We start from the raw sequence: 71,332 nt of genomic DNA on the forward strand, positions 1-71,332 counted from the left end.
TCGAAGTTTCAGAGAATACTCTAGAGTCACTTAGTTGTCGCAAGTTGTATTCAGAAATTAACAACTTTCAACCTCGGTATACATTAGGGGGATCCGATGGCCAGTCGGGCCCTAAACCGGGTGAAGAGTTGTAATTATATGAACACACACTAGCAACAATCATTTCCCACTACGAAGGAGTGAACCGGAATTTCATGGTAAAGAAATTCCTAAAATCTCCCACGTAACCGGAAATCAAGACTCTAGACAAACTTCGAAAAACTGTTTAAATTAGTACAAGGTTTTGTTCTGAAAACCTCAAATGTAAAAACCCACGTTAAAGTTAAACAACGATATTTCCGCTAAAACTTCCCTTTTTACCAAATCGCCTTCCAAAGCACTTTCGCTTTTGGCACCCATTTTTTTCTAAATCTCTTTTTGGAAACACCTTTAAAACCCGCTCGTGAAACGTTTTTCGAAATCTTTTTTTTTTCCGGAAACTTTCTCGAACGTTTTTCGGAACTCGGTCTTGAAAACCGAAGTCAAACCTTTTCAAGCGTTAGGTAGGGACTCTGAAAACTTTTCGAGTCAAAGGTTCGGAAACACATTCTCAAACAGCGTTTCCCAAGTCGACTTTTTAACAGGATTTGAAAATTTTCACGAGCCGACAAAAACTTTTATGGGTATCAGAGGTTTTTAAATCGTTGAAATCGAAAACTCGGAAGCATTGCTCTGATACCACTTTCTGTAACGCCCCAAGCTGCACCTCACCAGCTTAAGCACGTCACAGTGCCGCGAGTCTCTAAAACATAAACCGAACTCTCGATTTACATCCTAGAGAACCGCTAGGCATTTTGTTTGAAAAACTTTTTGTATAAACACAGCGGAAGCTACAAATATGCTTGAGGTGAAAAACTTGAGTTGCTGAAATCTATTTCACTCGTTCAGAACTTGGATAAAGACTCACACAAGGTTGAATTTCACTTGAAGAGAATTCAACTAAATGATGACACGAGACTAGATAACCACAAGTTCCAGAACACAAAGTTCGAGAAATAGAATTTAGAATAAGGTTCACACGGTAATTTACCGAACTTGTTCTGCACACCCAGCTCCATCCGCTATTGTCTCGTCACCAGTGCACAGTACCTGCATTCATACTGTTGTAGGGGTGAGCTTTCGTCCTCGCTGCTCAACAGGAACTCTAACTCGACTAGGTTTGAAAATCAACAGATAAATGTTTGGAGCTCCAGTATGAAAACTTGCTTAAACCAAGTATTTAAAAGAACGACAAACTTTAAAAACCCGATGCATGATTAGAAAACTACGTGCGCTTTACCTGATGGCCTGGTTCCGTAGAACCAACATCTGACCTTACCAGTCACAGAGCGCCAAACTTAACACACTAGCTACACACACGGAACCGTGTCATCATTGCGATTACGCACCATCCGACCGGTGTAGCTAACCCTCCGGAGGTTTAGGGGTGGCTAATTCCCAAGGAAGTCATTGACCACCTTTCCGCTCTCACACACCGCCATCAAAATCTTATACGCACGTTAACTTGAAAACATATTAAATTTGAACTAACATATACTTTCATCATGCATCACGTAGATCAGAAAATATATAAGAAAATCACCAACCGAGGAGAGTCCTGAATCCCTACCTGGATTTCGACGCTTTCTCTCACGTACTCCGAGAGTCGTGAACCTTCCGTTCCTCGGGTAACTGGAGTCCTAGATTCCGACATTTCGATAGTTAATATCTTTTGAACAATTATAGGAAATCTCGACGATTAATATATCGTCCAAACCAACTTTTCCTGGTTTGACCAGGAGTTGACCAAGGGTTGACCACTTTGACCCTTTTACCATGGTTGACCAATCGAGGTAGATTCGTTAATTACCTAAATTATCGAACATTTACTTGAAGTTACGTTATCGACCAAACATATATTGAGTGCACCCGATTTACTAAGGCCACCCAATACATGTATACACATTAATTTCTTTTCCTTACTTATTATCAAACCGTAAAATACGCAAACAAACCAATAACGATTTTTCCAACGAACGATCCCACATTTACTTAACAGCTTTTATCGCATAGTAATTCGACAGAATTTACTATGGACACCCAATTCTTTCCATTTTCATTCAAGGTGTGCCCAAAACTACTATGGACACCCAAACTTGACCATTTCCAAATATTTCACAATCAATACACAATTTCTTTACAACAGCCACAATTTCAAACAAGCAACACCATACCCAATCAACCATGCAACTATTTTCTGCACTCGTAAGCAAAACAAGGAGCATCTAGTCCAGAACCCGAGTTTACCTTTGCTAGTACAACTCGTAGACGAAACTTCGGCTTCGATTCGACCAACTACGATCCGTGTTCCACCTCCTAATTTCTGAGATTAAATACAACTGAGGTTCAGTTCCAAGATTCAAGCCTAACTCAAAATGGTAGTCTCACAAGGAGTTCTAAAACGGTCGTCACGCACAGCAACGCCGGCGGTGATCGACTGAACCCAGAATGCCAAAGCTTGAAACTTTAACTAGATTGGAGAAACCACTTACCTAGACGCGTAGAGCTCGAATACCTGATCGTCTTTCGTGTAGCAAGCACACTCAGAAGGACCGGAAGAGTCGCCGGCGTTGAGGAACCATTTGCAGCTTAATCGGTGGCCGAAATCTGCAGAAACCGCCGGCGAAAGCTTGGACCTTCACCGTCGGCTCTTCTTCCTTGTCAGGTGCATGGACGATCAGAGGCAACCTGCGTGACGGCGACGACGAGACGTATCTACCTCTGGTGGTCCGCCGCTGTGTCGTGGCCGGAGGACGGCGTTCTAGCCGGGTTTTCTTCCTCGGGTCGGTGGCGTCCGGGTCAGAGAGCACCGAGCTCTCTCTCTCTCTCTCGAATGTTCCTGCGGCTTCCCACCGTTCACAACTTATATAGATGTGTCCAATTAATGCTGGACGGCTAGGATCAAACGGTGGAAAAGGTAGAGGTCTAGAATCGCGCCACGTGTTCCCCTTTCTGGAATTAATTTCCCAAAATCCCAAAAGTTCGGAAAATCACAATAAATAGATCGGTTATCCGGAAAATTCTCCGAAAATTTTCACGAACTCGTCGTGCCGTATACTTTATTGTCCAACTCTCACATTGAGTATTTCACTTTATGAAATTTTCTGAAAATTTCCTCGAGCACTTTAACTTTTATCGAAATCGATGAGTAAATTATCGAACTATTTCACTTAAGCTCGATAAATTTTTCCGGGGCTCACACTATGGGCCATAGAGACCCAATTCAACCAGCCCCATAGCATAAGGGTAATCCAGCCCACAGACCGGATCAAGGCCCATGCAACCCATCCACTCCTAATGCAGGCCCAAAGAGTAGGGTAAACCAAAGCCCTAACCCAATGAGCCCACACATATCTTTCCAGCCACGATCCAGCAGCCACGCCGCCGCCGCCGCCGCAGACACTCGCCGTCCGAGCCGCCACTCCAGCAGTCGCAACAGTTACTTGGCCTGAATCCGATCCCGATCTAGCATAGCCCCCGGGATCACTCACCACACCCTCAGAGAGTGCTCGATCACAGCCCTCCATCACTTCCAAACTGTCCCCGATCGGATCTGAACCCAGATATCCTCGACCCCAGCCAACAACCAATCCCCATCCGACCTCGCCCAGAGCGAACAGCCCAGCGCCGCTTGACGCCGATGAGAGACCATCTCGAGTCTTCGCAGCCCATCGGACCACCATCATGGCATATAGTATAAACCTATTACAACTAGAAACCAAAAAGAACAATTTATTGTAGACTAAAACTAAGAAACCTAATTGAACCTGATTAAATAAAAATCGAAAATAGAATCCTAGATATTAAAGAATATTACGCTTGGAATCCCAATCAAGATTTTGCTCGAGAATCCCGATATATCCAAAAGAGTAATTTATGATTAATTCCATCATTAAGAAGCCTATTTGAATACTAATTTTCAATATTCAAATTATTCTTCTTAATGTGAAGACACTTCTTTCCTTCCGAGATTTTTTGTTGAAATTGGCTAAAATCTTGTCTTACATTAGTCTCCTCCACTTGAAAAGAACTCGACCTCGAATTCCTCTTGTATGTAGCTCGATCATTAGTAGGAATAAAACATGATAAGCCATCAACTTCAATATTCTCGAAATTAAAAGGTATCACCATGAATCCAATGTCGTAGACAAGTTTAGAATAAGCATCTTGAAACTTGAACTCCTCCACTTGAAAAGGAATGGGCATTGACTTCTTCTTGGGTTGATCTTGAACACAATTAGGCATGCATGACATGGATATCAATGTAATGAATGAATCAACTTCCTTGTCTTTAATGAGTTTCTCTTCAGTCTTCAAAATGGCTTCTTCATGTTCCTTTTCACACACCTCAGAATGGTCATTCTTGATGTTCTTCCTTGTAAGCTTGATTTTAATTTTGTGCGACTCCCACATAAATAAATATGTGTTGTCTTTGCAATAACCACCTTTGATGCTTTCATGCCATGGTCTTCCAAAAAGCACATCAGTGTCGTCCATGTCAATCACATGACAAGTAATCTCTTCTTTATAAAATTTTCTCATAGAGACAGAAACTTTACAAACCTCTGTTACTTGTGCATATTCATCCTCTCCAAATGGAATCCAGTATGGATCCCTCAGCTTCACTGTCGGTAATTGAAAATAATCCACAACTTTGTTTGCTACAAAGTTCTCTCGTAGACCACTGTCAATTATTACAGAGTATACCTTGTCTTTGATGACACATGTAGTTCGGAAGTCATCGTAATCCGGCGTTGTGAATATCCAATGTTCCATGTTTCTTCTTTTTTTTTTTTTTTTGATGAGGCTGTCCTAGGGCGAATCCCTTGGCATGTTCCTCCTCAATGAAATTTTCTTTGATAGATACTCTATGACCAGTGTCGTTAAGGTTGGTGGTAGTGAACTTCTCCCTTGAATTGTCGTCTGCTAAGGAGCAGGCGATACCCACTCTGATACCAAATGATGCGGGAAGCGGGAACATGATAGTAAGAGGCTCCATCAAGCGTCGGAAGCCATATGAGATGAGCTAGAATCCACTAGCAATTACGGGCACAGTCGTAAGAAACATAGAGAAACTTCTCTAATATTTAGTTTTTTATTGATAACTTGAATGAAAATTAGGTGCCTTATATACGGCACATAATATAAACCTATTACAACTAGAAAACAAAAAGAACAATTTATTGTAGACTAAAACTAGGAAACCTGATTAAATAAAGTTTGGAAACAGAATCCTAGATACTAAAGAATATTACGCTTGGAATCTCAATCAAGATTGTGCTCAAGAATCCCGATATATCCAAAAGAGTAATTTATGATTAATTTCATCATTAAGAAGCCTATTTGAATACCAATTTTCAATATTCAAATTATTCTTCTTAATGTGAAGACACTTTTTCCTTTTCGAGATTCTTTGTTGAAATTTGCTAAAATCTCATCCTACCTCAAATGGATTTTTTTTTTTTTTTTGAAACGACTCGGTAATGGTTTCTATGTGTATTGGGAATAGGTTTTCAATGTCTTATAGATCCATCATGTTAGATACTTATAAATAGGAGCATAGGTTGTAGATTAAGTCTTTGAATCATTAAACAGAGAGAGCAAGTATTGTAGAGAGCGCAAGTGAGGTCTTGAGACGTCAGAGAACTTCTCGTGTGAGATTCTTGTATTCTTGTTCGTATCTTCTTCTTCTTCTATAGTGAAATCCAAACAGCCCAGTGTTAACGTTAGTGATCCGTATAGGGATCTCTAGTTAGCTATAAATAAAGAGAGAGAGAGATTTGACACAAGATGTATAGTGGTTCGCCTCCGCATGAGCGGGAGACTACGTCCACTTGAAAGCTATACTAGTGTGTCGAGCCTTGCGGCCTAACAAGATTACAAGAGATGTAATGAATGTGTTGAGTTGTGGGAGGAGGCATTCCTTTTATAAGTGAAGGAATGCTTCTCATTTACATTGTTTTCGATGTGGGACAAGAAACCACACTATTCTAGTCTAGAAAGCCTAGTTGTGAGGGCATCTTGGCAAGGGCGGGAAGGTGGCTTCCCGGTGGCGGATTTGCGACTTCCGGATACCGCCGCGTAGCCTGAACATAGGGCTACACGATGTATGTCTCGGTTGGGCCTTGCCATGTCTTGTGGATGTCCCAAAGTGGGCGTTACTTATGCTTGGTGAGATAGCAAATACTCCATATTATTGGAGGTATGTACAAGTCCCCGAAGTCCCCGAGTAAGAGTAGCTTCTTGGTTGGGGAGTTCAAATCATGACGTCATCAAGCATAAGTAACCGGGCGGTACGGAGCCCCTACAAGTCCCCGAACTCCGTAAGCAAGAAGGGACTCGTGAACCTACACAACAAAAACAAAAAGCAGGCATACGTAGAATGCTCGTTGCATTGAGCAACAAATGTGAATTGTATGGATATGCGTTGGCATATATAAACGTATGAGGTGCGTGATACATGTTGATGTATACACGCGAATGGCGCCGAGTACGATCGATTATGACGTACAAACTCGAGAGCGCGTATGGCCGTGTGAGCATATGGATTGCATATGATAAATGTAAGTTGTATGAGCGCTGCGAAGGTAAGCGTTTGTTTGGTTGTCGCTTGTATTAATGGAACGCGAAAAGAATTCAATTTGTCGGGAGCGACAAATGGTAGAAGAATTCCATGTTCCATTAACGTGTGGTGTGTTGAGTAGACATGAATGTGAAGATTGGGAATGCCGGGAAGGCGTGAGCGGGAAGCTCGAGGATTGCCGGGAAGGCATGAGCGGGAAGCTCAAGGGGGATGAGCGGAAGCTCAATGGGATGCCGGGAAGGCATGAGCGGGAAGCTCAATGGGGTGCCGGGAAGGCATGAGCGGAAGCTCAATGGGGTGCCGGGAAGGCGTGAGCGGGAAGCTCAATGGGGATGAGCGGAAGCTCAATGGGTGGGCCCCTGCTAGGCCCGCTAGAGAGTCCCCGACTCCCCAGCCATGTTTGTTGAGGGGGAGCTGCACGGAGCAGAGGGTGTTGGGAAGCGATCCCAATCTTTGGTACCCAAGCGTCGGGGTTAACTGCCGGATCAATGGCTGCCGTAGGCTGTGTTAACTAGTCCCTTGCTGCCGGATCAATGGCTATTATGAGGCATTGCCTGACCGCTTGGCGGTTTTGGTCGTAGACCGTGGACTCGTAAAGTTTGTATGTGCACGAAAAAATGACAAAACACACAGAGCAAGCATGTACGATGTAGTAAAGGTGTTAATAACATGCCGTAGGCATGCGTAAGGGTCATGGAAACATGTATAGACATGGCATCGGCGGTAGCTCAAAGTGCAGGAGCGTAAGAGATAAGATGTAGTTTACTTATCTTGTGCCAATGTGGAGGCTAGCGGAGTTTGGCCGGGCGTGACGCTCCATTGCATTGTGGCGGATAAAGTACTCCGATAATGTCCGTCAACTCGTAGTTGCGGTTGAATGCTCAATAGAAAAAGTTGAATTTCCTTGAATCAAAATAGATGATTAGTATGTGGATATGTAAAATCAACACTAATATTTTGTATATGTACTTTGATAAAATTGTAAGCAAAGTGTACTAGCAAATGTTGTTTCATTTGTGGGTTCGTACCATGAATTTCGAAGTTTGGAGTGAACAGCGCAATTGTATGGGAGAAATAAGCAAAAAACCCATTTGAATGTGTGGATAGTATTATGAGCATGGTAACATGTGTAGCAATTAAGCTATAATTGTGTGCAGGCGTATAGTAAACATGTAGCCAAGTGCAATTATATGTGCCCTTGTTCGATGAATAGACAAAGTGTTTTGTGTGAACAAGGCGTCCAAAGAAGAAGTTATGTATTTGTATGTGGTATACAAACATTGTAGGTGATACGTATAGTATAGACAAGAGCATATACGTGTGCATGATTTATGATGTTGTGTCATGCTATAAGATAGACATGGAAAGCTGCAGCAAGTCATTTATATGGGGAGCCACCTATAGCGTCAGAAGAACATGCAAGTATAGCGTGTTTGACTATATATGTATAGTTATATATGTAAAGGTGACACGTTTCTCAGCCCCTGCAACATGCATAATTGATAATTGAAAGGAGTTCCCGTCTATAATTATGCATGTTGATAACTAGCCCAACACTAATTTGGTATGCAATCACTAGCATGTTTTGCGCATGCAATCACTAGCATAAACATATATGTGTGAAGTGTTTGTGTCGCCTAACTTATGCAGAAAGCGGAAGCACGTGGTGCTTGGTAATATGTGACAATAATGGCATGAATAAGAAAGCTTATCTTTGTACGCCCAGTGGCAGTAGGTGCTCAAATTTTTTTTCGAAGGTGCTGCACCAATTAAGAGTTGATTGTTAACCCAGCCTTTGGGTGGGTCGACGACCGTCGGATTATGCTCGGAGATCGGCAGGGCGGTGGTTATTGCTTTGTATACCGCCAGCCTGGGTGTCCGTAGTATATCTCTGGGTGGCTGAAAGCCTGAAATATTGAAGGGCCGCCCGGAAAATTGAAGCATTGAAGCTCTGCAAGGAGTCGAAGCTCCGGGAGGATTAAAGCTTCGCTGGGTACTGAAGCTTTGCTGATGGCTGGGATTGAAGGTCCGCCGCGTGCTGTGTTGCTGACCGCTGGGCCTCGTTGGCGGAAGTTGCTGGGTTACCGCTGGGTGGCCGCTGCACATACTGGAACTGCAGACATCGAGGTCGATGATGATGAGTGAACGAGAACGAGAACGAGAAGCCATCGAGCCTAGCGGGAGAGTTGCCGCTGACGGGGATTAGCGGAGGAAAGTGCCGCTGATGGTGCGTAGCGGTTGCGGAAGTTTGTCTAGCAGAGCGGAGCTATCCGGCGGTGAACTTGGAGCGGAGCTCGACGGTGAAGTTCCGGCGGTGAAGCCAAACATATTTGTAAGCTATGTACGTATGCATATCTAGGTGAGCTGCATGTTTAACTTTGGGCGAGAGATGCAACTGAGAGGACCACAAGCTCCATTTTGATCAAATGGAAGTGCAGCGGTCCCCGAAAAGTGGGCGGTGAGTGAGGTGAGAGCTCCGGGCAATGGAGTTCTCGTCAGCGGCTCTCCAGGCAGCGGAGGTTTGGTCGGCGGTGAAAAGTCTGGCGGAGCGGAGCATGGTGCCCGGCGGTGGGGGTGATGCCAGCAGTCCCCGACCTGTTGTGCAGCAGAGTGCAGCGAAGAAGAGAATGCAGCGTTGACGACCGCAGTTTGGCGGAACTTCGGAGTGGCAGAGCAGGAGCGCTGCTTTGTGGCTGGCGGAGCTTGGTGGAGAGCTAGCTCAGCGGAGGAGCGAAGTGCAGCGGGGAGTCCGAGTTTCCTGGGTGGTTTCCCGGTCGGCGGAGTTCTTGGGCAACGTTGATGGAGGAAGTCGCCGCTGAAGAAGTATGGCGGAGGACCATTGGGCGGAGGAGTTCCGGGGCTGCAGGTTGGGCGGAGTGATTGGGGGTCGGGCGGCGTGATACTGGGCGGAGGGATGTGCAGCGGCGTCGACCGGCGAAGTTTGCAGCTGGCGGATAAGATTTGGCGGAAGTGGCTGGGTGCCCAGAGCAAATCTCTGGGTGTCCAGAGAAGTTTGCCGCCAAATTTTTGTGTTTTTTTTTTTTTTTGATGTTAGCGTTGACTTTGCTTACGGGCGTTGACCGACCCCGCCGGGCGCTGACCAAGCATTGACCGGCCCATATGTTGGTGTTTTGAGCAGTTTCTGCAAGTTTTGACCACTCCTTGGGCGTTGACCACGTGTTGACCAGCCCTTAAAGTGCAAATTTCTGCACATTCCTGCTATAGTTGTACCGCTGGAGTAATGTTGATCATGCCTTGGCAAAAGTTGCCGCCAAGAAACATCAATTCAAACATGCATTCACTGGGAGCCAATGATGACTCAAGAATGATGATTTAAACCAATGATTTTGAAGTAGCTCAAAGAAGGGGGGAAAACTTTCTTTGAGTTCCGCTAAGCAGACTTAGCTCACGGTAGGTGACGAAGCCATTGTGTTGGCTTCCCACAGACGGCGCCAATGTTAACGTTAGTGATCCGTAGGGATCTCTAGTTAGCTATAAATAAAGAGAGAGAGAGATTTGACACAAGATGTATAGTGGTTCGCCTCCGCATGAGCGGGAGACTACGTCCACTTGAAAGCTATACTAGTGTGTCGAGCCTTGCGGCCTAACAAGATTACAAGAGATGTAATGAATGTGTTGAGTTGTGGGAGGAGGCATTCCTTTTATAAGTGAAGGAATGCTTCTCATTTACATTGTTTTCGATGTGGGACAAGAAACCACACTATTCTAGTCTAGAAAGCCTAGTTGTGAGGGCATCTTGGCAAGGGCGGGAAGGTGGCTTCCCGGTGGCGGATTTGCGACTTCCGGATACCGCCGCGTAGCCTGAACATAGGGCTACACGATGTATGTCTCGGTTGGGCCTTGCCATGTCTTGTGGATGTCCCAAAGTGGGCGTTACTTATGCTTGGTGAGATAGCAAATACTCCATATTATTGGAGGTATGTACACCCAGATTGCTAAACCTCGTTAACAAGGATAGTTTATCTATATTGTTTTGCACTTATCTGCTTCCCAAGAGAGAGTCCAGTTCGAAATCCTAACAAGATCAATATGGAGGTAGATCACTATAGGGTTCTTGATTTACCATCTGGTGAGGACGGCAACAAGCATAACGAGAAACAGATTACAAAGGCGTACAGACAAAAGGCTTTGCAGTTACATCCAGACAAGAGGCCAAACGATCCCAATGCCAAAGCCAAGTTCCAAAGACTCAACTCATCCTATGCCATACTCATGGATCCAAATGCCCGGAAACAGTTTGACTATTTTCTAAAACGACTTAACAACAAGCCCTCTTCTGAACCAAAGAAAAAGACCTCTGAAACGAACGAAGAGGATCATGAGACTGCTTTGTATGTGTTAGGTCACCTTATCTTTGTTATTGTCCCGATGGCTTTTCCGGCTGCGAGAACCAGATTCGCTTGTGCAATGAGGGGGATTTGCTTTGAACTTGCTTTTGAAGAACTACGCAGACGTCAACAATTGGAAAAACTCTGGTCAATGATGGTTCGAGTAGGCGACTATTTTAAACGAAAAACTCCTCAGGTGGCCGCCAATCAAGAACCAGAATCACGGGGCGACTATTTTAGCTTCTGGCCTTGGTTGTTCATGTATTTTTATAAGGAGATTTTTAAAGGGGAATTTTAATATAAAGCCAATTTGTATCCACAAATAAATATATGTTTGTTTTAGTATTTGTTCAATTATTATTTTATAGTTCAATTTGTATAATCTTTCTAATGGTTTGATTTGTTTTTAAAATTGCAAAGGGCCTAGCAATTTTCTGGGATTTGAGAAACGTAAACCAAGAATTGGAGAAGTCAAGCAGTTAGGAAAGCATGATGCTTATATATCAAATAACATTTTGCTAGAAGAATGTGTTATTTATGGGTTTTATGTGAGACCTTTTTGTATTCGTTGCGTATTGAATGTTTGGCCTCGCCACTTTTGAAATTTGAAATTAATTGGTGACAGTTAATACTGACAATATTCAAAAAATTCAAAATTTTGTAAATTGAGTTTTAATTGAGGTTTTGAGATCAACTTTCCTTCTGTAGGATAGAAAAATTTCTCCAATTTTTATCTCAATTTGAGACCGTTAGGACATGAAGTATATGGACGATTGATTAGGACATTGTGATTGAGTTATGGATTGTACTGGATATAATTGAGGTTTTGAGATCAATTTTATCACAATTTGAGACCGTTGGGGATTCTAGTTCTAGTCTAGCCGCCTAGCCCAGGACCTGTATAGCTCTAAGATCAATATGGAGAAGGAGAAGAATAAAGTGGTCATAGATCATTATAGGGTTCTTGGTTTACCGTCGGGTAAGGAAGTCACCAAGCTTAACGAGAAAGAGATTACAAAGGCGTACAGAGCAAAGGCTTTGCAGTTGCATCCAGACAAAAGACCAAACGATCTCGATGCCAATGCCAAGTTTCAAAGGCTCAACTCATCCTATGCGATACTCAGCAATCCAAAAGCCCGGAAACAGTTCGACTCTTCTCTGAGACCCGAGAACAAGTCCTCGGAACCACTACCAACCTCTGAACCACCACCAAGTAAGAATGAGGATCTTGACCAGGGTTACTTGTTTGTGGTTGGTTTGTTAATCTTTGTTTTAGCCCCCATCGTTTTTCCGGAATCGAGATCCAGAAGCAGTACGTCGAATAGATTAGGTTCTTATATAGAAGGGTTCTTTAGATTACCCAAACGTGAACGATTGGATCTCTGGTCGGGGATGGTTCGACTAGCTAGGTCAATATTTTAAACGCAGACCACCTCCTCCTCAGGCTACCACCAATCAAGAACCACAAGTAGAAGATCACGAAGATAATCATGAATCACAAGGAGATGATCATGAAGATATTGAGGTGAGCGTCGTTTATTATATCGTTAATTAGTATATTAATTTCGCTTTTCCATCTATCAGTTCAAGCTTTAATTTTTGTTTTTGGTATTTGCTGTAGGACTGGGTGATAGTTTAGCACCAGATATACAGATGATGGCTGAAGTCTTGTTGATTTGCTTGCTCTCTACTCTCTGACTTTCTGGATTTGACATTGCAGCGGATAATAGAAATTAATTTTTGAGAGCATTGCAGGGGTTTTCTACTATTTATTATACATGCGCATTGATCTGACGGTGTGTGAGCATTGCAATGGCTTTCTACTGTTTATTGCAGGGGCTCAGACACCGTTGGATACACGTATGTATAGTAGAAGTTTAGTTAGTGTCACGCCCCGAATTTTGAATAACAAATTCAAATCCGAAACATGAATTAATACAACTCACATAAATACAACCTGAATTTTTTTCTCAAAACAACCACACCTCACATCGCTCGATATTACATAAACCAAATCTCAAATTTGTTTATTACAGCACACTCTCACCAAATTATATTGTAAGGCTCAAATGAGCATAACTCACCTCACAATTACAATTGCTGTAAAACTAAAACAAATTCTCTAACCCGCACGATCACCGTCTTGATTCTCCTGACCTGCAGGATTACCCGCTACACCGTTTGAATAGTGTACCGGGATTGCAACAATACAAACCCGGTAAGCTTTTTGCAAAGCTCGTATGAGTAAATGAAAGGATTGCACGATTTAAAGTAACCAAATCAACTCAAGCATAAATTCAACTCAAGTATTTTCTTTGCATAATAATTGAAGTGTACAACGTCACTTCAAGCATCAATCAACTCACATCTCAACATGACTACTCAAAAACAAACAACTGTTTACTCAATATATACTCACAGGCTTATGATTTATTTATATAAATCATCCCATGCAGTATATTATACTTACAGGCTTATGATTAATTAGATTAATCACCCCATTCAGTATATCATACTTACAGGCTTATGATTAATTATATTAATCACCCCATTCAGTATGTTATGTCATACCCAAGGGCATATGATAACTCGTTTATCCCCCAAGCAGTATGACAGCAGACAGACTAGAGCTCTAACTGTATCGTAAAGTGTCACCTGGGCCAAGGTTCACCTTACGAATGACTGCTTTCCTCAATTCACTCGACTCCTCATTTAATTCATCTCAACGACTCAACTATCGCACTTTACTCAATTACCCATTATCATAGACAACACAACATCTAAGATAAATCACATATTCCAAAAGGTAATGCTCAAAATATAACTCAGTAAATCACATCAATACTTCACCCGATGTCACACCATCCAATATATATTCCACGTAAATATATATATACGTAGTCACCCATACAAGAGTGACCACTAATACCAACTATAGTTCACATGCAATAAAATCTAGAAATTCATTTTTATAGTTTAAATACATTTTACTTACCTATGGACCGTAGTCGATCAAGTCCATATAATTTAAAACAAATATTTATTTTCATAAAACAATTTCCACAATTTCCCAATTAAATAAAATCACCGAATTTCGGTTCGTGAATGAACCATGTGCGATTTACTCACCTCGATATTCCCGCTGCGTCTTCAATTCAACACAATACACAACAAAACCGCTCACCCAAGGAAGACCGTCAATCACCTAATCAAACATGACCTTAACTTAGCCAACAACTCAAAAACATACTCAAACAACAATCCAACGGTCGGATCGAAATTAAATGATGATCCAACGGTCGGATCCTCACGGATCGCCTTTAGGATCACCCTCCAAAAATCATCACGAAGATCCAACAGTCGGATCTTCCTGAATCGTCCTTACTAACATCTTCACAAATTTATACGAAAATCCGACGGACGGATTCTCACGAATCGCCTCCCTAATCACTGTTTTGTATTTATACGAAGATCCAACGGTCGGATCTTCGTCCATGACCACACAAAGTCATCGGGACAGTCATACGATCAACATGTTATAATTTGAAGTAAAACCGATGGTCAGATCTTCGCAGATCGTAAACCGAAGATAAACCGTAAAAACGTTAAATAGTAACGTCAAAACGTAAATCCATTATTTATCCACATTTTCTAAAATAACCTTGTAATATATCAAAACGCTCGTATGGATGCGTAGATCATCGTCCAGATAATATAAACTCAAAATAAGGTCCGACCCGCCGCCACAAGCGGAGGTCAGACGGTGGTCAACGCGGCGGTCAACGAAGGTCAACCACCTCTGATGCAAAAGTCGTCAACTACAAACTTCTTCAAAATGAAAGGGTGATCAACTTTCATACCTGGAGCTAAGCCTGGTTCGGCCTAGATCGTCCTAGATCAAGCGTTGAAGTTGGATTAATCTCGGCCGCACGATCGGATCCTAGATTGAATCAGAGGCGTTCAAAAAGTCAAACCTTGATCTAGCGGTCTACACTCCAAATCGTGATGAAAGACTTACATGGGGATGATCAGGGGGAAGAGGAGATCACGAAAATGGGAAGGATCGGCCCGTGCAACGCCGGCGTCGACGTTTTCCGGCCGGGTCGGTTTCGCTCGTCTGGGTGTCTTCGATCCAGCTTTCGGGGCAGCGGCGGGCCAAGACCACACCGGAGGGCGTCTAGGCGTGGAGCGGCGATCACGGTGGTGTCCGGGTCCGGGGCTGGAGGACGCCGGAGGAGGGCCGTTCGGCCGGGTCGGGTCGAGCGGTTCGGCCGCGTGGGAGAGGAGAGAGAACGGAGGGTTTCGGGGACTGTTTAGCAAAAATTAGATTTTTTCGTCCTTAATGAAAAAAATCAGAAATTTTTCCTATTTATAGAAAATTCCCAAATTTCAAATATTCATAACTTATTCATACGAACTCCGAATATTGTGTTCCACATATGCACGAGATCGTATCGACGAGCCCTACAACTTTCATGCAGGAAGTTTTCCAAAATTCCGTATGTATAAAAAGTCAATTTCCACGAGCCCCTAAATAACGTTCGATTTCGAAAATTAATCGTTCAAACTAATTCCACAACTTCTCCGAGACTCGTACTCGCTCCCACTATCGTGAAATCATTTCTAAAAAATCCACGGAATTTAATTTGGATTTTTCGGGGTATTACAGTTAGCAATTAGCGTAGGAGGAGACATAGAAAACTCGATGTTGTGAATTTCTGTTTTTGAATTATTAGTTTCAGAATCTGTCATTATCTGAATAAATATGGATTAGATCGTAGCTACTTGCAAATCATACTTATGATATTGATTTTATGTTGGTGGATATAGTTTGGGTCTTTTCAGTGCAACTTTTGATCTTAGATTTATTGAATTTAATGTTGGTTCTTCATTTTCTAACCAAGTCTAAATCTAACTTCAAGGAAACATTTCAACTCATATGACTTAAATAATTTGAATTCATTTGACCTCTACACCTTAAAAAGATATTAAGAAGGGATAATGACAATTTACACAATTTTGGAGTTAATTAACCCCACTTACCCAAACACTATAAGAGATTGCCGACTTACACAATATTATATATATATTTTGCCCTAATACCTAATTAAGTTATTTTTTATTCTTTTTTGTTTATTTTTAGGACAATTTTGCCCTCTCTTCTTTTGTCACTTAGAGAGAGACTTTGCCGGACTCCGGTAGGCTGTCGAGGGATTCCGGTGACCGGCCGCCAGATTCCATTGACCGACCGAACAATCTTGAAAAACAAGAAGACAACCCAGGAAGCCAGGCAAAGTGATGCAACGATTCGGATCTTCCCGTTATCGGTTGGAAATTAGATGAACAACATATAGGATTTATAATTTCTTATACATCACGGCACCAAGTCATAGACTCATAGTCCTCCTAAACTACACTAGAATGAGAAGCCTGTCCTAGCTAGGGTAGCGTTCTTTAACACGTTTATATTTATCAATTAAGTTACACCTGCTACCTCAATATGGAGAAGAAAGTGGTCGTAGATCACTATCAGGTTCTTGGTTTACCGTCTGGTGAGGAAGGGGCCAAGCTTGAGGACAAAGAGATCACAAAGGCGTACAGAGCAAAGGCTTTGAAGTTGCATCCAGACAAGAGACCAAACGATCCCAATGCGAATGCCGAGTTCCAAAGGCTCAACGCATCCTATGAGATACTCAATGATCCAAATGCCCGGAAACAGTTCGACTCTTCTCTGAGACTTGAGGACAAGCCTTCGGAACCAACACCAACCTCTGAACCACCACCAAGTAAGAATGAGGATCTTGACCAGGGTTACTTGTTTGTGGTTGGTTTGTTAATCTTTGTTTTAGCCCCCATGGTTTTTCCGGAATCCAGATCTAGAAGCAGTACGTCGAATAGGTTGGGTTCTTATATAGAAGGGTTCTTTAAATTACCCAAACGTGAAAGATTGGATCTCTGGTCGGGGATGATTCGACTAGGTCAATATTTTAAACGCAGACCACCTCCTCCTCAGGCTACCACCAATCAAGAACCACAAGTAGAAGATCACGAAGATAATCAAGAATCACTAGTAGAGGATCATGAAGATATTGAGGTAGAGTGTCGTTTTTATATTGTTAGGATTCTACCATATATGTGTTTTTTATTTCGATCAAATTCTCTTTGCTTTTTGATGCACGTACTGCTCAAGTTTTATTTTTTGTTTTTGGTTTTGCTGCAGGATTGGGTGATGGTTTAATAACAGATAGATGATGGCTTTGAACCCTTGTTATCTATTCTCTGAGCTTCTGAATTCGACAGTACATAAAACTTTGTTAGCAGTGGATTGACTAATATTTTTCAATTTCAGTATTCAATACATTTTTTCTGATCAGCTTATATTCTTGAACTTACCATGCCCAAGCAGTAGAAGTGTAGAACTACAATACTGAAAGAGAAAAAAAAAAAAAAAAAAATCTGTGTGTTCAAAAAAATGGAATAATTTGGTCATGTATTGTACATAAACTACGTTTTATGCGGTTATTATATGTGGAGCAGACTCGTGTTACAAGAGTTGTTATGGGGGGCAGGATAATCGTCCCCCTTTATCGAAGTAGAGAAGAGAAGCCATGATTTTCTTATGCATCCTAGTAGCACTACACAGAAGGTAGGAAGAACATAACAGGAGGGGATAAACTTCTTTCTTGTGTCAATAAAAATACTTGTTTGTATAGCATTTACAATGCCTCAAATTCTGTCCTGAACATCTGCAAGAAACAATATGGACAAACAAATTAAAATATCCCCAACTATATAATGTGGCAATATGAACATACATATCCCAACTACACAATGTGATGGAGGACAAACACTACAGGAAGAACACCATGGCCAGCAAATGTTGTCGTACTTGTAGATAGAAACAGATATGGTGAAAAACAAAACAAGCTATCAGGTGAGGACTTGTTTAGGGCTTAGTAAACTTCAGAAGAAAGATCAGTGGACGGAATCCGTTGACGCTTCTCCACGTATGCCGATGGAAACCACCCTCCTTTGCCTTTGCACTCTCCTTCTGACCATCCTGATGGGCTCACCTGGGTTGACAATTTTTTTTCACAACAGTAAAAAAGTTGAAGATTAGGCAAGGTAAAATGAAAATTTAAAACTTAGCTAATTTACTCTCTTTTTGTTGCAGAGCATCTGAATAAAGCATGGCCTATGCTTACTTTATGGTTGAACATATTATATTTTACAATACTACTTGCCAGATAAGGCACAAGTTTGTCATGTTAACTCGTGTGGTTAAAAAGAAGCATCAAGAGAAGCCTCTATCACAGAAGAGCTTCAGTAGTGCTAGACTGCTAATTAGTGGTACTCATCTGACAACGTTATGATGCAAATATTATAAAATCACATTTCTCATCTCTATAAATTTGCTTAACTGCTCAAATAAATCTCTGAATATGGTGGAAAAAAATATCCTTTTCCGCACCTTATCAGTGCTGGCATGACCAAAATCCCCAAATGTTTATCGACGTAATGTTTTGTTAGTCAACAATTGAACAGTAATCTAGAGGAGATACCTTTCGCACAACAACGTAGTCACCCACTGACAAGCTCAGTTCCTTCTCCGATGCAGCAGTGAAAGAATGAGTTGCCTGAAAGAATTGAAATACAAGGATTTATATAGAGCTGATAGTCTTGGAGGTAGTTTAAACATATGGTATGTCAAGAGGCGAGTTCAAGAATGGCTACAACATGCAAGAAATTGTATATTTAAGGGCCTACAAGAATGACTTCAAATGAGTTAATGTCTGCAGCAGAATCTCTCTTTCAACCGATTTAGCTGTCCCTTTATAATTTTCTGGCAAGGCATTTACATAATTTATGTTAATACACGGGTGAAAATATTACTTATGAAGCTTCCTATCATAAATCTTTTACATTGATCGAGAAAAAAGAGTTCCATTTTTAATGTAGTCAATTTATCTGTTAATGCTTTCCTCCTTTTATTGTTAAGTTTCTCTATAACCATATGACCCCTGCAATGTGCAGCATATTGCTAATCTTGAATGACATGTAAAAGGTCTAATGGATTAATAACTGTTCTTCCTATCAATAAAGCTACCAGATAAGACAGCTATAAGTTTAGTGAACAGTAGCATACTTCGGCCAAGAAGTACATTGTTTTCTCTGAGAAGCTATCCTGGGGAATCACAGGAGGAGCAGACTCCTTACGCTGTTTCTCTGAGACCATCTGCCACAAAATTCAGGTCTTGGCATAAGTTAATATTGTTTAGTTGGAAAACACTTTTCTTCTGAAGATAATCAAGAGTGGAACTAACCTCAGCTTCAACCTCACCAAGAATAGCAGCCACTCTCAGATGATAATTCTTTTCTCCTTCAACCTTAACAAAATTAAGCTTAATATGTGTATCAAATTGCATAACCATCCTAATCTTTAACATAGAAATTCATATCTTGAAAATCATATTCATACCAGTGCAACAAGCCTCTGAAATGTTAGTCTTTGCTGCTGTGCTTCCACAGCAGCCAAGGCAGCTGAAGCTTCTATACCCAGAACTGCCATATTTGCTTTTATTTCTTTCATCTTTGTTTCTGCTGCATGCAGCTTTCCAACATTTTCTGGATTTGGGATTTCTTTAACTCGTGCTAGCCTTCTGGAAACTTCAACTGCCTGTTTGCATCTTGTGGTGAGTAACCGCAAGACAAATATCTATAAAGTGATATAAGATGGAATGCCATTACCTGTGTCTCTGCTTCCTGCCGCATTCGACTATAACGTTGAGCAAGATGACGAGCATCTTCCAAAGGAGCACCAAGTATCATTGCTCTTAACGGATCTAAAACCTAAAAACAAAAAATAAAATAAAAATAGAATAATGAACTCTTCAATAATGAACTGGGCTTACAAATTATTCTACTTAAATCCATCTAGAGGTGAAAGCTATATTTATAAGCTTCAATTGTTAGTCTTTCAAGCATAATAGTTATAGCATCAACTAACTAAATGAATACCATCCTAGAAGATCATGTGCAAGTGAACTTTACAGCACGAAATAGCTACAAATTTAGTCGTTCATTACTTATTCCTTAATTTTGGGTGGGAAACTTGCACGTTCACTTTTGGATGCTCTTAGTTCAACCAAAGTGAATAAATAATCACCAGATATACAGAACTTTGACATAGAAAAAGCTATAGAAAAATGATGTCTGAGTACAGAACTACAGATTGTACTCTCAACTGAGGAATGGCATATGATACTAAATATCCAATGGTAATTTCACTAGCATAAGATATATACCTGTGAAGACAACAACTTATTCAAGTCTTCTTGTTCCTTTTCCACATGCTTACGAGCATCACCATATATAGATGCACCTTTAGCTAAAATTTTATCGTGGACATTTTCAGCACCATATCTGCTACAATCCTCAGACAACTTGGTCCCTGACTACCACAAAAAGATTCCAAATAGTAATAAGCGCAAGTACAAAGGCCTGGCATCTTTTCTATTTGCAAGCTTAATTCAGATAAGCCAATTTTATAGGCTATTAACTTCACCATACACTTCCCATTATATCACATAATGTCACTGAAACTAATAAATTTCTACCTGCTTCAATATGCTTATATCCTATGGCTGTCAGTGCTTCCGCTGCTTTTACAATTTCTTTCTGAAAATCCTGAGAATAAGAATTATGACGAATGAGTTTAACAGATAGTATAAAGTTTGGCACCAAAGAGAAATAAAAATACTCAGAAAAAATCAAACATTTTAGTTTAGCATGACAGGATATTCCAAACTTGTGAACCAAACAGTAAATCAAATAGTCGCCTATAGTAATGCCTAGCAGGTTTCATTGTCATTCTCGATATGTGTTTTCAATTTGCAAACATTGAACTACTTTCCTCTTGCTTCAGTAATTGACACCATTGCTAAATTCTATCTCTAACATCTTTCTTATTCCCCATCTCATATCATCATAACATAGCACCATATTACATGGAGTTTATGGAATCTAAGAGTCTCATTTGTTCTAGTGAGACAAAAGCAACTGAGATAAACGAAAACCAAATCGACAAAAGCACTAATTCCCAAGGTGAACTCAAACTCAAATGTGAGATCAATTTTCACAAATTCCTCAGCCATAGTTTGAAATCAAAAATCAACAATGTAAAACAAAGTTCATGTATACCTTTCCTGCACGAGTAGACCTATACAGTTTCTCAAGCTGCTGATGCCTCTGCATCTCAACCTCATCTATCACCATTACATCTGAGCTTTCATAACCAGTCCCACCAAACTGCTTTATCACAGCCTGAAAATTTCAACAATCCAAAGGCTTAACCCAATGAGCTACTCATACTTCAATTTTCCAAACATTAAGAAATAAAAAAGAAGTGATTTTGGAATCGAATTGTGAACTGGGTGCCACTGAAATCACTTGTAAAATCCATGAATGTGGAAAATGGAGAAATGGGTGGTCGTAGATTTTACCTGTTGCTGCTTTGCGACCTGGTCCCTGAGCTTACTGGCTTGTTTTCTTAAAGCGTCCATATTTCTTCAACCTCTGTTCCGGCAGAGAATTCAGATCAGAGCTCAAAACGACGACGGATTGGTGAAAAAGTGAGGGAGCCTATGGAATTTGAAACTTTGTGGGATCTGAAACAGGGAAAGCCGACCAGTGTGGTTCAGGAGCTACTCTTGTTTGTGGGGAAGGATTGTGAGATAACAGGTGTATGATTGGCTTGGGTATATGACCGTTGATGGACTTTGATCAACGGTGATGAACATTTGCCTAGAATAAGTTATTTTTCCTTTTTTTCATTTTTGGTCATAAACGCTAAAAAGTAATTTTATTTCTGAAAATACAAATTTAAATCTTAATACAAAGTTTCTGTAACCATTTATTTTATGTAGTACATAATAATAATAATAATAATAATAAAAATGTAAAAATCTTGAACCCATAAAGGAGGAAAAAGGATAATTTTGACATCCTAAAACAAAATATGTAAGTGTCCTTGTCTTCCACATAGGTTTTTGCCAATGCATCAAAGATGATGACTTCCGTGAACTTTATCATTGCAACGACTATGTTTACAACAATTAAGACACCATCTTCTTTTTAAGACATATTTATAGATTCATTCTTATTTAACTTTTCATCTAATACTCTAATAAAGCGTTGAATCGATACAACGATATCTTATACCCTCTCGTATAATGGCATGTGAAAACTCCAACTCTATGACTACAAAATGAATTATCGTTGCCGCTATTAAATAGTTCTCGGAGAATTGAACCATTTCTTAGTATTCTCCAATATCTTATTAAACTACATAAGAATCAAAGAGAACATATCACACTATACCAAAATCAATTACATATATATAGAGAAGAAGATAATTGAAAAACTATAACCATATAATACAAAGCACCAAGCACGTCTTCAAGTTGAAACCATCCGCAACATATTATATATGCCAAACAAAATGATTTCAGCATTGAGAGTGGTCACACCGTCACAAACATATTGTGAAGATTTATAAAAATTCTTTACTTGGATATTAAGCTACAAAATAGAGTATAGTCACAAATGGTATCTACAACTATTATGTCTATAATAAAAAATATTCTTTTTTGAGAAGAAGAAATTGTATATTAAAAAATAATTTACATAGGTACATCATATATAAATACATTGAATAGCTAATAAGGTCTATCAAAAATATTCGGACCAAAAAAGAAATGATCAAATATTTCAGCGGTACGACATAGAAATTATCAAAATTCTTGTTTCAGAAATACGCTCTGGACTCGGGTCTCTCACAGGGTTCAGCAATGTAAAGCCCAGGCCCATTCTCCCTGTCTTACTTTCTTGTTCCCAGCCATAAAACTGCACTGGCTATCTGCAATTTCTGGCTTCCATAGCTTTCAACACTTAAAACCCAAGCTGGGTTTTTCAAAACCTTAAGGTATGCGCTCTTCAATCCCATTTCTAATTCATATTTTGATCAAATTAAACTGAACCCATGTTTCTGCACCAAATGATCAGCTTCATCTTTAAGTTTGCTGAGTCATGGATGCTTTCTAAGCTTCATTGTGAAAACCCAATTGGAGCATAATCTGTTTAACTATTAGGAACTATTAGTTGTAAAGTATTGGTCAAAGAAATGTTATTGTATGCTGAACCCTTTAGTGCCCCAGGAAGCATTTGATATTTTGAAATACTCTGTATTTTGTAAAGCTTGTATCTTTATGCAGAAATAGTAAATGGATTTGTTTTGATTTCTTCAATATCTGCTTCTTGTTTGTGCTAGTGATTTTGCATCTGGGTTTCTTTCTGTGAGCCAACTAATTTCTTCATGGCCTTTATGAACTTTAATTTCCAAGTTTTAGACTTTTATGCTTGACAGTTGATATCAGGTGCTGATGCTTTAAGAAATATGACTCAAATGTTTGTGTTACCCAAAATTTCTCATTTTTTAATGGTTTGATACAGTTATCGTTGTGATCCTGCAAAAGGTCTCAAATTGTCTCATACTCTTCAATACAATCCTCGTAGACATTCCTGGTTTTTGTCAAGTATAATGTTTGCGAGTTCTGGAAGCTCCATTTGTTGCCAGTCAGGAATTAATCAGGTGAGTCAGTGAGTTATTCACACTTTGTCAAACTGGCCTCAGAGGTCACCGTGCGATACTGTGTATTTAAGCTGACTTCTTGGATTGCTTATTAGATCAAGCCAACTGAAGCAGCTTTGTCGCACGGGGTTGGCTTCTTTAATTGCAGAACTGCTCTCTTGCTGAAGGTAACAGGCTTTGTTGTCCTCTATCCTCATTGTCGGTGCAAGCAAGAACAAAGTTGTCATAAATTTACCACTTGCTTTCATAAATTTGAAAAATTTTCATTTGCAGTCTTCATCATTTCTCTCCGCAAGGAATTCTCTACACTACATTGTTGGTTTAAACACGTTCGATGTAAAGTTCTCCCAGAAGCAAAGTAGACAAACTATAACTGCTTCAAAAGCAATTGAGAAGTAGGTTTTCTCTCTCAGTCTTTGCAACTATAATCTCTGATTGTCAATGTCCAGTTCAATACTTAAAACACTGTTTCTTCACTGAAATGCTTAGCTACGTTTTGTTTTGGTCTCAACTGGTAGCTAGCTATTACTGAGCGTTATTTATGTAGGTATTGATCTTTAGGTTGTCATAAAGCTTTTAAAAAGGAGTCTTTTGCATGAAGTGTAGGAAAATAATCAAGAAGGTGGGAAGGAATGAGCACCACTTATGGAAGAAAAAAGACTCAGCTGGGTCTGGACAAAAGGCACTCAACCTTGTTAGAATTGTTAGTCTTTTTCCATGTCTTGAGTTTTCATGTTCAAGCTTTATAACTTTCTCAAACATATTACTTCTTTGTATGGGATGTAATAGTTTGGTTTTCTAAAGTTCCAAAACAAAGAGAAAATGTTATGATTCTGTTTCCAGTCCTTGGCCTCATTAAAGTTGATATGGCAGGTTTCCGATCTTCCCAATGAGAAAGAGGCTATTTTTGGAGCATTGGATAAATGGACAGCTTGGGAGACAGAGTTCCCACTGATTGCAGCAGCTAAGGCTTTGAGAATTCTAAGGAAGAGGAGACAGTGGATGCGTGTAATTCAAGTATGACACTTGCAGATTGTTTAAAGTAGTTTATAATGCATTACTTAAGATGGTGGAAATTTCACCATTGAAACATCTATAAGTTATCATCGCATGTGGTATAAAAATTAGCCTGTTTGATTGGAGACCTAATGCATATGATTCCGATTGCATGTGGTTGACAACTTAGCCTGGTTCATTTTGAGACCTAAATCTTATAGGCATGAATATTTGAAAACAAAATCCAACTTGACATGAAACAACAGAGGAGACTTGACATATAGATAGCTCTTCAAGGAAGCCTTATTAGGGATTCTTATAGTTCAATAGCCTCCTGATTAGTTGCTAGGATCTCTTTTTTATTTTCTAATAGAGTTTCAGGTACACAAAAGTATTGATAGGTTTGCTTGTTTGACTAGAAGTAGCTTAAGTCAATGGCTTATGGACATGGAGTAAATGTTTATCTTGTGTGAAGACCCAAAGAAACTTGTTCGTGGCTAATTCTTAGTGCTGGTCAGGTGGCAAAGTGGATGCTAAGCAAAGGTCAAGGAGCAACAATGGCAACATATGACACCCTTCTACTGGCATTTGATATGGATCATAGGCTAGATGAGGCTGAATCACTGTGGAACATGATTCTGCATACACATACACGCTCTATCTCAAAGCGGCTATTTTCTAGGATGATCTCTTTGTATGATCATCACGAAATGAAAAATAAGATAATAGAGGTAATACCATCCTGCAAGAACTTTTGCACTCACTCTTCTTTTCTTGGTTGTATTTACACTGTTGAAACAGATGGTGACATATGTTAAAATATGAATATGAAATATTGTCTTGATGCTATGATTTAATCTCTTCCTGATAAATTAGGTATTCGCAGATATGGAGGAGTTGAGTGTAAGACCAGATGAAGATACTGTCAGGAGAGTGGCACGTGCTTTTCAGGAGCTAGGCCAAGAAGACAAGAGCAAACTTGTTTTGAGAAGATATGGGTGTAAATGGAAGTACATTCACTTCGAGGGTGAAAGGGTTAAAGTGAGAACTAATGCATGGGATGAAGATGACATCGTAACCAATTCAAATGGGAGCACAATCTGATCATGGTATCTGTTCTATGTGTTAAAACTTGCTCATATATGTTCAGAGATAACGAGTTATATTTCTGAAGATAAATTACAAATTTCCCTTTCTGAAGATAACGAGTTACATGTACAGACACAGGATAAGATCCACTCGTAAATGCTAAGAGTAGGAATCTGCTGTTAGATAAAAGGATGCTGTAAATATATTTATAACAATGTTTCTAAAGTTTACACCTTTGTCAAATACACCCTAATTTTGTGGATTAATTAGTAGTGGTAATTGACCTTTTTGGTATTTTATTGCCTGGTCTTTGACTGTAAGCCTTAGACACTTATGGAGAGGAAGTGTAATCTCTACTGTGTTCAGATGGATGATGGATCTATGATTTCAAGTTCTCAATTCATAGTCCTATTCTGGAGTGTCATGTCTTGGGAATGTTGTATCGAGCCATTAGCCTTGCAGAGTTGCAGGTGAAAACAAAACTTGCCTCCAAGTAAACAGTAGACTATAGCACAGAAGTACATGTGTTTCTTGTAACCATTAATATTTCAATTATAATCTGATATGCTTTTAATTTCTATGGATCATCTCTTTAGCTTTAATTTGTCTGCCAAACCTATGTGATTCAACAATTTGTTTTCTCATTCAAAATTGTATAGAGAATACACCAGTAGCTATTTGATTAGTTTGTGTGTATAAGGCTATATTAATAGGATATATATAATCTCTTTAATCTAAATAGCATGAGAAGTTTTTTATACGGAGCCTGTGGAATTAGCCTTTCATACTTGGTGGGTTACATATTGTTCGTGTTCATATATATGAGTAACCACATGACAAACATTTTATCTTATGAAGAGATGCTCAAGTTATTAAGCCATCAATTAAAGAAAACATGTAACAGTTTAGATATTGGAGAAAACTAATATAAAAGCTTATTTTGTACTAGAAGTACTTGTGACAACATTAAATTAGATACTTAACTCGGGTGTGTATAACATCTTTAACCATTGTATATATTAAGAAAAGATGCAATAACCATTTTCATCCATTCCTGCATCTTTTCTTTCATATTGTTTGTTTTCTTTCTGCACATGTCTTTGTGTTTGTTTTCTTAATTTCTTGATGCGTTTTTGCATCTTATCATTGTAATCTTTTTATTTCAATAAAGGCCGACTTCATTCATCTAAGAAAAAACCATTGTATATATTATGCACTTAAAATTTAATGTGAGAATAGCAATAGGCTCAACCATTATATTATTATCCTTTAAATTTAGTCTGACAAACATTTTGTAACATTTCAAACGTTCTATTTACAAGGAATAGATAGTCTCGATCAAATTCTCGAAATCAAATATGAGAAACATGTCAAACATCAATTGTTTTATACTGAAATATCATATAAAAAATTTGATGGTCAAACTGATGCAAAATTTGAACACTGTATCACAATACATTTAGACTTTGCGGTAAAAAAAAAATTCTTTTATTATTTTGATACTAAATAGGTAAAATAGGATCAAGACCTTTTTTGAGTTTTGACAAAGCCCCTCGATCAAGTTAAGCGCCAAGAGTCCCATATCTCTATTTCTACATTTGCTCCTATAAATTTCACTAAACCAAATCCCAACGAGGTATTGTAAGAGGGGACTCATTTTAATTCTACGCTAAAGAGAGACTGCAATTGGACTCCTTACAATATGAGGTCCATCAGTCCATGTGTACCACCCAAATGCATACTCATCTTTCAACTGATTCTCGTTAAGCATCTCTGTCCTTGCTTTGACAGTAATGGTGAAGCTCTTCCTCTGGCCAACGTGATCAAAGAACAATATACTCGGAGAGGCCTTAACCGAGATTCCAAGAGGCGGTTTGGAGGTAAAGAAGTAAACGCTTTTGGGGTCACCAACATTTGTGACTGTCCTCTTAATCGTGATGGTGCCATTCAGTTTGGGGATTGCAATGGAAGGATAGTTCAGGTTGATTGCTGTTGGTGGTGATCTTGGACACTTGAAATTTGGATCGAAATTCTTGACTCCGGTACTGCAGAAGTAGAGAAGATAGTCTTTGTATGAAGCATCGTACACAAGGCCAGGGTCTGCTGCCTTGGTGGGTCGGAAGTGGCCAGCACCATATGCAAAGGGAGTTGCAGCATTGCCCGATTCATCGTTCAATAGCTTATCTAGGTTGTTTCTTATCCCCGCTGCAAGGAAAACAAAAATTAGGATGTATGATAAGTGAAACATATATTCTCTAGCTTGCAAAAAATGGACACATGATTAGATGGAATCTTGTTTGAATCTGCGGAACAAGTATGAAAATTTGACAACACGACATGCTAGACATCTCGTACGAGATAGAAGATTGGTAATGTAATGTATTGGAATAAGCTTATACAGGATACAGAGTCCGTCATTGTATTTGACACTACTTGAAACTGGTTTTGTAACAATACAAAATGCAACCCTTTGAATATTATTTACCTGTGGTCATTAGAGCAGATTTGATGGCAGCACTGCTCCAAGTAGGGTGGATGGCTTTAAGAAGTGCTGCCGCCGCAGCAATGTGAGGGCAAGACATTGAAGTTCCAGACTCAATGTTATACTGAGCTACTCGGTGATCCATTGACAACTTGGTAGGGGGATCAGCCTCAGTCCATGCTGCCAATATATTCAGTCCAGGAGCTGTGATATCAGGCTGCAAAGAGATGAACAAAAGAGGCAAAGTTTCAATGCCATTTTACCATTTAGTACATACCTAGATCTTCATACAAGTAAAACTCGTTGAATAAAATGAGTGAAAGCATGTACCTTGAGAATGTTAGGATCAATGGTACTTGGGCCTCTACTAGTGAAAGCAGTCATGTATGGAGCTGGCTTTGTATTCAACACTGTCCTTGCTGGTATAATAGTTGCCTTTGGATTTTTGGTAGAGTTGACGTATTCCATGATTCTATTGGCATTACTGTATGTCATTGCAGTGGCAGGAAGAACATGAGCGTCACACGAGATTTCAACGCCATTTGCTTTGCTGTTTCCTAAGATAAAACCAACACCACCCGCCCTTTTCACTTCCATGCCTTTTGAAACTCTCATCCCAGCACCTCTCCAGCAGAACACTATCTTTCCCTTAACTTTGTCAGGTGAAAGAGAGCCTGCGAGGCATTGTCTGCATGCGACATTGAGTTTACAAGTCATTAGTTATGGATAAAACCAGTGATTAAGTACCGGTGATCTTTCGAGACTATATCCCAAAGTGAATATATCTTACCCTGTCAGATTTTGGGCTACACCAGGGTTAACAACATCCCCTGCATATACTAAAGGGTACATCTTATTCTCTTCCAGCTTGCTTGGGGTCACTGTTTCTCCCTGAAAATGATTCAATCAAACAAATTAACTAACAAGTTTACAACTACCCTTTTTGTTTTGTCACCCAATTATGCTTTCACCTATTGATTTGTTTTTATCACAGTGAATCCGAATAATTGTTAAGATCATTAAAATGAAATCTTAGTTATCATCCATCGTCACATAATCATACAGTTTGTAACATTGACAAAATGGCTAGAAAGTAAAAATCACCAATGTAGAAATTATTCCCACCACCACAGGGAGCTAAAAAAAAAAAAACTATTCAAGAACTTTAGCCTAGCGCAAAATTATAGTACTTCAAAGTAATGTACCTCAATGCTCAAGCCATTTCCAAGCACAACGGGTGACATAAAAGTTCGGTCCAAGCTGCTGGCACCAACCGTGATGATCCATGGAGCTGGGTTTGATAATGTAGATGGGGCAGGGCCTGAGTTGCCAGCACTACATGCCACCACAATGTTCTTCTTGGCGGCATGCAATGCTCCTAGAGCAATACCGTCCTCGGTGAAATTCATAGGTCGAGTTGTGCCAATTGATATGCTCAGCACATCCACACCGTCCGCTATGGCATCATCTATGGCTGCAAACATGTCCTCCTCAAAGCATGTGTTCCCTTCAGCCTTGGATGCGCCCGGTATAGCCCAGCACACTTTGTACACAGCAACGCGTGCCAATGGGGCACCCCCGGAGGCAGAGCCACGAGCGAACCCGCCAATGGCTGAGGCATTGGGAACGACTCGGCCTGCCACAGTGGAGGTCGTGTGGGTTCCATGGCCATCCATGTCACGTGGCGATCGAGAATCCTCAGAGGCATTAAGAGGACCGTAGTTTTGCTCAAACCCTTTGAGGTAGTACCGAGCTCCTATCAGCTTCCTACAAATTCAAAGAAACCATCATCAAGGCAAAAAACAATATAGCAAAATTCCCTCAAATGGCACCTTCATTACATGGAAAGACATACACAAAATGTCATTCCCGTGAACAAATCATTACAAAAATGTCTATTTAGGAGCAGTAAATTTTAGATGATTTTCCAGAAATTCAAGTCAATTGACTGAGTTGGTCCATGCACATCATTATTGAGTGCACCGCTACAAGCCAGTGTCCAAGTTCCAACTAACCAACATGATATTTTATGATTTACTCAATGACATGGATAATTCTTATATCAGGTCCTAAGTAATAAGTTGTAGTCTTGTAGATTAGGAACTCATTTTCCCTTTGTTATGAATTTATCCTTGGGTAATAATGAATTTGTTCTTAGGAACCACCTAATGATATCGTTCTTAGGTGCTGATGAGTTTTTTCTGAAGTACTAATGGAGGTACTAAATAGTTCGCACTACAAGATAGCAGTAATAATTGAGTTTGCCTAACGTATCATGTAGCAGTCAGGTTGCCATTGGTTTTTCCCTCAGGCAGGTAAGTAACTAGGTAATATTGACGTCATTAACCAAAAAAAAAAGAAAAAGGTAATATTGACGTTGCAACTAAGTTCTAATAAACGAGTTTACCCTAGGGCACCAGTTGGGCATTAACACTAATGGGTTTCACTTTAATTAGGTACTAATTAGTCAGTGTTACGCCAATTATTGTAGGCCACATATGAAGCTCAATACACAAATGAGCCGCCCAATTGGGGCTCTCTGAAAAAGAGAAATAATTGAGAAGTATGCATCAGAGATACGTCTAAAGATTCCACTTTGGGGTCCGTGGATAGAATAATAGGAAGAAGAAGATTAAGAAAGTTGCATTATTTCTGGGGCACAGAGGGCACCAGAAAAGACCATAGAAATTCACAAGATGAGAAATCAGAAGAAGCCAAGAAACGAATGGATGGATCATCTTACTGGGTTTGCTTGTTTGATTGAAATAGACAAGCTTCAGCTTGGGATATCATCGATGCAGGGTCACCAATACTTTCCGTTTCAGTCGACTCAATAATCACAAACAACCATAACAGCCATCCATAAGAGAACAAATTGTGTAGGGCAATTATGCAAGTCAGTTTTGTACGATAATTTCATTTTTCCTGGTTCAGTCAATTTTGTACAATATGAACAAGGATGCTAATCAATCAAACCCTACTTTTCTTATCTATATAAATTATTTATCTAATGAATGTTGATAGTTGATACATAAACTTCTATAGGTCTTCCCGAATTCATTTACGTTCCCAAGACTGACAGTTCTACTTTCGATAAGCTGTATACCCCAATCTCACATGCAATGAGACCTAGATTTAGAAAATGTTAAGAGCATTTTCTATCGTAGGTCATTTTCCTATTTTTAGCCTGTCTCTCTCTCCCCCCATAAGCCATTACACGGACTTGAAAATTTTGGCCTGCTTACATTTTGAAGGCTAAATTTGGCTTCCCATTTCATAGGCCAAATGATGGGTCCCATCTGTTTTTTATATTTTGTTTCTTTATATATTATCTTTTATACATTTATAAAATAATAATTTTCTTATATAAATGTGTTATTTATAGTGTTTCTGAATATAAAAATTACACTATTGTTAAAATCTTGTTGAGATTTTCAATATGAACCTAATATTTGATATGTTCAGAATTTTTTTGCTTAAAAGTATCATGTAGATAAATACTCATTTTAAATATTTATATCTAACGGTGTTGATGTATTTACGTAATCTAATCTAATGGTTATCATTGAAGGCAATCTTATTCACATTATAGTCATTGGAGATGATGATATTTCATTTTTGGCTTATAGAATTTGACTTACGATGGAAGCACTGCTTTTGGTTAATAGGCTAAATAGGCATCTTGGAGAGAATATTCTTTTTTTAGTAGGCTAAATCTGTTTGACCTTTGGCCTATGATTAGGGCTGTCACTCGGTCGGTTCGAATCGGTTATAGGTATTACCAACTTCAAAACCAAAGCTTTCGGTTTCAAAACTGAGCTACCAATTACCAACCAAAATTTTCGATTTTTAATTATATCTACCAAATTTGGTATTTCAGTTTTCGGTATTACCAACTTTAGAACAACTAATTCTTTATAATATAAATTAGAATGAACAAAACTAGGTTTTTGAATTTTATAGTCATAAATGTTGTATTCATCTACTAATTATAGCTTTCTTTTGTGTATATGACATCAAGTTTTAGCAATTTTCACTAAAACTAGGTTATTTAACCATCTTTGACTAGGTTACTTAAAATACATGTACTATTAATGTAGTATATGTAGTAATATTCATACTATTATAAAAGTTTTTACGTTTATTTCTTAATATACATGTATGTGTATTGAAAACTGTAGTATATAAATCTAATATTTAAATAATCGGTAGATTCGGTATTTATCAAAACCAAACCAACTTTTTCTGTAATTTTTTATTTCGGTTTTATCGGTCTCGGTTACCAAAAAGTCGGTTTACCAAACCTAAAAAATCGGTTGGTATTCGGTCGGTTTGGTAATTACCAAACCAAGTGGCAGCCCTACCTATGATGTAAGATGCCCTAAAAGGAGAAGTACGTCGAGATTGAGGTAATTTTTTGCAAAGTAGATTATGATATATTTAGGTAGACCCGGGTGTCTGGTAACTAGATAACAAAGAAGAAAGCAACTTATTATCATTATGAACTAATAAGCAGTTTTGAAGAGACTTCCCATGGTACTAGGGTTTAGATCAAGACCCTAAATAATTTAGAATATGAGTCTTATCGCTCAATCTTACTTTTAATTGTTGAAATTTTCAAAATATGCCGTACTTTGAAATATTAATTTTTTTTACTTCTCAATTTTGTCAAGGTCGTGAGAATTTGAAGCAGCAGCTGCTTATTATCTATAAATCTAGGGCACTTCTAGAAAGCAGTTTTGGTCATCATACACTACAATTGGGGCATTAAGAGGAAGTTATACACTTATATGAGATGCAATAATGCTATGTTGGAGAGGTAATTATACTATTGGTGTTTTGATCTTGACATTACCATTGGTTTCTGCTGTCTTTGTTGTTAGCCTATCTCATGTGACCTGTCCTCTAGTTGTGCGGTCTAGTTAGCCCTATCCAAGGCAAACATTGTTTAACACTAGAAACCCTAAAGTCAGAAACTGGCAGGAGATCTAGTATTTGCCCAAGAGAAGATCTAGCAAAATAGAAGAGATACCATGGTCCTCAGCAATAAAGTTATAATATACAGTTGAACTTAATATGAAACTGCATAATCTTCCAGTACTGTGTTAGAGAACCATACTTGAATCACTTCACATGTTTTCCTAAGCACAACTACCCAAACAGCAAAATGGCTACACATTTATATAACTAACAAAGTGAGGAAGGAGATCAAGAATTGAAAAGATGAGTGAGATTTTTTCTGTGAAGAGTTAAGGTTACCTATTGCACTGGGACGAATTAAAGCCAACTCCAGATTGGCAGATTCCCTTCCATGATTTTGGAATGGGCCCCATTCCTACATCACTGAAGCTCTTTGATTCTGGCCATACACCTGAAATCATATGTATAACACCAGCCACATATCAGATCACATGCATGCAATGATACTCACCTTTTTTTTCAGCAACACAAACATATGTACAAAGTTACACGAGTGTGTGTTACGTTGTTATATCGTTAATATAAAATAATTTTTCATTCTAGTATGTTATGTTTGAATTTTAATTATAATGGTCAAATTTCGTCAAATCACATTTTTTACGTTAAGAAACAAAAGCTATAACACATATATCTCAATTGAAATTCGACCAAAACACAAAAAGCAAATCATCCACACTGTTAGTTAGACAACAAGATGCCTAACTAATAAGAAAACATCATCTATACATAAAATACAAAAATGATTGGAATGGCATCCCATGTGAAACAGTACTAATTTGGAGTGAAGTGATCGATGAGATGAAAGTATATGCTTTTGATTAGTCTTTTGATTATTACCACTATCAAGGACTCCAACAATGATGTTCTTGCCAGACCTTGCTTTGGATAAGAAGTCTCCTCCCATCTGGTTGTTTGTCCAGTAATTCCCCTCTTCCTCTTCTTCAGATATCCCCACAAACTCCCATGACCTTGTTGTGTGCATAGTGTACTTTCTTGGGTGGCTCGGCCACACTGATACAACTTCTTCCAGTTCTGTTTACAAAAAACCACCATTCTGTAACTCTTAGAAAAACAGAGAGAAGGAGAAGGAGAAGGAGAAGAAGAAGATGAAGCCATTGATTACGTTACCAGATAACTTGGAAGCTTCATCCTCAGTGAGAACTGCTGCAAAGCCATTGATGCTGTGCTTGTAACTGTAAAGCAGTGAAGCTCTGGCATCTTCCTCAGTTTCTTTCACAGAAAGCAAATAGGAGTGGTGGCTGTTCTCTATTTCATGCAATGCTTTCTCTCCACCGTGCTCTCCAAAATACACTATGTACACCTATGTATGATAACCATACACACACCCAGATAATTAGAGTTTATAGAAAACGAACCAAACACAAATTTCCATAGCCAGAAGATAAGTATATATTAACCTTTTGCTTTGAGCATGAGGCCAAGAGAGGAAGGAGAAGAAGAGATATGATGATGAAGAAAACTGGCTTCATTGGTGTGTTTCGATATAGGATTATAGTACTACTGCATAAATTCGATCTTAAATGGGGGTGTTTATATAAGTTTAGAGAATAATCTAAACCAAATTCCTATCTCTGAATATCAGATTCAGAACGGTCCCTCAAGATTCTTAGAATAGGGACCTTGATATGGTATGAGTATGACTGGTAATTGATATATATGAGAATATATACATACATGGTATGTATATTTATAGATACGTTTCTTTCTTACTTTCATATTCAATGAGAGTTTACCATATAGTGGACTCTAGAGGTTGACCAATAAGATTAAAAATAAAAGAAAAAGGAATTATGGTTTGTCTAGATTTCTTCTTCTTTATAAAATTCAGTTAGTATGTACTAGCCTCTTAACATGCGCTCATATTCTCAAAAAAAAAAAAAACATGCGCTCACGTGTGTCAATTAACTTCTTTTTTTATTTTGTGTGTGTGTGTGTTTTAGATTATTAAAACAATTTTTTCTTTGTTTTCTTTTATATATTTGTTAAGGGAGCTTCTATTCATACCTCCAAAGTTGGCATTTGGACCTCCCAACTTAATAGACCTCCAACTTACTTTTATAGATAATCAATTTTCTATCTAGACCTCCCCTATTCTCAGTAGTCTTTCACAATCCTATTTGACCCTTCATATATACAATTAAGCTGCACAAAAAAAAAAAAAAATCTCTAGTTGGTAGTCAATACAATATTTTTCATTAAATCAATTGAATATAGAAGCACGTTGGTATACTGCTATCTGAGATGTTTAGATATGACTCCCAATTCTCAAAATTTTTAATTAAACTGAGTTTTTGGATACAAAGTTTTCATCACTTAATTATGATTTACGTACAGTCGGTACAGATGCCCGTATTGAAAGTGGTCATGGTGTTCCAAAGCCGGTCCAACATAATGCTCCTTAGCTTGGAGAGAGACACATATTTACTAATTGCTTCGAGTTGGAAAAAAAGTGCAAGCAGCAATATAATAGGCAATGCACAGCTCAGAATTTTGCGAATTGCCTCATCGAAACATATTGATTGTAAATTAGGTAAGAGATTTTTTTTTTTTTTTTTTTTTGTCTGTGAGCTGTGACCTATTGGTTATCTAGGATAACCGATATCGTGGATGTCACAGTTTCAGACCTCACTGACATCATGGGAGGGGAGGGGTGGGGTTAAAAAAAGTTTTATTTTTTTCCCCTCTTTTGTGTCCTTATTGGTAATTTGGCATGAGTTGACAAAGTCAACTATAATTTGGAGAAAGAGAGAGGTACAAATACCAATTTTGGAGGTAGGAATAGAAGCTCCCTTTTGTTAAACTGCAATTAAAAAGAAAAAAAAAATTGCAACCGCAAACTTGCAATTAAGAGAGAAGTTTGACGTTGGTTGGCCAGAGAGTTTTGACCTCCTTGGGCTATGTTGGGCCTTATAGTTTCAGTCGTAATTCAGATTATGGTTCTACGGAATTGGTAATTATCTTGAGTTGGACTGGAGAAATTAAAGCGGCTTATAGATGAGGAATTGACTTCTATTTGTTTACTGGGAATTAGCTTAATTTCTTTTCGTACCACAATTGTGTGATTGGCGGATGGAGAGCTAGAAGATGATTTTTTCTCAGAAGACACGTACAGAGTTGTTCTTTGTTAATGGATTCACTTTAAAAGCGGGTTCAAACTAACTTGTAATGAGTTTGCAGTATTTAGATAGGAGTTTTTTTTTTTTTTTTTTTCTGTCTTTAAGTATATGTAGACTCTGGCTTTTTGGCTGGTCATCTAATGCAATGAACCTTTATTTCAAAAAAAACAAAAACAAAATTAATAACTTCTCCCACCTCAGGTGCTTGTGGGTGCCAGACTTTTGTGCATTCAGTGACTGTAATGGAAGCTTTGGCCACTAGGACAGCGTGCCTATTGGTGGCGCCGTGGCGGAGGCCAGGATCTCCAGCTCTCTCAGGTTAGCTTGGAGTCGGACTGTTTGATGGTGGTGCAAGGAGTTCAGGGCCGTGGCTCTGCAGATGTTTTTGAACTAGGGAGGTTGATGGAAGATATCAGATTGCTGCTATATATCTATCTTCCCCTCTTCTTCGTTATCCTATATTGCCTGTAGGGGTGGGCGCGGTTCGGTGCGGATCGGTGTTAGGCCAAAACCGCAACCAAACCGCTTCATTCGGTTGTGCAATATTCAAAACCGCAACCGCATTTTCAAAAGCCACACCGCTTACTTCGGTTACACCGTTTTCCGGTGCGGTGCGGATCGGTTTCGGTTGTGTTCGGCTTTCGTTTAATATGTTCATTAAATGAGAGTCAAATAACCTATTCTCATTATAGAATTCTCTTGTTCTCTTTTCATCCAAGCCGGCAACATTATCATTAAGCTGTAGTGTGTTGATTGGATTAGTTGGGCCATGTCCTCTGTTGAGAGAGATGAGGGAGGCAGAGTCGAAATGAGGGGCTGAGTGGCTTGACTTAAGGTTTGCTTCTATGAGAGCAATCAGGTGTAACGAGAAGTATGTGCAACTTGATTTCCACCAATTAGAATTCAACAACTATCAAAATAATATTAATATAAATAAAAATATTAATTTAAATAAATATTAATTATTCGGATCGGTTCGGTTTTTTTCGGCCGGTTTACTCACTAAACCCGCTTCCAAACCGGAGAAATCCGGTCCGGTTCGGTCAAGTCATTTTTTCCCCCTTATTTCATCCGGTTCGGTCCCCAAGCCGGTTTTTCAGGCCGGTTCGGCCGGTTCTGGACCTCCGGTTCGGTTTATGCCCACCCCTATATATTGGTAGAGATGCCAATACTGCAGCTCACACCTTAGCTAAAGCTGCACTAGCTTCTAATTTTCATTTTGTTTGGAGGGTTCTATTCCTCCAGCTCTGAGTAACATTGTTACTCCCATATGTACTCACTAGTTCACACATTATCAATAAACTTTGGTCATCTTCCTCTCAAAAAAAAAAAAATTAAAAAAAAAATACACGCCCACCTTTGGTTTTATCTTTTTGATTTATGTATTTGTTAATTACCATCATGTCCTCTATCTACTAAATTGTTTATTTTTGGACTTTAATTAAAGAAGGACAATATAAAAACACAAGACCTAGCGCTCCGCTAGGGTTTACTCGGCGGTTTTCTACCCTCGACAAAATTCCCAAAAATTCCAAACAGTGATGGCCATGGTCATCACCAGCCTTGTGGCTAACTATCTCTTCCTGCTTGCTGTGTTCGATTTATCATATGGAGAGCCGCCTTGGCCTGGGGCTTTTCCTTCTTCCTCTGTCGATGTTTTGGATTGCTTCCCGGTGTTTCAACTGGAAGATGGTGCTGTGGTGGATGATTTGGTTTTTGGACTCTCTGATGAGCGTCCGCTATGGCTGGGTTCGACTTCAGGGCGTAGATTGATGGAAGATCCATTGGTGAGTTAGCTAGCAAGGGTTTCGCCGGAAATTTTCGCTAGCTCTCAATGGAGGCCAATCAAGGATCGTGGAGGTCGGGGGTTGTCTCCGCTGGAATATTTTCGGGCTGCTGACGTGGGTGAGACTGGTCGGGGAGATCTGATCTGATTTGCTTCTGATGGCAGCTGGGACGGCATCCCACGGGGACACGGTGGTGGCGGCTTCTCGGAGGCTGTACGAGCTCTCGATGGAGGAGGCACTACAGTAGCGGCGCAGGCTCACGGTGCTGATGACAGGAAATTATTTAGAGGTGGTGTTGGGGTGCCCATAGCAGTTTCCATGCATCGGGCTCTTTGGGCCTTAATCTGGGTAATGGGTTGTTGGACTGGAATTTGGGTTCCAGAATTGTTGGGCCTGAGATGGACTTTTGTGTCTAAGGATGCTGAGATGGTTGAGGTTCAGGAACTGGAGAAGGAAGCAGGAATGGAAAGGGAGTCTACCGCTCCTCTTCCGAAAAGTATTTAAATTTTTATAGGTCGCAATGATCATAATCTCTGAGGGTTTTTTATTCTTGCTTCGGAGGTTACTGATTTTTGTTTGGAATAATGGTGCGTAATTTGTCTAAAAGGTGGGTGTACTGGGGGTATATTGGGTTCTTGTTCTTGTTTTAGAATAGGAGTCTCAGGGTACTCTGATGAACGATTCTTTCTGTCGACCCCATAGGGATGTTTCGTTTTTGTACTGTTTGCTGAATCTATATAATGGGCTGACCTCTTTTGATCAAAAAAAAAAAAAGAAGACAATTGTTGTGATTGATTTTGAAAATTTAACCTTAAGCCTTACTAGTATTAATTAATACTGATTTGATTAGGGTAACAACAATTGATGCATGAGGTGGACTTTTGTAAACCTATAAATCTCTCTCATTCTTTTTTGTTTTTTGTCAGTTTGGACCATTGATTTTTCAATGGATTTACATCTTTCATTAATGAAACTTTTTTATGTCGTGAGTAATAGCTCTGGTTGTTCCTCGATTTATGCATGTCATCTTTAAGCAGGAGTTATGCTACTCTTCTCCTCAGTATCATTTCAATTTTATCAGATGTTGCCATAATGACTTCTATCATTTATTTCTTTACTATCCACAAATTATTTTGTAGAGTTTTCAATTATAAAAGCAATCCGGCAAGCAATTTGGAGTATTCTATAGCAAGTAGAGATTTAGAATGGTTAGGAAAATAATACAACTACTTTAGGCTTTAGGGGCAGATCCACTTGGGACTCTGTTATGGCAATTGTTTGTGGGCTTAAGAGGACCACCGATTTCAGTTTCAATTTCAGTTTCAATTTTTCAAAGGCATGCACAATAGGATTTGCTAGGATTTGGGTTCATGTCACAGCATTGCCTACTTCCAATGACCATTGACCCATGCTTGAATATATGTCATATTGTGAACTACAAACTAATTTTTCCATGCCTTACTAGTGGACTTTGCCCTATTCTATATATGCCTAAGCGTGCACCTTTCCTCCTCCTCATAGTCATACCATCCCTCTCTGGTTATATGCTTACGTATATATAACTTGCAAATTGTCAATCTAATACGAGTTTATAAATTGAAAACATGTACTTTTTTTAGTAAAAGTTAGGGTAAGTTATGAGTTCAATCTCATTGAATTGCAACACGATATTTGAATAATAACATTTTCTTAAACAGAATGGATTATAGAGGTCATATCACAAGCTAACTTTGCAACTTGAATGCATAATAGAGATTGAGTCCGACATTTAGTGATCTCCTTGCATCACATTTCTTCTTGCCACCACTCATTACTTGCTTATTTTTTTCACACCTTTTCCAAGTTCAAAGTTCATATAATACTCTTCTAGCCATATATAGCATTTTCTTCTAAATATTTCATCTGAATGATGATATCTTTTTTTTTTTTGAAAAGGGGTTTGGAACCTGAATGATGATATCTTTAGATAATGGAGAGTGAAAAAGAATTGATAGTATGCAATTAATGCAATCAGAAACGACACCGTGCGTCCATTTCAAGAATGTCAAATTATGGGCTACTCCACTATGGAGTTGTGGTATCAAAATATTCCTCACTGCTTTACTTGGTCTTAGATACCTTTACCTTCTCCATAGTCAAAGAAGATGGGAAAAGTTTGAAAGAGATTGAGCCTATAGGTATGTTGATTGGCCTTTGAAGAGCTGACCTACTATGCAGAATGATCATTTTGCAAAGGAAAAAAATAAAAGCAACCAAACAATAAGAATATTGGCAAAATTTTGAACATTATGATTTGAACTTTACTCTTTGTTTCTTTGGGTAAAATGTATTGAAGAATGTAACCTGAACATCTCATATGTGCACTTTTTGGTTTTCTACCTACAAAACAAAGTCCCGCGGGTCTGAAATTGTTCAAGGAATTTGTATGTACTTGTGAAAGAAATTTTTCGATCAATGTCACAGAAATATGATGCTATCTAGATATTCTCAGTGCTTTGTTCTCCAACTTCTGAGTTGAGAGGCACTACACCTTCTGAGTCGAGAGGCAGTGCTACACCTTCTGAGTCGAGAGCCACTGCTACACCGTCTGAGTTGAGAGGCATTGCTTCACTTTCCGAGTCGACTGGCATTGGTTCTCCACCTTCAGCGAGCTCTTTTAAAAGAGTAACGACATCGTCTGACGATTTAAGTAGATATCTTGCACTGGATCGCTTTCTCCCAACAGCACAAGAGAAGTAGTTGTCACCCTTGAGGTCAAGCACAGAAGAACCTTCATGCAGAGACATTCTATCTCGCATTAATGTTGGCCTCCAAGCATTCACAATTCCAATATTAGCTCTCTTTTCTAAAGTTGACAACGATCGTTGCTTCTTAAGGCGGGATCCCTTCGAACCACTTTTACCTGTTGAAATCTTGGGCAAAGACGGGTTGACAGGAGTTGGTACCGATGTGGGTCGAGGAATAGTTTGCACTGGTACCTCACAAGGAAGCTCTGGTTCAAAGAATGTATAGAGATCTTCGTCCTACAGCAATCAGTCCATGGCATTACGTCACATATCCATCATCACACTCAAGGATGATGTATGTGTTGCATGTGTATGCATGCTATGATTCTGATATTATCATCAAGAAGCTAATTATGATAATAATGAACTGCAATGTTCGAATTAGCCAGGGAGCAAACATATGCAGGCAGTCTTTCTTATATCATAGCTTTTGGAGCAAAGATACCACTAACGTAATGAACAAACTCTCAGCCTTCATATATTGCGTAATATGTGCTCAAAGAGTGAGTATGAAGGAACGTGTTCAAAAGATGCATATGGAAAATATATGCAAAATTCCTTCCAATCAAAATGCTCACTGTTGAAAACTTATCTCTAAGGATGATGACTTGGTTGAGAAGTCAAGAAGAAACACACCTTTGGTAGAAAGTGGCCAATACATAAAACATAATCAATTGGTGCTTTCATGCCTTTGTTATGAACAATTTCTCCTAATATACGGTCAATAGCTGCACCCTGATCGAACATGGAAACAACAAACAGGAGGTTCTTGTGATAGATCCAAAACATAGAATCTAGGACTTCCATCTAGTTAGAATAACGTACCTTTGTAACACCAACTGCTCGAACCTCCACAGACCGACCACCTTGGACAACATCGACAGATGCATTCGAGATTGGGCCTGTCCAAAGATGCTGCAGCAGATCCCTGGCTTGGAGTCTTCCAAACTCAATATCTAATAATATGGACATAGTGATGGAGTTAATATATATAATTTATGAATCAAAACTGCAGCAGTAATGCATTATCATTAACTAAAAGTTAGAAACACTACAAAAAGAAGAAAAACAATAACTTGTATTCTGTGCTACCTGCATATTTGTAGTTCCATACAAGTGAGGTTTCACGAAGCTCAAAATGCGATCGTGGGGTTCTCTCGGTGAAGTACTCAAAGACATGCTGAAATCATGAACATATATCAGAAATTTTAATTTGGAAACAGAAGATAATGAATTGTAATACAAACCTTTACGCTGTCAACCCAATCCATATTTAAATTTTCTGGCATAGTTGTCATCCATTCTCCCGTTGTAAGACGCAAGAACATCCCATTTTCTGCTGCCAACCACATGTTGTAGTCACCAAAGTTCTGTATAAGAAGTCATCAGTCCCAAAGCATAACATGCAAGATGCCAGAAATAAAGCGTCACTGAGGGAAGGCTACCGTACATAATCCAAGACGCTTCTATCACTTCCACTAAGGACAACAATTGTTGTCTTTGAGTCATCACAAAGCTTTTTCAAGGGTTCCTTGAGATCTGGGTGCAATTTAAGTTCCATTTCTCTAATTTGACCACCCCTTCTCCCGAGGCTATCCTTTGGTTCAGTTAAAGTGGCATTAAATCCCTGTAATGGAGAAACAGAGACAATGAACATGATGAGATAACTCTTAAGTTGGGACCAAGAAACTGCTTCCTCCAGTACTTCAAACTTTAATTGCTAGCTTCAGCAATTTCAAGTTGGAGTCAAATTGTGAAAAAAATTGACAGAAATTTCTTAATTGACAAAAAATATAACGCTGACATTGTATCAAGCGTTTGAACTCGTACATGTAGACATCAAGTTTTCTCTAGCAACACACACACACACACACACAGTTATTTACTTATACCAATATCATACTTAAACTCTTCAATAGCTTACTCAACTTCTAGTATGAAAAAATAGCATACCAGTATAAGTAATCGATTGCTTGATTGAAAATAGCGATCAACTGATCCTTTGATAGGAAGTAAAGGAGGAACTTGTCTCGTCCTTAGTTGAGCTTCAACAATAGTATCATTGAGTTCACTACATAAAAGAAAAATTCACCATTGAGCATGACCCTGAAGAAAAGGGGAAGGAAACAAAGTAAAAAAGCTATGAGATAGCAGAACAACTATATTTGAATTAGACATCTGTATCCCTTATATCTTCATTTTTATAGTGTGTAAACCTCCTCCTGATTAAATATTTGAAATTTTTTTATTCGGTGGATCCAATTATGAATCAACACTATAACTGGATCAGTCCAAACAAAAGAACTGCCAACATTAGTTTTCACAAAGCAGTTATTTTGGTTAAACCTGGAAAAGAAGTCTGCACTTTCACCAGTGCTTAAACTTGTAAAAAAGCATAGTGAATTTGTTCAGAAGGAGATACACGAACATGAGGCATGGTATAACAAACCAGATATCTAATATGACCATGATATGATCAGCACCTTACAAAGGTTGCAGCCCACTCTTGAGATGTGTGAGTTGTTACATGCATGAAGTTATGATGGTGACGCTTTTCCCTTTCATCAGCTGGCATATTCAAAGCATAACCTATGGAAGCAGCTACTTCTGTGATATTCCACGGGTTCACCAATATAGCACCAGCACCAAGGGACTGTGCTGCACCTGCAAACTAGATATGAACAGCGTGATTAGAACAGATTTCACAACTTAACGAATTATAATGGTTAGAGTGACTGCAACTTGATAAGTTTAATGTCCATACTCATAATAGTAGAGGACTTTGTGATGTCTATAACAAGAAGCTCTAAAACCATTTTCTCTTCCAACTGTACAGAAACTTCACTAAAATTTCAAGAATTTGGTACTTAATCAAATCTGTGTTCTCTATTCTTCTCTCAAGGAAGGGTAGGAAATATTGAAAAATAAACAACTGCATTAAACTTACAAAAATGTAAGCCTAACATGATGCCTAACTTTGTGATTACTTTAATCGGGATGATTACAGTCTACATGCCACTGGAAGCCGCCATATGGATCTCTCTCTCTCTGTAATTTCTTTTTTGGTCTCTCTGAATTGTTTTGTGTCATTTCACTTGGAACATATAACCACATATCAGATTTATAACATTGTCTGTGTGCAGGATCAAACAAAAATCTAGGTTTTGTTTTTACTCTTTTTTTTCTTCTTCTAATTATAGCAATATACATCATTGGATGAAAAAACATTTAATATATAATTAAAAAAAATGCACATCAGAGTTTTAGTTACCTCGCTTAGAATGAGAACCCCTTTCTTGGAAGCTTGACAAGCAACAAACTCATAGCTCACAAGATTCATCCCATCCCTTAAAGATGTAACAAGCGCTACATCTGAAAATAATATATATTGCAAATTCTGGTTACTGATAGCTTCTTAGTAATTATACAAAAAAAAGCTGGGCTGGATATATATTTCCATACTGATTGCTAGCCTATTGATTCAAAGTTATGAAGCGCTTAAATATGTAGATGAATTATGTTCATGCATGAGGACAAGAAGATTGTTTCCATTTCCAGTTGTTTAGCCCACTGTAACTGGCCCTCTCTATTTCAAGTTCGGTCCAGAAGAACATGCATGTAAATACGTCTATTTTTTTCAGGAAGTGCGGTGCTTATTAAACCATCAGTAACTGATGCTTCACTAAATTCTAATCAACAATTATTACCCAAAAATGGGAAAGTTAATGTGTGTTCTGTTGTCAAAATCAGTTTTTTTTTTTTTTTTTTTTTTTTTTTTTTTTGTGGCTTTGACTGGCGATAAACGATAAAATTGGAAAATATCATCCAACTCATATTGAAGCTGAAGAAGGTTATCTATTAGTTTTTATCAAAAGATTCGGCATTTCAGGATTATCATAAAGACAATAATGGTTAATGCTGTAAATTTTAAGCCAGAAAAATAAGTACCAGTAACAGCATATAGTGCACATAATGCGTGAAAGTCAAGAGATCGGTCCTGTAAATGAAGAAGATGTATTAGAAATCTTCATATATATGTATCACTTGTGAAAAATCCAGAAGTCTAATTAAAGATGCTATAGTACACAAATCCTACATAAAAGTTAATCTAAAAATGTTAAAAAAAATTAAAAACTAGAGAAGTCAGATTTCCCTGGATATGTAAGCATGATGCAAACATCTTATAATAAAAAGCATGATGCAAACATCTTATAATAATAAGTTAAGTATCTATGCTGTTGCCAAAGAAAAGGCTGGGGTTGGACTTTGGACTTCAACTCTAAACTATATATTTACAACTAAAAAAAAAAAAAAAAGTTTTGTCTAGTCCCAATATTACTGCAATTGTCAGTTTGTCGCAAGCAACCACCATATATTAATGCACAAAGAAAGGGAAAAGTTTTGAAAGCCTCATCAACAAGTTAGCAAGTTCGGAGAGGCTAGTCCATGTCTTCAACCTTGATACATGGCAGTACTTGTGTATTTGAATTTCTAGAAACACTATTATCTGTATTGAATTTCCATATCTTGCATCCAGAACACAATTTTATAGTTTAAATCCCATATAGCCAATCAACAAAGTCGTTTGTTCAATTGTACATAAACTATTGTGAAAGAGCTTAGTCTGACTGAATTAAAACAAAAGGTCAAGAAGATAAGAACAAACCAGATGGTGTATTGGAACAGCAGTAAGAGTTCCAAACCTCCCATTAATGCGTCCCACAATCTCATGAACCTGGCTAGTGAGCTTCTGGTCTGTGAGTGAAACAGCATTGTATAGAACAATATTAGACTCTGCAAGCTGATAGTACATCTTAAGTGAAATAGGACTATCAAATGATGGACTTCATGAATGGAGAAGAGAAAGAGGAAGGACTTCATGAGCAAACACTATATGCCAAATGAAATGACTTCACAATCCTGATCATATGAAATTATATGATCAGCCATAAACCTAACCAAAACAAAATACGGGAACAAAATTGGAAGGTATAACGTTCATCTTCTATGTCAAGTAACTGAAGTAAGTAGTATATATTGAAAAGGAACCTACACTCAGGCACATCGGTTCTTGTTGGTACAGCAATTTGCAGCAAGACTACTTTATCACGCCAATTCAGATTTTCCTCAAGGAATTTTTCAAATGCCAAAATTTTTTGAGGAATTCCCTTAATCATATCAAGGCGATCAACACCCAACATTACCTGCACACAGTTGAATTGGAACATTTAAGTATTTGGAAAATTAAATAAACTAGTAAAAGCGAATAAAGGAAGAATATGGACTCAAATCTGGAAAAATTGACATAGAAAAAATTCATCTGGACAAAAGAACCATGAACCTGTGAAACTACCACCCAAATCTTAACAATGACAAATAACAACATCTACAGAAAAAATTTTCACCATTGGAGACAAAACACCTGATACTAAGAAAAAGAAACTATTAAGAGAGAGCAATTTAGTAATGACAAAGTGGTATACAAACTAAATTTCAAAACCATGGATATATATATATATATATATATATATATATATATATATATATATATATATATATATATATAGAGAGAGAGAGAGAGAGAGAGAGAGAGAGAGAGAGAGAGAGAGAGAGATGCAGGTGAATCCATTAAGCAAACAGAGTAGTTTAATAAAAGGATAATCAGATGAGATTTTGTTTTGTGTGTGCATGTGTGTGTGTGTGAGAGAAAGAGAGAGAGAGTGAGAGAGAGAGCAGCCAACTGTACTTGTGATTAGCCTATCGTTATCAGCAATACAATTTACAATTTACATTGATTAAAGAGACGAAAGAATTGAACACAAGACAAAGGAAGCTAGTTTACAATCATATCTAAACATTAGCACATTAAGAAGCATGCTAAGAACTAAGGTGCAGAACTTACTATTTAGATTACATAGGAGTTTAGATATAAAATAAAAAACTACAAAATGGTGCTTTCAACTCTTAATGAAAATTTAATCCGATCTTACCTTTCTGCCAGCAAATCTTTCCTTCAATTCTTTCATGTGTTCCTGGACTTGAGGGAGTTCTAGAGCTCGAATAAATCGGTCCGAGTCTATCCCAATTGGAAACTAAGTTTCAAAGTGAAAAGAAATGAGCATCATGAGGATTCACCAAGTAAAGGAACTCTTGATAAAAAAAAAAAAAAATTTAAAAATTATGTGCTGATAAACACATAAAAAATAAGGGGATTGAAAAAGTCACAGGTAAATTTTTCTGATTACACATACCGCAGCTACACGAGTCAGCTTTCCTTGATCCTCTACTCCTTCAGGTGTACCCTCTAAACCCAGAATACGAGTACAAGCACTAACAAAATGCCTTGCATAATCATATGTATGGAATCTGGAAATGAAAAGTCCACCCATCAGTACTATAAGCTCTTGAGACATAGCATAAGATGGCAACTTACAGAACATATTCCACAGCAGAATATGGAGAACATTTGTCATGTGTCAAAGCTTAATCTGTTAATAAGCAGGAAAAATAGGCTCATTATTATGATCTGCTATGGTGTATAAGGGCTATTAGTTTTCAGAATTAAAGTAGGTGATATTACGATTCCTGACAAAAAGGATCGCTCAGCTAGAGTTTACATCCACTGCTTTCAATTCATTAACTATGAACGCTTAGAAAGGGTGTGATTAACATGATCATAAGTTAGAGCTTCATTCAAGCTCCTTTAGAGACTTCAAATGAGGCCTTAGATGTCATCACTACAACAGTTTTACCACCAAACCCAAATCACATTTCCAAGATCAAACCTGGAGAACTTTTGATATTAAACCTTAATGGTCAAATAAGTACCTATATAATAGTATAACAGAGTATGCAACAGAAATAACTAAAAAAAATACATGACATACCCAACCAAATCGGCAGCAAGAACGGATCTCAATAGTTCTGATCGAGATGGCAGTGTCCTATGTATTTCTGATGAAGGAAAAGGTGTATGGAGAAACCAACCAACTTTCATCTTGCTGTTATGTTCTTTTAGACATTTAGGAAGAAACATTAGGTGGTAATCATGGCACCAAACAACATCTCCATCCTCGTAGTGTTCATTTACAACATCAGCAAACATTTGGTTTGCCTTCTTATATGCATCAAACTGCGATTGGAAACTCCGGGTGGTTGCAAGGCGGTCTTCTTGTGGAAGTCCAAGATAGTGGAAAAGAGGCCACAAGATGTTGTTGCAATAACCATTGTAATATTGATGAACAATTTCTTCATCAAGAAACACTGGGATGCACCTCTGCAATAAAAAAAAAGTTTAATCTTTTCTCCTTTAATAGTTTAATACAAAATCAAACAGATTGCGTGTGGTGAGTGCACTGCATGCCAGTTTGTCTGTGTTCTGAGGTATGGAGGAAGGGGGTTAGGGGTGGGACTGGATCATTGTCAAATATTTTGAGGTAAGACGAGACTAAGAGATTTGAACCTTTTCAGCTAAAGCTTTAGTCAGTGCTTTTTGTCCAACACTATCAGGTACATTTACACCAGCCCAACCAATCCATCTGGCATCAAACTCCTTCACACCTTCAAAAAAATAACAAGGGGTTAATTGAGCATTTGAATGAGAAAAAATTAACACATTTTCTTTTTGTGAGTTGGAATGAAGAAAAACAAATGATGTCAACAACATATATACCTTATCTGATACCAAAAGAACAAAACATACACCTTATCATGTGCCTAAAGAAAGGGCCACTAAAACAAAAACACAGATGTACTGAAAACAAAGGGATAAGGCAAGATGAATTATCCTTTACCTAAAAGTGCACTCACTAGCCCTCCTACACTTATTTCAAGCTGCCATGAGTCTTCACCCTTCCTAACTGCAGAGACAGGTAACCTGTTGGCTACAACCAATAACCGTTGTTTATAAGGTCGTCCCTCTTGCCGTTCACATCCATCAACAAAAGGTCTTGCTGCTGCAACCCCATCTGCAAAATCTTCATCACCAGAGAGAGCTAAATTTTCGCCGTCAGTAAGAAAATATTCACTCAGTTCTGCATGTCTGTTTGCATCTTCATTCGGTTGTGAAGCAAGATTTGATCTCCTTAGCTCTCTTTCCCTGAGAAGCCTTTCCAATCTACTTCTGGGTGTGGAGGGATTGCAGTTATACTTGTTTCCTGGCATATGATTGTCCTGCAGAAAAGGCTGCAGTTCACAAAGTGTTATAGGTCATTCCAACAATATTCATCTATTCATTGACGTTGTACATCAACTCTCAAGCTACAAGCTTCCTAGCAGATTACTTACACTCAACCACTTTACCTTAAAAGATAATTCAAAGTGGAAACCACTTCATGCATCATATATGTTGAGTGTGAGTCTCAGATGACACTTATCAATTTATAGTACATATTTCTAACCATTTCCAATCCAACCCTTGTTTTCTTTTGTTCATGTGGGAAATATCATACAGTAGGATATAATTCTGAACCAAGAAACAACAAAATTGCTGCAGAGGAAGATACTGCAGTAATTCAGATACTGTGAAACTGAAACTTCCAATGAATATCAGTAAACAGTAAAAATCAAGATTGTAAAAAGTAAATGAAACAAGAAAGTTAAACTTAAACTAGGCCCATTATCCAGAATTCAAGTAATTGCATAGGTAAAAGCTTCGTGATCAATCCTAAAGCTTCAACATTTATATCATCATCTTATTTCTCTACAGTAAAGCAATGAAATTTAATAGTAACAGTCACTACACAACACACCAAAGATTAAACATCATTCTTGAAGCGAAAAAAAAAAAAACCCATGTCACGACAAGAACAATAAAAAACAACCCAAAAATCCCCTGAAAAAAGAAAAAAACACATTGGTGCAGACAATACCAAGAACCCAAGAAAATTGATCAATGGAGAAAACAAAAGAAACCCAATGAAGGAGTCTTACGCAGAATGCAGATCTCTGTTGATGGGTACTCTGAGAGTTTCACATTCAAGACCAAAACTTTATCAAGATGAAAACTTTACAGTCCCAATAAGCTCTCTGACCCTTGTGCTTAATTTGGTTCTTGTAGAAGAAGAAGGGGTATATAAATGGATAGGTGAGAGAGAGAGAGAGAGAGAGGCAAGTTGGCCAAAGCCGATATTTTGGGGAGTGGCTGTGGTCACCAAAAAGATGCAGAAAAATCTCATACAAAAATGTTGATGATGATCAGATTGTGATGAAGACGATTGGATTTTATGTGGGAAGATTTTATCCAAAGAAAAATAATAAAGGAGGTGTAGTCACCGAAACGAAAGAGAGAGAGGCACAGAGCATTGCTTGTTTCTTCTGGCCATGCAGATAACACCGAGCATTACATTCTAAAAATAATTTGGAAGCTCACTTTATATAGGCCTATAAGGCACTCAGAACACTACTGCTTTGCTTAGAGCTACCAGCAAACTATGTATAGTATTTGTGTATGTATATAGACCCCACAACATTTTTCTCTCATTAATTTTTGGGTTGTACCTTTCTTCAAGAGTTCAATAAACCATTTTTCAGTCCAACACAACCCTCTTGTTTTAAGGCAGGAAGTTAGAGTTTTGTTCATGTTGTTAAGTTTTTAATGATTGTTTAACTATAGTTTGAGAATAAGTGGGGATTTGTAGTTGACAATTTATCTCCACACATATATAAATGACAAAGAGTACTAACTATGTACTCTTTCACCATAAATCTCTTATTTCTTTCTCTTATAAGAACGTGCACAAGAAACTGATGGTTGTCGATAATCGATGAGTATATTTAGCATCCTCATCCACCTTAGAAAATTGGGCTAAAAGACTCCACAAACACAAAAGCAAGTAAGGGCTAGTTTGGGATTGCTGTGACTTTTAAAAAAAACTGCTGCTGCTGTGTTGTGAGAATAATCAGCTGTGAATTAAAACAGTTTCGTGTTTGGTAAATAATATTTTTAAAAGTGTTGTCAGTACATAAAATAACTGCAGAGTGTGTTTTAATCCACAACAACTTCTAAAAGCAACCTCTACGCTGCTTCTAAAATCTGATGCCAGTGACTTATAACTTTCAATTAAAGCTGTTTTTTATTTATTCACCAAACACAATAAAATCTAAAATTTTGAACAAAAGCTTATTTTTTTTAAAAGCGAAGCAATCCCAAACGGAGCCTAAATGGGTTGAGCTGCACTAAAGGTATTGCTCTTTCAGTTAGTAATTTCTCGTTTAATATGGGAATAATACATGTGGTCGACATATTTTTAAAAAATATTTTCTCATTTTGTATTTTTAAAAGGGAATTTCGTACTTTTGAATCCAAAAACATTACTCATGTATTATATGATTTTTTGTGTTCTTCTTTTCATATGTTACACATATTATTAAACAAATATAAATAAAAGTTAAATATTTTAGAATTTAAAGATTAATTAATTAATGAATTTAGAATCCTTTGCCGATTTTTTAATAAACTATTAGATGAAATTGGCCGAATAATATACATACGTATTTTTCTCATATAATATATGTTCCTTATTAGACTAACTATGGCGCAAAAAATGGGTTGTGGTCACTGAACAAAAAACAGTGTATCTAACCCACTCTATATTCTCTCTAACACCCTCGGGAAACCCTAAGACCCTCGGTTGCCATCTCCTTCTCGTCCGGCGGCGGCCGGCGTCGGGACTAGCCTCCTGCTACACCGTCGTCATGGTTTTGCTGCCGGACGGGAGATCTAATGCCCCTGGGTTTGTCGAAGGGTTTTGGCTCGAGGTTTCCATCCGAAAGTTCGGCTGGTAGGGTGCGAGGGGTGCGCGTGCTTCACGAGGCCGGTCGTCGATTCATGCTGCTGGTTTTTTGGGATCGACGGTGGCCATGGATCCCGATTGATGGCTGTGCGGTTGCAGGGCCTGCAGAGATGGGTCTTCTGTGCTGCTGCATGTTGCGGCGGCGTTGGCTGTGCACGGCTTCGATCGCCGGAGAGGGCGTGGCAAGGTGGGCGCGGTGCCGCAGCGACGTGGGTCAGGCGGACCTTGACCGGACGAGTGCGGTACGACGGTGTGGTGGAAAGGACACGGTGGACTGGCCGAACCAATGATGGGCCTGGTGCATTCCTTGGTGGACTCCCTCTTGGGCTGGAACTGTTTGGGCTGGGGTCTGCCCTAGTCCATAGCTAATTTGGGCTAGGGTTCTGCTCTAGTCCATAGCTAATTTGGGCTAGGGTTCTGCTCTAGTCCTTTGCTATTTGGGCTAGGGTTTAGGCCCTTGGCCCAACCCTATGTTTTTAGGCTATGCACTTTTGTTTTTTTTATTTTGTGCCTATTTTACTATGTATGTTCATAGTTTCATAGGCTCGCTGAATAAGTGAGCACTGGTTGTCTAATGAGTGGTGCTAGCATACCACGTCCTAAACTTGTCCTTGGTATGGCAAGGGAAGGTATGTATCCGTGCCATTCTGGCTTGAGTATGAATGAAATTGATGTTTGGTTCAAAAAAAAATGGCGCAAAAAATGGGCCAGAATTATACACAATAATTTGGAGATTATATTTTAAGGGAAAAAATAAATAAACTCCAAAATTAAAAATTAAAAAGCTAGCTTAAGTGTAAGCATGGGTCCGTCCCATTTGAAACACGACATGAAAAATGGGTCACAGATCACTGGTTGTAGACTGCATCGAGCTTAGGGCATGTAGTTTCGTCTTATATCATATTTTGAATAGTAAAAACTCGTGATAATGGAAATGGGAACGAAAAGGATAGAAGCATCTCCAATAATATAAGTAATTTTGTTCAGCTAGATTGTCTAAAAGTTAGATGAACCTAACAAATTTTTTACTTCTGTTCAAGCAATGTTAGCTAGTTTTAAGTTAAACTAAAAAAAAAAGAACATAAAGTGTTTAGCGTTTTGTTCTTTTATTTCCCTCTCTAGCTAATCTAGCTAGAGATATTAGCAAAAGTTGAATTTTACTTCTATTTAAGTACTTTGTTGGAGTGGTAAGTTATCTTAAAATTAGTCAAATTTTCTATTATTTTGTTAAATAGTTAGTCTGTTGGAGATCCTTTTACTAAGTGGTTAATGAAAATCATATCACCAGAATGTCATTTGGTCTTTTAGTGGAGATTAAAGAGTATGACTATTCAATATTTCAAACTAAATTCAACCACGAGTTTTCTTTGAGATTGTGAAGGACGGCTTCTAATGGATGACCAAAATAAGGCATCTAGTAAAGATATAGATTTTTCGTTTTCATGTATATGACTTCCTAGCTATCATTCTCATATTCTTAAAGCTTTAAAGGATAGTTCTATCTGTAGTGGTCACTGTTTTTAGATCTTTATTGATTTTTTTTTTTTTTTGGGATTGAAAACAACAAAATTCTTATAGATCAAGAAATTAAAAAAATTGAAGATTATATCGTATCCTCAACATATGCGATATTACATATGGATATTGATGCTATGGATAATTTGTAGTATTACATTATTCAAAGCATATTTTTTTTTTTGTTGTTTTATCAGATATTCAAAGCATAGTTAGTATGCATATAATACAGATATTAACATATTTTTCAAAAATTCTTCCGTATTTTGTATTTATAAAAAGAAATCATTAAATTTCATGTATTTTTGAATCCAAAAGTATTATACATGATATTCTAAGCTTTTCCATATTTTACACAAATTATCGAACAAAAATTAATATTGATTAATGTTTTAAAATTTTAATTTTAATTAATTAACTAACTAAAGATATTTTGTTGAACTTTTCAACAAAATTGTCCGAATATATATATATATATATATATATATATATATATATATATATATATATTATATACAGGTTTTTTTTTTTATATTATACACCTTTCGTATTTTAATAACTATGATTCAAGAGACGATTAACTATTTCGAGTAAAACATTCTCTAAAACATAAAACACAGAGCTTTAAAATATGGAATCAAGTGTATACTGATCGAGATATCATGCATTTGTGCTGTCACGACTTCAACGTGTGAAAATGGAAGATACCCTTATCTCAGGTCATTATCATCTACTTTTCAATTAACAGTTGTACGTGCGTACTTGATCTAGAAATGATTTTAGCCATAAGCCTATAATGGCACTTGACATAGATATTCTCTTGCTGTCGTTGTAAAAACAAAAGCTAGATTCCAAAATTATCGCGATAATTTATATAATTATCTAACTGATATTTCTTTTTATAATGTTGAACGAAGCTGTTGTCAATTTAGAACCTTTTTTTTTCCATATCAAATGACGATATGAATCATGCACATGTGATGGTATGAATTGAGAGATCAATCTGACTCACTCAATTCGAATCAAATTCAGTTGGTTTTGACTCATAAATCGAGCTTAACTTAATCGAACTATTTAGTTAGTATTTTCAATATTCATGTTCTTAAAACCCGATAATTGGGACGTTAGAAAAAAATTGAGAAATGACTTTCGTTTCTTATTTCGTTAAACAATGAGCAGGAGTGCAAACTCCATAGGGCATTCATCTATCATGCATTCAAGAGATGGATTCATAACATGAGGTTATGCTTCATATTGGACCACAAAACTATGTGCACAATATAAACCTCTTCCAAAATAGGTCATTAGTTATCCAATCAAATCCCATACTCATATAGATGTATCTATCATCATCGTTGTCCAGAAATAAATCTCAAACCACAAAAACGAAAACCAGTAAAGGGTGGTAGGGAGATGAAGAATTGGAGATAACCTCATCTCATCTTATTGGTTTGTTTAGAGCAACAATTGAAATGCATAGCATTTTATTCATCAAGGACACTACAATATGTGACTACGTATATGAAACATGTCATATATATACATTCACTATCAACCAGACTACCAGAGTGTCTCAGTCTTTCAGGGTTACGGGCTGTGTTCAGCCACATGAACACCTTCCTCTTCACTTCTTCTGTGTATGTGGAAAGTTGGAAACCAAGAAGAGAAAAGTGTTCAGTTGGTTGAGAATATACTACCACTGAAATAAGCCTGATATTTCAGAACACTAAACTATCAAACGAATATTTTTATGAACTTTGTTGCTTTACAACTTTGAAAAATTATAAAAGAAATTCAATAAAATTTTTCATATAAAAAATAAATAAATAATTTTGTATTTGTTCAAGTAAAACCCTAATTTGTGTTTGGTCCAAACTCTAGGTTAATTAACCTAGTGGTAATAGGGTTTAATTAGAAGAATCTAGAGATTATCTTTCCTTGTATGATTCAGACTCTATGCATTGTAATCCTCTATATAAAGAGGCTCCTATTATCAATGAGAATACACAGTGATTTCCTCTTAATTTCAGTTTCTCTACAACACGTTATCAGCACGAAGCCCTAACCCTGAAACAAATAGCCAAACCCTGATTCAAGAAACTAAAAACCTTGAATCCGAATACAAAACCTTGAAGCCTTTTCTGCCTCCACCCCATACCTTGAAGAACTCGATTCCAGGAATCCAGAACCGGCGGCGGCACCCCAAGAACCGGCCGGAAACCTACCGAACCGGCCACCTGAAGCTCCATACAACTCGCAGCAAATATTCCACCGGTTCACCATCTTTCGGACCTCCAATTTCCACCAAATTTTGATAGAAGAAGCCCACTGATCTGAAGTTTCAGGAACCGGAAGAAAACGTTCAAAAATCGGCCTAAAACTACGTGAACCGGCAGAAAAGAAGAAGAGAATAAAAGAAAAAAAAAAAAAAAAAAAAGGGGGAAAGGAAAAGAAGCCCAAGACCAAGCCCAAGGCAGAGGCCCACTGACGCAAGGCCCACCGCCACGTCAGCTTCCAGGACCCACTGCCACGTCAGCTTCAGACCCCACTGCCACGTCAGCACCCAGGGACCCACTGCCGCGTCAGCATCAGGACCCTACTGCCACGTCATCACGGACCTCACTGCCACGTCAGCTCGGTCAGTAGTCAGCAGTCAACGACCGCCGGCCAGATTTCCGGCCATTTCCGGCGACTTTTTCCGACCACTTTTTCGGTCAAATTTTCCGTCGACCTATTTCGAGGTATTTTTTACTAAACGTTCCCGTTTTTTTAGAGTTTTTAATTCAATTTCTCTTTTTTTTCGGGGACTTGCAACCCCCCTTTTCTTCTTCATAGGGGAGACCTAATTAAGCCGAACTGTGGGGGTTCGTGCTCACTCCAAGCTTGGAGCTTGTTGAGATCTCCAAACTTAGAGTTTGTAGAGAATTTATGATCGACCACTTGCATCATTGTTTCGATCTAATCCAATCCCTCTTGGAATCGAATTTCTTGGAAGCGACTACGCTCGGAAATTCCTAATTTCTTGGAAGCGACTACGCTCAGAAATTTTATATATTTTCGTGGTAGCTTTTTCCGCTCCGAAACTAACCCTTTTCTTGTTCTCTTTCAGGATGAGTAACCTGAACAAATTGGACTTTTCTCCATTGGGAACAACTGGCTCTGAATATCACAGGTGGGTTCGTGATATCCGCCAGCATCTCAAGGCCGATGGAATCTTGAATACGATTCTCGAGCCTAGCCAGGACGTGCTAACTGTTGAGCAAGCTCAAGCTTTGGAAGCAAATAGAGCAGCCTTAGAGGCAAATAAGGCGAAAGCCATCATCCTAATGACTCGTCATATGGATGATTCGCTCCAGTACGAGTGTATGAATGAAGAAGACCCCAGAAGGCTGTGGGTTTCACTCGAAGAAAGATTTGGCAACGTCCATGACTCCCTGCTTCCTGACCTAGAAGTGAGATGGCATAGCCTCCGCTTCTGAGATTTCAAGTCAGTTCTTGACTACAACTCGGAAGCACTTCGCATTAAATCCTTAGTGGAATTCTGTGGTAAAGAGATCACAGATGCGATGTTGATTGAGAAGACTCTCTCTACCTTCCTCGTCTCTGCATTGATGGTTGCCAAGAACTATCGAATCGATGTTACTGCAGGACGGATCACAAGGTTTCATGAGCTCATTGGAGCTATGAATGTCGCTGAAAAGCATGACAACATCCTTGTGAAGAACTATAATTCGAGATCCGTGGAAATAGAGCATATTCCGGAATCCAATTATAGTCGCGCCCCTAAGAGAAGGCGCCAAGAGCGAAACCCTAACCTTAGGGATACTTCTGGACGTTCTGGTCCATATAATTGCTCTACTTGGGAAGTTAACCGCCAATATAGGCGAACACGGAACCGAAGAGGTCAACGTGGAAAGAGAGAGGGAGGCAACGCCTCTGGCCATGTTGGTGGCGCCACCAACACTAAGAGCTATCTAAATGACGCTTTCAAAGCGCCTCAATCAATGTAGTTTGAGCAAAGAGATGTATGTTCTCGATGTGGAGTGTCTGATCATTGGGCACACATTTGTAGAGCTCGTGAAGAAATAGTCACCGCCTACAAAGCATATTGTGAAGCAAGAGAAGCTTACTATGTGGAACAAGAAGATCAAGAAGATGATCTAGAGTGAAGGGTTCAAGACTACAAATCTGGCTGGGATCAATAGATCGCCAATTCTATTTAAGTCTTTATTTTCCAAGAGATGTAGGCAATTGCCATATCATTTTTGTAGTAGATGCCAATGCTTTTGTCTTTCTTCAAAGTAGGCGTACTCAACGTAAATGTGATGTCTAGGAAGGTTTTGAGATTAGTGGTACTTAAGCGAGCCTTGCTCCACCGACATCTCTCTACTCACCTGGTCACATTTATTTTGGAATTACCGAAAGAAGTTAGACGACTACCATTGTTTTGCATTAGCTAGCATTTGGATTAGATTCTCCTAATGATTAAGAGACAATGATGTACTCCATTGGCTTATGAATAAAATTTTGAGTTCTTTTCATTATGACTCAATTTTGATTCATGAGCATGTTACTTTGTGACTACGATGGCTGGGCCATCAAGAATTAATTAAAGGACATGGAATATCCCAAGTTCCCTTTGTCAAATGGCACCTTGATTACTGTCACTAATACTCTCTACGCTCCTAGGGAAAATCGTACCTATGAATAGCCAACAGATTCCATGCAGAAACGCATGTAGAGAACAGAAATGAGTTCCTTTGCAATACCTCTAATGATTGCGAACAAAGGCGCATCTTAGAGAAGTTTGTGTGTCTCTCTAGTGGACTCTATTCGAGCTATTAATCCAATAAAAGTTATGAGAGAAGATCTCTTGGATTTAGACACATATTGGCTTTGTCATGACAGGATAGGTCATCCTAGTCATGATATGATGATCAGTCTATTAAACACTTCACACGGATATCCATTCTTCAGAGTGAGAAGAAGCTAGAATCGAAAATTGATTCCAGGACTAAATTAGACAACAGCCACCGCAACATCTGGTGCTGCAGCTGTCTTGGGACGCATTGGGCCGCCCAAGTCCCTCGTGATGACGCCATAAGTGACGCCAACCATGGACATGACGCCATGATTGTTCCTCCCAGTGTCCATGACGCCATACATGCTATTTCCATGGCCCCAACGCCATGATGGGAGATGTAGTCACATATTTTGCTTCTAATAGTGTTACAGACGCTTAGGCCCGACCAAAATCCTCATTGGTTGATTCTAAGGCCTCTCGCTCATTTTACAAAGCCTGTTCCTTAGGGAAATTAGGACTGAGACCGTCCTATGCAAAGGATATGACAATACTCATTATGTTCTTACATAGAATCCGTAGAGATTCTCTGGACTGATTCACCCAACTTGCGGACGTTTAAATATCTCATGATGTTGGTTGACATGCAAACACACTGGTCACGTGTTGTGCCATTGTCCACTTGTAATGCTGCTTATGAAACACTCCTAGCACACATCATATGACAACGGGCTCACTCCCCGAATCATCCTATTCAGTCAATTGGATTTGACTATGCTAGTGAGTTTACATCGAAGACTTTCGATAGTTATTGCATTTGGGACTGATATTGGACATCATATTCCCATGAGCACACCCAAATGGTCTCGCGGAAACGACTACGATGGTAGTCCGGACATTGGTAATGCACACCAACCTCCTTATATTCGCTTGGGGTGATGCAATATCGCATGCAGCTATGCTAATTCGACTACGACCCACTACCACTCAATCTACCTCTGCGTTACAGCTAGTGACTGGGTACAAATATCGTACTTATGCATATTTGAGTGTGTCATTTATGTGCCAATTGCGTCGCCACAGCGCTCTATAATGGGTCCTTACAGACGAATGAGCAACTCAATTGGATTTGAGACTCCAACAATCGTCCGCCACTTAATGCCCTTGCATGGCGATCTCCTTACCGCTAGATTTGCGGATGTCACTTTGATGAGACAGTCTTCCCGTCGTTAGGGGGAGATAAGAACACAGATGTTCAGCAGGAACGACAGGAATTGTCGTGGCCTGTCCCCACTATGTCTCATCTCGATCCCTACTAAAGTGACGAGATCACACAAATATGCTGCAAACATACCTGCAAGGATGGACGTCCCTACGAGAGGACGTAGCGCCACCCTACATAGAGGTAGGCATGACGCCAATGCCAAAGAGAGTGGCACTCTGGCATTATAGGTCATGGCCCCAGCTAGGATGCGTGGGAGGCCCGTGAGTTCGAATGATACTTTGGCACATTCCAATCCTTTGATCATCGACACTCAAAATCCGTCTCATGAGAATCTTCCGGGTTATGGTTATCGTTGGGGGACGCCTCAACGTTAGAACCCTATAACCCTATTCCTGAGAATATAGAGCTCTATGAAAATTACACTAGTGTACATGAGACGTGGGATAGAAACTCCATCATAATTGATGATGTAGTTGCGCATTTCGTTGCGCATGAGTTTGTTGAGTCAGATGATATCGAACCATGCTCCGTTGATGAATGAATGCCAACGTAGAGAGATTTGGCCTAAATGGAAAGATGTGATTCAGGTTAAGATGGATTCTCTAACGAAGAGGAAGGTTTTTTGAGCCAGTAATGCCAACACCTCCTGACATAAAACCTATTGACTAATGGGTCTTCGTTAGAAAGCGTGATGAGAAAAAGAGATGGCAATCTCGCCTTATGGGGCAAGGCTTCTCACAAAACGCCCTGGAATCGACGACGATGAGACATATTCTCTCGTAATGGATGTCATTGCACTCCACTACCCTATCAGTTTGGTAGTTTCCGAATAACTGAACATGCAGCTTACAAATGTGGTCACTACGTATCTCTATAGGGATCTAGATACGGAATCTACATGAAGGTTCATGGTGAACTTCATTTACCCAAGTCAAGTGGCTCTAGACCACGGAGCGCGTTTACAAAGAGGTTGAAACGCTCACTAAAGTAAATATACATGAATGGATATGCCCACGCGTTTCCATAACAAGTTTCGGATTCTATCGCGGTTCATGTTGGACATGATCTTCATTGGAAGCCCTTAAAGAGTTAAGGAAAACCGCTGAACACTTGAAATCCGATTTTGAGATGAAGGATTATGGGAGAACACGATTATGTCTCGGTTTGGAACTTGAGCATCGTGTTGATAGATGCTTAGGCATTTTGACAAGGTCAAGCCTTCAAGCACCCCCATGATCGTCCGTAGTCTTGATCCTGAAAAGGATGCTCTTCGTTCGAAGGATGATGACGAAGATGCGCTAGGGGCAGAAATGCCCTAGTTAAGTACAATAGGCGCATTATTGTACCTAGCTCAATGCACAATACCGGAAATCTCATTTGCCATGAACTTGTTAGCTAAGGTATAGCTCTGCGCCAACGCGACGCCATTAGGATTGGTGTAAAAGATATTTTTCGGTACTTGAGATGTACGATTGATATGGGCTTGTTCTATCCCTACAGAGAGATGATGGATTCGGACCCATCACACACCAGGAACGCCGCCAACACTGGCCTGCGTCCATTATCCCCATCCCAAAACAACATGTGTTTTGGATGGTTTTGCTGATATTGGGTATCTCTCTGACCCATACAAAGGTCATTCCCAAAGTGGTTAAGTGTTCACCATGGGTAAAGACCATGATATCTTGGAGGTCTACAGAACAGACCCTAGTCGCTATGTCTTCGAACAATGCAGAGATCATTGCTCTTCACGAAGAGGTTCGTGAATGTATATGGATTAGATCCATAATTACGCATGTTCGAACAATTGTGGTTTGAAGTCTACCACAGATGAGCCTACGAGCATTTAGGATAATGCTGCTTGTTTTGTATAAATGAAGCAAGGCTACATCAAAAGCGACAACACCAAGGATAATCAGCAACAACATACTTTCCTCAAGATCAAAGTGAACTAGGTTCAATCTGAGGACAGTGTGGCAGGCTTGCTCACTAAGTCATTGCCTCAATTCCACTTTCGAGAAACATGTTGGTAGCATCGTTTGCGGAAGTTATCCGAACTCCCATGACTGTTGTCATCAGGGGGAGATGTTTACATGTATGGTCTCGAAACGTGAAGGGTGTGTTGTGCTCTTTTTCCCCTTCGACCGAGGTTATTTTTTTCCCACTGGGTTTTTGTTACTCGGCAAGGTTTTTAATGAGGCAACGAGAGAAGCACCTCGTTTGGGCAACACAAGGGGGAGTGTTCAAGTAAAACCCTAATTTGTGTTTGGCCCAAACTCTAGGTTACTTGACCTAGTGGTAATAGGGTTTAATTAGAAGAATCTAGAGATTATCTTTCCTTGTATGATTCAGACTCTATGCATTGTAATCCTCTATATAAAGAGGCCCCTATTATCAATGAGAATACACAGTGATTTCCTCTCAATTTTAGTTTCTCTACAATAGTATTTAATATTATAAATTAGAATTAGAGCCAAAAACTAAGGTACGCACCGTTTAGTGAAGCCAACTAATTAATATAAAAGTAAAAGGCACAAGCACACATTATAAGCGTGCATAACTAAACTGCTCCACTTTTATCTTTTTTATTTTTGTGAAAAATATGTTGAGTGCTTCTATTCATACCTCCTAAGAGCATCTTTAGCAGACTCTTTATTTTTGCTCTTTAGCTATTTTGGAGAGCATGTTTAGTTTTTTATATATTTACTTACTGCACCAGACTTCTAAGTGACTCTCTATTATAACTTTTAGTTATCTTGCTCTTAAATATAGAGAGCGAGATGAGACTCTCTATAATTTTTTTTTTTTGACAGAGTAATAGAGATTTCATTTAATCCCAAAGCCAGAACAGCACATACAAATAAGCCCTATATGCTTGTACCCTAAATCAGTGGTCAAGCAGTTAAGGAAATACGGGTACCATCCACTAGTACAATGAAGCTCATTTGACTTTTACGAGCCTACATAACTACAAATCTCAGCGTACACAAAGAAAACTATCTTGAATCTCCCTTCGTCAATGCACTCAATTGTGGTACTCCAGGAGATTCATTAACTTGGTGTAAAAAGAAACCATAGCTATGTAGACTAATGCTCACTAAAAAATAGCAAGCCGCTAGGTGCACAAAAAGTGCCTAACTGTCCTTTCAAAAAAAAGGAATTATTGAAAATAATACTAAGTAAAGGAAAATAAAATTGGGCTAAGCCCACGAAGTGAACCCAACCCCCATCTCTAGCCCAGAACCGGCCCATTTGCAGCCTTCAAGCCCAAAAGGCCACATCAGCAACGTGTCCAGCCTTCCCAGCCCAACGCAACAGCTGGTTGCCCCGCCACCAGAACCGCCATCCCACCACTGGTGTTGGGCCACCCTCACGCCTTCGTCGCCGTCCAACCAACGCCGGACAACTCCAAGCAACGCAGATCACCTAGCACAGCCGGGATCTGGACCCCCCTGCAATTGAATCAGGATCGATCGCCTTATCACGCCATCGATCTCAGCCAACCTTCGATCTGCACCAACCGGCCGGCCGACCATCGTGCGCCAACAGACGCCGCTCCGATCCAGCGAAGGCCAGTTCCAACCCCAGCTCGCTTCCCCGACGCAACCATTCGTTTCGACCCAGAAAGTGCCAGAACACAGATCGATCCAAACCCTCGAGCTTTGGGAGATCTACCTGAAACAAATCACCCGTCCGGCCTCACCCTACATGCGCCGGCTAGGCCAAAGGCCATCACCGGTACCAAGGCGAAGCCGGACAGGTTATAGCACAGACCACGGCGTCCTCTAGGGTTTAAGAGAAAGGAAGACTCTCTATAATTTAAAAAACATTCATATTGAGTTATTTTATATAACATATAAGGGCTAAATACTGATTACTACCCTGTAGTTTGGGTCCAAAATCAATTCAGTCCCTGAACTTCTAATTTCATCAAGAGCACCCCTGCACTTTCAATTTTGATCTAATAGGTCCAATTTGTTAGTCTTCCGACAATTGAGTCATTTAACTTGTTGACGTGGCTCATATATGGCCTATATTTTATGATATGGTGTTGAGGTGGCCTGCATAGTCAATTTAGGAGTGAGTTCCACTATTAGAAATCTATCAAATAAATAGTTTTTCAACAAATAATCCAACTATAACTTGAACTCATAAGAGAATATTAACGAATTGGACCTATTAGATCAAAATTGAAAGTACAGGGGTATTTTTGATGAAATTAGAAGTCCAGGGACCGAATTGATTTTGGACCTAAACCACAGGGTAGTAACTAGTATTTAACCCAACATATAAATATATTTAAACTATTTAATCTTCATTTAAAAAATAATATAAATTCAAAACAGTTAGAATAGAGAGCACTGAAGCAGACGTATTTCTAAAATGGCTAGCCAAAATGACTTTTTAGCTACTTTAGCTAAAATTTAACTCAAAAATAGCTAGCATTGCTAAAGATGTTCTAAATTGGTATGTTGACCTCCCATTTTTTTTATTAGTTTTAAAATCCAATTTTGCCCTTAAAAGAAAAACTACTGAAATCATTACCTTCTTCTTTTTATTGTCCCTTTTCTTATTCCGATTTTCTCTTGTTTGTAAATATTAATTAGGGAAATTTTATTCACACATCCCTAAATACTTAATACACACCTCTTACTTAATACATCACCCATTTGATTTCTTATTCTATCATTTTATTAAATACACCACTCAAACTACCTAAATTATCCTCAAATCATAATCACTATATATAAATCAATATTAAAATCATCATGCTAAAATTTATCATAATCACAACATTCTATATATATCATAATGAATTTAAATGCATTTAATTATTAGAATCATCATAATAATTTTAATTTTCTTTCAATTAGTATCATGAGACCTGTACAATCTTAACAATTTTGTTATTCAAAATTGCTGGTAGTCAAAATTGTTGAAAAATAATCAAGAACATATGAAGAGGATCCAACTAGGTTTATAACTACATTGTTATTATTTTCTCTCCATTAGTTATCATGAAACAACATATACAATCGTAAGAGCATCTTTAGCAATGCTAGCCAAGTAGCTAAAAAGTCATTTTAGCTAAAGTAGCTAAAAAGTCATTTTAGCTAGCCACTTTAGAATTACGTCTGCATCAATGCTCTCTATTTTAGCTAGTTTTGAATTTATATTATTTTTTAAATGAATATTAAATAGTTTAAATGTATTTATAAATTACATAAAATAACTTAAAAGGAATGTTTTAAATTATAGAGAGCCTCATCCCGCTCTCTATATTTAGGAGCGAGATAGCTAAAAGTTATAATAGAGAGCCACTTAGGAGTCTGGTGCAGCTGCTAAAATAGATAAAAAGCTAAACATGCTCTCCAAAATAGCTAAGGAGCCACAATAGAGAGTCTGCTAAAGATGCTCTAAGGATTTTGTAATGCAAAATTGCTAGTCAAGCTTGTAGAAGAAGATTCCAATTAGGGTTTATATATATCATACTAGGTTTTATTTTCTTTCTATTAATTACCAAGAAACAATATGATCGATCATAAGAATTTTGTAATGCATAATTGCTAATAATCAAGCTTGTCATGAACTCATGACAAAGATTTCAACTTGAATTTATAACAATATTAAAAGTTATTAAACATATTCCAATTATAGTTCCTTTTCTAATATGAATGTCTTTTCAGTCATTTCATTTACCCATATAATCTGATTTTAAATGTAAAAAAATTAGAATGTGTATTAAGTATTTAGGGATGTGTTAATAAAATTTCTCTATTAATTACTGGGCTCTTCGTTCTCGTTCATGGAGATAGAAAGCCTAAAATTATTAATTATACAAGAGGAAAAATGGTACTTTAAATTATAGGGTGGTGGCGTGCCGAGGAGAACTAGCTAGTTGGAGATCTACCATGAAAAACAAAATATATATATACCAGCCAATACTTGCATAGGGCAGGTCATTGTTGGTCATGGCCTGATCCTAACGATATTGTTTGACGGTAATTGGGAAATTTCTAGGGAGGTAGAAGACAATGGTATATATAGTGTTGGAAACACTATGCCAAAAACCTTATCAGACGACAGAAGAAAACTGTTGTGTGATTTGGAGTGCCACCGTTGTAGAGCGAGCCGTTGTCTGTTGAAAATTCAGACAACGGTGGAACATAGTTGTCTAAGAAAGACACAGGCAACGGTTATGTGTTATAACTGTTGTGTGATAGCTCGACAGATGCCAGGTGCAACCCTGCGCGACACTTGAGATGCTACCTTCAGACAACAGAACTTGTTTAAATCCGTTGTTTGTTAAGACTTGTCAGACAACGGAGTTCTAGCGTTTTCTGTTGTGTGAGAGTAAAGTAGAAGACTTATTTTTTGAAAAAACCATTGTCTGATATACGAGAAATCTGTTGTATGATCATTTAAACATCCATTTGACCTAATGAACAGTAGTGATCAAATGGAAATAAAAAACAATCAAATGAAGATAATACTCCAACCCATATTTTAAAATTCAAAAATACATTGGAACCACCAAGATACAACTCGTATTAGTCATTGTTCCACAAAATCATGAATCGGTGACAATTTATTGTTTAACATTGCATCAGGGACAAAAACATTAGTGTGCTAGAAATGGATTAGTGTTTGTTGGACTATTTATGATTGCTTGCCCACTTCGGCCACGACTAATGCTTGCTCTTGCTGCTTTTTTTTTTTTTTTCCTGCTTCTGCCACCACATCAACTTGTTTCAAGAAGCTGTATACAGTACTCCTACATCAAAAGCCACAGTGCCACACTATCCATGAGCAACATAACAATATAGTCATGCCTTGACAGCATACCTGAATTGATAAGTTAAAGTAGATGCGAAACAAGATATATACTAGAAAATTGTTGCTCTTATGAAAGTTTTTGAAAAATGTAATTAATAGTCTGCTGCTACACTCAAGTACTTAGGCATTGCTATTTAGATTTGGCTTGGAATGTAATCTAGCCTATTGAATAATAGAAACCAAGTTTCCAATCTCATACCAAAAAAAAAAAGCAATAACAACAATACCATTTGTGCAGCTGGATACTTGTAAGATGTTACTGTTGAAATGTAAAATCCCATGATTTCAATTAGTTGAGCTGTTTACTTGTGGGAAAATGCATTTATCACTCACTCAAACCCTAAATATCATGCAAAATATCTCAATTAGGATGAGACTTACTTTGATACTAGAAGCATGACAGAAAAAAGCTTTAGGAGATTGTGAGTGGTAATGTCCACCATGGCCTACAACACCCTAGGGCACTGTTATGGTTAAGCCTAAGAAGTTATACAAGGAACTGATCATGAACAATAACAAGAGGACTGGCGTAAGTAAGCTTCAAAGCAATGAAACAAGTGAAGTTTTCACCTCCACAATTAAATTGGTTTCCACTTGGGTATCTGAATTTTGTAGCTTCATTGACAATCTGGAAAGTTTGAGTCCCTCAATTAGTCATCAATGTGAGTGTATATGATAAAACCTAGTATAGGAACTTAGGAAGTGATTCATGACTGATCAAAAGCAGGAAAAATATAATCTGCAAATTGGATTTCTACAACAGCTCGATTGCCCTATCGAAATGAAACCAAGAATTCATGAGGCTTGTAGGTATATATCAAGACATTAAAACTGAAGTAAATCTAAATCTACTCAGTAATCCCAAATTTCCAATACTAATCATTTGTAATAACAGAAAGCTAATTGGCTCACTAAATACCTCTATGTTATCCCTTGCTTGCATTTTAGCTATCAGCTTCTATTTTGGACAGGGGAGATGCACATTATAGGATTAATCAAGTCATAGTATCTGCATAGATAAATTCCACAGTTTTGGTTCCAAAAACTTTATGAAAGTGTGAATACAAAAGCCAACACTAGAATAACAGCACCCAACATATACAACTACTTATTTGTTTAAGCTCTGGTGCTCATTAATTAGGTTCCCTAAGATGAGATAAACAAAAGGAAAACTGACTCATACCCAATCAATTATAAAGCCGCAATTTTTACCTGTGGTGGAGATGAAGATCAATGTTGGTGCTCCAAAATTCCTTTATTTGCATATTGGTGCCTAACATAAATTCAAGAAATTTACAGAGGTCAAACAAGCACCCTAAAAATACTTGCTATGATATTTTCAGACTCTTTCCAAGACAAAAACAAAGACAACTCAAGTTATAGCAGAATCCATTTAACAACGATTGGAAACAAATTTAGCATACATTTTTAAAATAACATATGTCCTGGATACATTTTTTCAATAACATATGTTTCTTCATTGATGCATATTAACAAATTATTATAATTCAGAAAGCATCAAAGCTAATACAATCCTATTTAGGCACCTAAATGGTTGGAAGTGTTACTGACCTTATCATTGAACTTCACAATAACCTCGTTTCTTTCATCTGAGGCTGACCTTGACAAACTGATCAGATTTTCCATGCTCTAAATGGCAATTAAAAGTAAATAAAAAAAACGTCCTTGCTTAGAAGCACTTATATGTGAATACAACTTGCCAATGTGTAGCAGCTACGAAAATGAAAGGTATAGCATTAGGAAAAACTTCAGAAATTATTTTACTGAATAGCTTGAATATGAAAGAGTCTTGAGAAAAGAGAAAAGAACAAAAAAAACAAAGCAAAACAAACAAAGAAAGCCACAAAAGATGTCAAGAAACTGCCTTTGGGCTAAATTGCTGCCAACCTAATCAACTATCTACAACGAAAAGCACTAGAATCCAGAATTCTAAATTAACTAAAACACAGCTTCAGTATCATTTCCTGTCAATTCCATTAATTATAACACAAACTCCAAAACGAAGCACACATCAATTAAAACTTGACCAAAAAAGCATCAAATTCCAAAAAGGAAGGAAGAGAGCTGGTATATACCGGCGGGTTTGGACAGTGGTGCAGGTGAATTGGGTGAGGCAGACGACAGAGCCCTTCTAAACTAGTCCTCCCTGTGATCTTCAATATTGGCCCCTCCGTTAGGCTCATGTCCATCGCTGGAGAAACTGAAGGAAAAATCGTAACTGAATTTGAATATGAAGACAGAGAATTGAAAGATAAATTGAGTGGAGAACCTTACGGTGTCATTTCGCTCCTTCTTTTCCCAAATTGAGCGCCGCCGTCTTGATCTCGTCGAATTTCTTGGATGCCCCGGCCACTGACTCGTGAGATCTATTGGAGGTTTCGAAGACCCAACCTTCACATTCCTTGATGAGCTTCTTCTTCCCAGTGAACCAGCAGATCGAAGAACCTCCTTTTTTCAGTATTAAGAACCCTAATCTCAAGTCTAAATAGCGGAGAGAGGAGAATTACACGCCTCTTGAAATTCAAAAATCAGAAATCGAAGAAAAAAGGGCTTAGGGTTTGTGAGTCAAAGAATCGTAGAGAGGGGAATGAAATGAGAAAGAGGGGAAGTGTGGAAGTTCTTTTTGGAGAAGAAGACTCGGCGGCAGCGCTTGCGTTCGAAGCTCTAATGGTGGAACAGAGAAAGATTCTTCTTTGAGGAGTTAGATGACACTGTTTTACAAGCATAAGTTGTGGGGATTGATGGGATTTCGCTGGGATTTGAGAAGAAGGAATTGGGGTTTTGGGCAACCAGGAGAAATCAGAAGGAACCATGAATAACCCAAATTAAAACCAAACGGAGAGGGTTTTAGAGAGAAAGCGCTTGCCTGTGGAGGCGATGGCGCCGAAGAGACAGTAGCGGGAGTGAGCGGTGGAGAGGGAGGCTGTGGTGGCTGTGAAAAGAGAGCGAGAGAGGAAGGAGGAGAGGGCTAGGGTTTCGGGGAAGAGCCAGAGTGATGGGTCGCCAGTTCTTTCGGAGATAAAGTGAGTGAGGATGAAAATGGGCTGCCAGAGAGAGTGGGAAAACTGACCTAAGTGTGTGAGAAATGAAAATTTTGTTCTCCCGTATTGAAATTTTTAACTTAGTCTTTTCCGCGTTTTTTTTTTATTTTTTATTTTTTATAACTTTTTCACACAACGCATGTATGAAGTTAAGTTGTCTGATTATGTACATGTTAAATTTGAGTTAAGGGAGCAAGGAGGGAAAGTTCCCGCCTATGTGCAATCAAAGTAGCAGTTTTGACGTTAGGGACATACATTTCTCATTCAGACAACACAAATAAGCCATTCCGTTGTAGGAGCTTAAATCGTGTACCAGCATTTCACTCAAATATTAACCTTTTTGGGGCTACTCACTCACATTTTGGGGTACATGTGATTTTCTTCCAAACTTGCACAACGGAAACAAAAAAATGTGTTGTATGTTATTTTGCAACTTACTCTCATACAACATATACAACAATACTGTTGTGCAAGGTGAGTCAAAATTTCGACCCAAATTTGAGCAAGTTGTGGGGGAAATTTTTTTTACATTCAGACAACAGACAAATCCTTAAAACTGTTGTACAATAATCTTGGACCCAAAAAAATTGATGTACGACCTCCTTATACAACGCCAATCTCATTAAACCTGTTGTGTGAAGCAGTTTCAGTGATCACACAACGGAATTTTTTTTTTCGTTGTCTAAAAAGTGTAGTGTGATGCAGTTTTTGGCATAGTGAAAGAAAGAGGTTCATGTAGTTAGAAGGATGCAATTTAAGAAAAGGGAAAATGGTCCGTACAGTACCCCGCATTTGCCTCCTTATAACTTTTGGTACCTCAGATTTGAAAAATATCAATACGGTACCTGAGGTTCTTAGCCTGACCGAGAATCGATACATATTGCTGTTAGCTCCGTTACAGAAATTGCCTTGACAATTTTTGAAAGGTATTTTTGTCATTTTATGTCTTAATCCTCACTAATTCCAGTCATGGGACAATTAGCACCACCAGCAAGCTCTTTTCTCCTCCTCCACCACCAGACAGAATACGACGAGGAAGAAGCAGTCAAGTACAATGAACCGAAAAGGAAATCGGAGCTGCCCAAAGTCAAGTTCTGCCAAAAGGGTAAGATTTTAGGGTTAAGAATAACAAGGTCTCCGAGTTTTTCTGGCAAACTCATCTTCTCATCTTCTTCCTCCTCAAACCCATCCACGCCTTGCCTTCAATCCTAGCCAGTCTCGAGTCCAAGAAGACCGAAAACCATCATCTATCATCACACAAAAGCTTCTATATAAATCACCATGAATTGGGACAATTCCTACAAGCATTGACACTGTGATCTCCACTTCTTCCCCAACAGTATATGCGAATCTTCTCTTTCTGATTGTTCATATATTCATCCTGAGCCAAATCCAGATAAGATCACAACTAAACACGATCCCAAACTCGATTGTATAACCAATTTTCAAACTTGAGCACCACCAATCCTGCTAAATTCCGAAAGAAACAGACTTTCCACAAGTGATCAACCAAGACCAACATGCAACAGAAGCCAAAGGTCCAACCAATCACAATCAATGTCCCAAATAAAAGTCAAGTACAGATTGGTTGCACAGAAAAACTATTCTACAACTAATTCAAAGCAGATTCCAATCACAAGACTCCAAATTTCCCACTTCATTTTTCCACAGCAACCAAACATAGAATGATAAGTACAACCACCAATTTACACAATTCCATCAACCAAAAATGGAACAGAATTTTCAGTCGAAAATCCAATTCCAAATTTGACATAAACTTTTAAAGCTAAGAGCTTTAGATAGCTTTTTGAAGACCAGAGAGAGCAGAGCAGGGATGAGAATGACATGAGTGAAAAAGGAAGCTTTGAAGACCATAATTCCGACTCGAGCCGCAGCTTCTCCGCCTTGAGTCGCAAAGCCTCCCTCATCTGCTCCATCCTCAGCAGCCACTCCGAGACGATTCGAAAGCTCGCAACCAGGCCGGAGTTGGTGAATGTAAATTAGAGATAGAGCTTGGATGGATTTTTTTGGAGGTTTTTGTTTGATCTATCTATTGGTGTGGTGGTGTCTTTTGATTGATTTCAGTTTTGGGTTGTTTTTGTTTCTCAAAATTGTGGATCTTTGATCTGGAAAGAGGGAGAAAGAAGAACAGAGGGACAGAGAGGAAAAGATTGTTTAGAAAT

General features: G+C 38.5%; 5 protein-coding genes and 1 non-coding gene across 8 annotated transcripts; 2 read left to right on the forward strand and 4 right to left on the reverse strand.

Moving 5' to 3' along the window:
- Positions 1–16,455: 16,455 nt before the first annotated feature.
- Positions 16,456–17,530, forward strand: LOC133729364 (uncharacterized). The gene is made up of 2 exons (XM_062156874.1): positions 16,456–17,104; positions 17,231–17,530. The coding sequence occupies exons 1-2, from the start codon at positions 16,511–16,513 to the stop codon at positions 17,246–17,248; spliced, it is 612 nt and encodes a 203-aa protein (XP_062012858.1). The 5' UTR covers positions 16,456–16,510; the 3' UTR covers positions 17,249–17,530.
- A 129-nt stretch (positions 17,531–17,659) lies between these two features.
- On the reverse strand, positions 17,660–21,742 carry LOC133729363 (SH3 domain-containing protein 3). The gene is made up of 10 exons (XM_062156873.1): positions 21,513–21,742; positions 21,211–21,333; positions 20,628–20,697; positions 20,316–20,461; positions 19,759–19,860; positions 19,490–19,687; positions 19,335–19,397; positions 19,157–19,246; positions 18,573–18,647; positions 17,660–18,083 (listed from the first exon to the last, which is right to left on the reverse strand). Exons 1-10 carry the CDS (start codon positions 21,570–21,572, stop codon positions 17,964–17,966), a joined length of 1,047 nt encoding a protein of 348 aa, XP_062012857.1. The 5' UTR covers positions 21,573–21,742; the 3' UTR covers positions 17,660–17,963.
- A 1,094-nt stretch (positions 21,743–22,836) lies between these two features.
- On the forward strand, positions 22,837–26,331 carry LOC133733102 (pentatricopeptide repeat-containing protein At4g18975, chloroplastic). Of its 2 annotated transcripts, none has more exons than XM_062160713.1 (8): positions 22,837–22,993; positions 23,521–23,659; positions 23,755–23,826; positions 23,933–24,054; positions 24,266–24,362; positions 24,533–24,676; positions 25,174–25,386; positions 25,532–26,331. In XM_062160713.1, the coding sequence occupies exons 2-8, from the start codon at positions 23,609–23,611 to the stop codon at positions 25,757–25,759; spliced, it is 927 nt and encodes a 308-aa protein (XP_062016697.1). In that variant the 5' UTR covers positions 22,837–22,993; positions 23,521–23,608; the 3' UTR covers positions 25,760–26,331. The 2 variants fall into 2 exon arrangements, with proteins under 2 accessions (XP_062016697.1, XP_062016698.1); XM_062160714.1 differs by having other exon boundaries at positions 25,542–25,688.
- Positions 26,332–27,180: 849 nt separating this feature from the next.
- LOC133729365 (subtilisin-like protease SBT5.6) lies at positions 27,181–34,884 on the reverse strand. Its single transcript, XM_062156875.1, has 9 exons — positions 34,625–34,884; positions 34,335–34,527; positions 34,044–34,238; positions 33,486–33,597; positions 29,432–29,993; positions 29,017–29,117; positions 28,557–28,914; positions 28,230–28,443; positions 27,181–27,949 (listed from the first exon to the last, which is right to left on the reverse strand). The coding sequence occupies exons 1-9, from the start codon at positions 34,694–34,696 to the stop codon at positions 27,414–27,416; spliced, it is 2,343 nt and encodes a 780-aa protein (XP_062012859.1). The 5' UTR covers positions 34,697–34,884; the 3' UTR covers positions 27,181–27,413.
- Positions 34,885–39,121: 4,237 nt separating this feature from the next.
- On the reverse strand, positions 39,122–39,227 carry LOC133734991 (U6 spliceosomal RNA). The gene has a single exon (XR_009858733.1). It is a non-coding gene; the product is annotated as a U6 spliceosomal RNA (small nuclear RNA).
- A 1,171-nt stretch (positions 39,228–40,398) lies between these two features.
- On the reverse strand, positions 40,399–50,290 carry LOC133729366 (alpha,alpha-trehalose-phosphate synthase [UDP-forming] 1-like). Of its 2 annotated transcripts, none has more exons than XM_062156876.1 (18): positions 49,848–50,290; positions 48,710–49,100; positions 48,379–48,476; positions 47,804–48,192; positions 47,168–47,282; positions 46,907–47,008; positions 45,970–46,120; positions 45,583–45,671; positions 44,865–44,913; positions 44,188–44,288; positions 43,400–43,587; positions 42,870–42,987; positions 42,367–42,543; positions 42,164–42,286; positions 42,009–42,096; positions 41,742–41,872; positions 41,553–41,651; positions 40,399–41,153 (listed from the first exon to the last, which is right to left on the reverse strand). In XM_062156876.1, exons 2-18 carry the CDS (start codon positions 49,077–49,079, stop codon positions 40,608–40,610), a joined length of 2,934 nt encoding a protein of 977 aa, XP_062012860.1. In that variant the 5' UTR covers positions 49,080–49,100; positions 49,848–50,290; the 3' UTR covers positions 40,399–40,607. The 2 variants fall into 2 exon arrangements, with proteins under 2 accessions (XP_062012860.1, XP_062012861.1); XM_062156877.1 differs by lacking the exon at positions 49,848–50,290 and adding an exon at positions 49,218–49,680.
- Positions 50,291–71,332: the final 21,042 nt, after the last annotated feature.

Source organism: Rosa rugosa, chromosome 2, assembly GCF_958449725.1.
Source record: "Rosa rugosa chromosome 2, drRosRugo1.1, whole genome shotgun sequence".
NCBI lineage: Eukaryota > Viridiplantae > Streptophyta > Magnoliopsida > Rosales > Rosaceae > Rosa > Rosa rugosa.

Coding starts and splice junctions, on each gene's coding strand:
- LOC133729364 (XM_062156874.1), top strand. CDS start 16,511: ATGGAGAAGAAAGTGGTCGTAGATCACTATCAGGTTCTTGGTTTACCG.
- LOC133729363 (XM_062156873.1), bottom strand. CDS start 21,572: ATGGACGCTTTAAGAAAACAAGCCAGTAAGCTCAGGGACCAGGTCGCA. Junction 21,334..21,512: donor AGGTCGCAAAGCAGCAACAG/GTAAAATCTACG, acceptor TGAAATTTTCAG/GCTGTGATAAAGCAGTTTGG. Junction 19,861..20,315: donor ATAAGTTGTTGTCTTCACAG/GTATATATCTTA, acceptor TTTTGTTTTTAG/GTTTTAGATCCGTTAAGAGC.
- LOC133733102 (XM_062160713.1), top strand. CDS start 23,609: ATGTTTGCGAGTTCTGGAAGCTCCATTTGTTGCCAGTCAGGAATTAAT. Junction 24,055..24,265: donor GCTTCAAAAGCAATTGAGAA/GTAGGTTTTCTC, acceptor CATGAAGTGTAG/GAAAATAATCAAGAAGGTGG. Junction 24,363..24,532: donor CACTCAACCTTGTTAGAATT/GTTAGTCTTTTT, acceptor TTGATATGGCAG/GTTTCCGATCTTCCCAATGA.
- LOC133729365 (XM_062156875.1), bottom strand. CDS start 34,696: ATGAAGCCAGTTTTCTTCATCATCATATCTCTTCTTCTCCTTCCTCTC. Junction 29,118..29,431: donor GAAATGGCTTGAGCATTGAG/GTACATTACTTT, acceptor AATCATTTTCAG/GGAGAAACAGTGACCCCAAG. Junction 27,950..28,229: donor ATCTGCTCTAATGACCACAG/GTAAATAATATT, acceptor TTTTCCTTGCAG/CGGGGATAAGAAACAACCTA.
- LOC133729366 (XM_062156876.1), bottom strand. CDS start 49,079: ATGCCAGGAAACAAGTATAACTGCAATCCCTCCACACCCAGAAGTAGA. Junction 47,009..47,167: donor AGCTGACTCGTGTAGCTGCG/GTATGTGTAATC, acceptor TTTGAAACTTAG/TTTCCAATTGGGATAGACTC. Junction 44,914..45,582: donor CTGTTCCAATACACCATCTG/GTTTGTTCTTAT, acceptor CTTCATTTACAG/GACCGATCTCTTGACTTTCA.